The sequence below is a fragment of the Phaseolus vulgaris genome, chromosome 8 (assembly GCF_000499845.2).
Source record: "Phaseolus vulgaris cultivar G19833 chromosome 8, P. vulgaris v2.0, whole genome shotgun sequence".
Classification (NCBI taxonomy): Eukaryota; Viridiplantae; Streptophyta; class Magnoliopsida; order Fabales; family Fabaceae; genus Phaseolus; species Phaseolus vulgaris.
Genome location: NC_023752.2, coordinates 11,854,938 through 11,915,365, shown reverse-complemented (window position 1 = coordinate 11,915,365; position 60,428 = coordinate 11,854,938). Strand labels below are relative to the sequence as shown.

General features: G+C 32.1%; 3 protein-coding genes across 4 annotated transcripts; 2 read left to right on the top strand and 1 right to left on the bottom strand.

Moving 5' to 3' along the window:
• The first annotated feature begins 4,017 nt into the window (after positions 1 to 4,017).
• On the top strand, positions 4,018 to 9,255 carry LOC137826874 (laccase-4-like). The gene is made up of 6 exons (XM_068633025.1): positions 4,018 to 4,147; positions 5,102 to 5,253; positions 6,964 to 7,208; positions 7,323 to 7,457; positions 7,574 to 8,506; positions 8,821 to 9,255. Exons 1-6 carry the CDS (start codon positions 4,061 to 4,063, stop codon positions 8,949 to 8,951), a joined length of 1,683 nt encoding a protein of 560 aa, XP_068489126.1. The 5' UTR covers positions 4,018 to 4,060; the 3' UTR covers positions 8,952 to 9,255.
• A 19,533-nt stretch (positions 9,256 to 28,788) lies between these two features.
• On the top strand, positions 28,789 to 31,419 carry LOC137825491 (transcription factor DIVARICATA). 2 transcript variants are annotated; one of them, XM_068631161.1, is made up of 3 exons: positions 28,866 to 29,453; positions 29,543 to 29,974; positions 30,483 to 31,419. In XM_068631161.1, the coding sequence occupies exons 2-3, from the start codon at positions 29,550 to 29,552 to the stop codon at positions 30,916 to 30,918; spliced, it is 861 nt and encodes a 286-aa protein (XP_068487262.1). In that variant the 5' UTR covers positions 28,866 to 29,453; positions 29,543 to 29,549; the 3' UTR covers positions 30,919 to 31,419. The 2 variants fall into 2 exon arrangements, with proteins under 2 accessions (XP_068487261.1, XP_068487262.1); XM_068631160.1 differs by having other exon boundaries at positions 28,789 to 29,974.
• Positions 31,420 to 40,209: 8,790 nt separating this feature from the next.
• Positions 40,210 to 46,014, bottom strand: LOC137824239 (sulfoquinovosyl transferase SQD2-like). Its single transcript, XM_068629779.1, has 11 exons — positions 45,333 to 46,014; positions 44,280 to 44,346; positions 44,032 to 44,102; positions 43,265 to 43,382; positions 43,076 to 43,149; positions 41,866 to 41,921; positions 41,704 to 41,787; positions 41,481 to 41,568; positions 41,314 to 41,391; positions 41,094 to 41,150; positions 40,210 to 40,935 (listed from the first exon to the last, which is right to left on the bottom strand). Exons 1-11 carry the CDS (start codon positions 45,662 to 45,664, stop codon positions 40,446 to 40,448), a joined length of 1,515 nt encoding a protein of 504 aa, XP_068485880.1. The 5' UTR covers positions 45,665 to 46,014; the 3' UTR covers positions 40,210 to 40,445.
• Between the last annotated feature and the right edge of the window lie 14,414 nt (positions 46,015 to 60,428).

The window sequence follows — 60,428 nt, the reverse complement described above, 5'->3', positions numbered from 1 at the left end:
TTTTTAGTTTATTATATATATAATATATATATATAATATATATATATATAATATATATAATATATATATATATATATAAATAAGTGCAGAGAAGTCGTCTTCCACGGTTTTTTTTCTTTCTTTTCTCTCTTTTTTCATATTCTCTTATGTTTCTTCTCTCTTAATTTTTTCTCTAAATCTTCATCTATTTTAGAATCTGATCGGACCATGTTGTAGCTAGCGAGTTAAGGAACATTTCTACCCAATCAGATTTTCAAACAGAGTAAGTTCATTTTTTCTCTAAAGATCTTTTGTTCTCTATTTTTCCTAAGGATTTAGTCATCAATCTTGGTGAGATCAGTTGAGAAGTTTGATCCTCTCAACTTATTCTACTATATACTGAATTTTTGTTCTGTTTGGATAACTTGCATTAGACCTGTAAATCTTGAAGTTTATCCAGACTGTGGCGAATAAAATTCTAGAAGTTGTTTGGAAAACAAAAATTAAGGTAAGGGAAGTTAAATTTAACTTTTAATAGCACCTAGGATAGAAGATCTGAATGCGAAAGGGACGTGGTCCCAATATTCAATTTTTCTTGCAGGGATGTTGTGTGTTTATATATAGTGTTATTTGTTTATATATTATTTAAACTTGTAAAAATATTAGGTTTTGATGGTTTAGTATTTAAGTGTTGTTTTTTTATGTTAAATAGACTTTTGAATGTTGTGAGTCGTGTTTTGAATGATACTGTATGAAATTGAATGAAATCAATGTCACACATTTGTGATAATGTATGAGTTGTTGTTTGATGGTACATTAAGTATGAAAAACCTATGTTTACGGAGATCCTCTGGCTTCACTAATGATCTAAGTCATGTAGACTAAGATATCAGGTGGTGAGAAGCTGAGAGGGAGTTCATACACACCGGGTCCCGCTGTAGACACTCGGTATTGGATGTTTGAACTTACTCTGATTCTTTCTATTGGATTCGCTGGTAATCTTTGGATCAGGTATTAGTCTTCGGTACGGGCATACTTAATGAGTTTTGCAGAAGACAAGTTGGGATTGAAATGAAATCTAATGATTGCGATTGAAAATAGATCCATGTGTGGTTTATATGAATGTATGAAATTGACATTGAAATTTTATATGACACCATTTAAAGAAATGTTTATGAAGTAATTGTTTGATTGGTTCTTTTGCAAGAATTAGATATGTTATGGAATTTCTTTTCATTAGTTTACCCTTGTTTTTCTTGTTGCATTTGAACTATGATGACTTTGTACTACGTACACGAGCAGATGATCATACAGTGTCGGAGGGTTTTGAAAGTTTTAGGGTGTTGATTTGAAACTTATTGTAAATATTTGTATTTCTATAAGTTCTAATAATGTATTTTGAATGTTTTGAAAATTTATAAGCTAGTATAAAATTATGTAGAACTGGTATTATGATAGTTATATATATATATATATATATATATATATATATATTTTTTTTTTTTTTTGGGTGTTATATATATATATATATATATATATATATATATAAAATATGTTAAATATGGAATGTTCGTGGTAAACTTAATTTTAAATTTCTGTGCAGCATCTCTCTTTTTGTTTCTTGATTTCTATTTAACCACCAATTTAAGTAGCTTCATCAATTCCATAAGGCAATTAGCTAATCTTATTAAAAGAATTGATAAAAAATTTCACATTATTATAGTTTACCAATTCCACATTTGTGATTGATCACATGTAGATTTGTAATAATAAAAAGTTAAATTGATAACGTTGTTTTATGAATAATAAAATGAAGTATAATAAAACTCGTTTAGGTTAAGATATAATACAATAAGATATGATACATATTCTACTATATTCTACATATATAATTGTTTCGTAAAGTGATAAAATATCACTTTTATTTTATTGCTTGAAAAAATTATGTTAAAAATACATTATTAAATAAAATTTGATCATTAAAAATTAAACACCTACCGACATATACACAAAAATTATATTTTAAAATAGAAATTAAAATTAAATGTATCAATATATTAGTTATTTCTTAATTTATATTCTTGTTTTTTATTTTAAATAAATTATTCTGATATATTTTTGTTTCATTAAATATAGCAGTATTTTTAAGTAAACAAATTAGAAACATTTTGATTTAATTATTATTTTTCCTAAATATGTTTTAAATTACTTAATTTTTTTATTTTCTTAAATCTTGAACTATTATTTATAAAAGAAATTAAGTGCAACCCTTAGTGTGAATAAAAACAAAACAAAATTAAGATAACAAAGAAAAAATGAAACACAAAGATACATAAAAATTTATATGTATTTCTCGAATTTACATCTAGTTAATCCAGGTAATCTTAACTAAATTTTTCACTAATAATTTTTTGAATTATCTAATTACAAGTGTTTCTATTTAATTATATTAACAAATTCAAAAATACTTCTTGAAATATCTTTAAGATCTATACAAGATAAGAAGATCACTTAATACACCAAACACTATGCAATTTCTTTAGATTGTTAAGAAGCTCTCTATTTCAAAAATATATCAAAAGTTGTATGTTTGAAGGAGAGTTTACTTACAAAATTTGATATAATTAATCAAAATAATGAATTATTATTAAAGATAATCGATTATTATATTTATTTACTAATCTAGAAAACATTTTAATAGATTATTATTTAAAAATAATCAATTATTTTTGAAAGATTGAGTTTTTTTTATATTTTTGAAAGATTGTGAAATTTATATTTACTCAGAATAATCAATTAATACTCAATATAATGGATAAAAATGTAAAACTTAAAAAAAATTGAATTGAAATAAGCAATTATATTTTAATATAATTGTGAAAATAACTTTGGCTTATCTACACCTATAAACTTATTCTAATTGATTATATGTTAATGAGAAATAAAAAATAGTTTTAAATCAAGTTTGTGTTTAAAAAACATCATAATTACTATTGAAATCAATAATTACTTTCTAACATATATAATTAGAGAAGATTAACAAAATATTGAAACTTAAAGAGGGTGGACAAAAAAACTGATGGTATTAATGAGTAATTACTTGATGTATTAACTTATGTCACATTAAAAAATTACAATTACGCTGTTAGAATTGAATAATATCAAAATACAATAAAAAAATTAATTAATATAATTAATCTTAACTAAAAATATACGCACTATATAAAAATTATTATTCTCAATAAATTACAAATTATTCCAAAATTGTATTACAATTCTAATTTTACTAAATCTTAGTTTTTTTTTTCTTTATTAAAGCTTTCATAGTTCTGCAGCGTCAGAATTGGGCCAACATCCCTGTACCAAGCTTCATATATGCCGCTTGATTACTTCAGAGATCTTCACTCCAATTGGCACACATCTTCTATCATATTAAAATCTAAAATCATCCACATGAAAATAAAAATATTATTAAAAAAAATACAAAAAAATATAAAAAATCTAATCAAAATTCATATATTAAAAAGAAGATACATATTATATTTATTAATACAAAAATTAAAAAAATAAAAACCTATTACATCAATGAAATTAAAACTTTACTAAATCTTAGTTATAACCAAATAAAGAATAAGAAAACATTGCATTATTTCAGTTTTCATATTGCTTTGACAATTTCAAAACCATTATCTTACGATCTGATTTGCTTGATCTCTTTATAAGATTCACATTTCATCAAAAAATTATTTCTTCTTCGTTATCAACTTTCTAATATTTAGATTAATACCAATAAACTAAATAGCTCGTATTTATAAGAAAAACTTCGAGAAGAACATGCATGGATTTCCATTGCAAACTTTATGTGACATGTAAGAAATAATGAGTTGACATGGTTTTCTCCTTTCTCTTTCCCCCTTGCTAGCCAAGGCTTAATTTCCAAGTATATGCCTCCATCATTCACCTAACAACCAAAAAAGAAGAACCAGGAGGAAGCATTATGCCTATATAAGGGTGCCTTGGAAAGTCATGCATGATTGCACTTAAGCACATAGTAAGTTATTTAGCACAAAGACTCAATAAAATGGACTCTTGGGTTAGAGTGTTGCTTTTCATTGCTTGCATTGTTCCTGCTTTGGTTGAGTGCAAAGTTAGGCACTACAAATTCAATGTAAGTGTATGTCATTACTATTCTTTCCTGGCGTCGTTGGGCGTATGCATGATTTCATGACTTTTTACAGTGCAGGAGCTTAAACAACAGTATAATATATATTCTAACATGCATGCAATTTATACTTTATCCAGTTATTCCAATCAAAATATATAGCTTTACTTAAATGTACAAATAAAGTTTATATCAAGTTCTATTTAGCCAGGAATAATGTTATGTGAGAGCTTTTAGACCAGGGTATTGACTTTAATGAGTTGAAACCCACACACACGCTCAACAAGAGACACATGATCTAGAAATAGTGTCTGAAATCAGCTCGAAACTTTCACTACTGAAAATTATTATTTTTTTCAAAAAATTCATTAAAAAAATTAATTTTACAGACAAAATTAATTAGTTGTTATATTTACTAAATTAAATATTATTTTAAAGACTAAAAAATTTACTAGTATCTAATTATTTTTTATTATTGATAAATAATTTCTAAATTATATCTAATTAACTACCAAAATTTTAAGTATTAATTATTTAAATTCTAAAATTGGTAATTAATTAGATATCAATTTTATAATTTGAATAATTGATACTTAAATTTTTGGTAGAAACTATTTATCAATTATAAAAAGTAATTTAAAAATTAATAATTTTAAAAAAATTTAAAATAATATTTAACTTATTTAATATAATAATTAATTATTTTTATCTTTAAAATTGATTTTTATTTAATAATTTTCTGTAATGTTACCATATATATATATAAAACTCTTTTATTTCTAGATGTGTGCATAATTTTGTAAATTTTAGTTATTTGTCTTGAAGCTAAAATTTTCACCTAAATTTCGGTTAGGCATGGATACTGGTGCATAATTGGAAGATATAGACCTGAATTAGTCAGTTTATAAAATTTTACTCGAGGAAAATGGTCCAAAGGGCTTATTTTGTTAATGAGTTCAGGTGGTGCTGAAGAATACCACTAGATTATGTTCAAGCAAACCCATTGTCACCGTTAATGGGAAGTTCCCAGGACCCACTCTTTATGCCAGGGAAGATGATACAGTGCTGGTCAAAGTCAGAAACCTTGTCAACCACAATGTCACTATCCATTGGTGAGACTTCATTTTTTTTATTTGCTTCAATTTAGATGCAAGAAGTTTCATATAAAAAAAATAATAGAAATCAAACCTTTTGGTAAATGTTGGGTTTGAGACCACAACAACAAAAACACAAAAAAATAATATTGAAAAAAAAACTATATTAGATTTTTCATACGTATATATTTTTTTATATATAGAACTTAGAAAACTGACTATCATACATAAAAAAAAATTAAATTTAAATACTATTTAATATATATTGTTCTTTTATGGGTTGAAAAGGTCTTGTTCTTTTTGCCATTCGCACTTTAGTTTTTTTGTTATCGGTATCTGTTAGGTCTCGGTCCTCGGTAGAGGACTACCTATGGAAAGATTTTTCAATGTTCAAGACAGTTTTTCAGTACTTTGAGATAATAAATGTGATAATAAATACGTACATTGCTTTGGTTATAATCAACCTATATATAGAGACATTCTTTTCACTGGGTCTGGATTAGCACGAATATCATTGATAATATGTTGTTAGTCTGACATTGGTATGATTTAATTATCGTAAGATGATCTTAATAAATGTGTTGTTTTATGTGTCTGGCATGTACTCGGTTATGATGTTGAGGTCAGTTTTAACTATCTTATGGCCTAAACCCTCTTGATCATATACTAGTGCACTTGTCTCTCAAGTTCGAGAAAGTAATTTCGATTAGTCTTATTATCTTTACTGAAGTCAATATAGTTCTCATATAATAGTGAATTTTACTTTGTGAACACTTGTATTGGGCTTGCTTTTGATTGGGTCAGGGGTGGTGTTGTCGTTCGGGTGATTTTTAGCCTATTGCTCGTTTTAGCCCACTAGGCTTGGGTAGGGGAAATCTATAAGTCTAAAATATTCCATTTTTGTGGGAATTTAGTTGTACGCTTAGTGATCCGTGCTTCTTTTATTGTGATGGTTGGATGTGAAACAATCTTAAAGGCCTTTGGGTTGTGACGTTTGAGTTGACTGATCTTAAAGGCCTATAAAAAGGGATGAGGTTCCCCTTCTGGGACCACCATTTTTTCTTATGAATATCGAGTTGTGGTGAGGTGTTGAGAGTATTTTTTTTCTCGGACTCCTAGTGAACGTCAATTGTTCTAGTATGAGTCGAGAAGGCGTCGTTCCTTTCGTCACTCACACTTCAACTTTCCTATTGTCGGTACCAAGTAAGTCTCGGTTCTCGATCCTCGGTGGAGAAGTACTTGCAAACAGGTTTTCAACTTGAAGGTAATAAATGCGGTAATAAATGCGGTAATAAATACATACTTTCTTTTGGTTATAGTCAACATATTTACATAGTCACATTTGACGTTCTTTCCACTGGGTCTGGATTAACACAAATATAATTAATAATCTATTGTTTATCTGACATCGGTACGGTTTAATTATTGTAATTAAGACGATCTTAATCAACATGTTGTTTTACATATCTGACATGTACTCGATTATGATGTCGATTATGATGTTGAGATCGGTCTGGACTAACTTATTGCATAAAACCTCTTATTCATTGGGCATATGGTAGTACACATATGATAAAATGTCTATTTAAATTTAACATTACTAGAAGTCTTCTGTGTATGTATGATTTGAGAGATCCAGTCATAAGAGGAAATATACAGATTAATTTTATCCAATTTTAAGCAAAATAATCTTGAATGCTAAATGAAAGACTATAACCATCTTGGCAGGCATGGTGTGAGACAAATACGAACTGGTTGGGCTGATGGGCCTGCATACATCACACAATGCCCAATTCTTCCTGGACAATCATATTTGTACAACTTCACCCTTACAGGACAAAGAGGAACACTTCTTTGGCACGCTCATGTTAATTGGCTAAGGTCAACTCTCCATGGTGCCATAGTTATCTTGCCAAAGCATGGTGTACCATACCCTTTCCCGAAACCTGTTAAAGAGTTAGTGGTAATATTAGGTGAATAAAATATTTTAGCTAGTGCCCTCCACTCATTTATATTTTCCTTCATTGATGTTGATTAGTCCTCAACATAACCATTTAAAATTATAACTCCTTATTGATAAACTGTAGGAGAATGGTGGAAATCTGATACTGAAGATGTTATCAATGAAGCTCTCAAGTCAGGATTGGCACCAAATGTCTCAGATGCTCACACCATTAATGGACTTCCAGGGATTGTGTTTGTGGCCAATTGTTCCACACAAGGTAAGTTGTGCTACTTTTCACTTCTATGATTTCTTACATGTATATATGGTTTTCAATTTTTCCTCAAGTCTAACTACATGTATGCTTGATTTCCCTTCTTGGTTGAATATAAGTAGATGTGTACAAGCTTCCCGTGGAAAGTGGCAAGACCTACCTATTGAGAATCATCAACGCTGCACTCAATGAGGAGACTTTTTTCAAAATTGCTGGCCATTTATTCACTGTGGTTGAAGTTGATGCCTCATATGTAAAACCCTTCAAGACTGATACTCTTTTGATAGCCCCTGGCCAAACCACCAATGCCCTTTTAACTACTGACCAAAATTCTGGTAAATACACAATTGTAGCCTCTACTTTCATGGATTCTCCAGTCGTAGCTGTGGATAATTTGACTGCTACAGCCACATTGCACTATACTGGAACTCTTGCCACCACTCCTACAGTTCTCATCACACCTCCTCCAAGAAATGCTACACAAGTTGCTAACAATTTCACCAAGTCTCTTAAAAGCCTTAATTCCAAGAAATACCCTGCAAATGTTCCATTAACAGTTGATCATTCACTTCTCTTTACTGTTGGATTGGGGATTAACCCTTGTCCATCATGCACAGCTGGTAATGGGAGTAGAGTAGTGGCAGCTGTCAATAATGTGACATTTGTGATGCCAACCACTGCATTGCTTCAAGCACATTACTTCAACACTCAAGGGGTGTTCACCACTGATTTCCCTGGCAACCCTCCTCAAGTTTACAACTACACAGCGACTCCGCGGGCTGCGAGTTCCCAGACCACAAATGGCACTAAGGTTTACAGGCTAGCATTCAACTCCACAGTTCAGGTTGTTTTGCAGGATACTGGAGTCATTGCTCTTGAGAGCCACCCAATTCATCTTCATGGGTTCAATTTCTTTGTTGTTGGCTCGGGTGTAGGAAACTATGATCCCAAAACAGATGGAAGTAACTTTAACCTTGTAGATCCTGTTGAGAGGAACACAATTGGAGTGCCAACTGGAGGATGGATTGCTCTCAGATTCAGAGCAGATAATCCAGGTAAAAGTCTTGAATCTCATTCATGATCAAAATTATAACTGAGTCTAAGGACGGATTCAAAAAATGTTGAGTCTCAGATAGAATTGAATAAGAAGTTTAACAAAGTAGTTAAGTCCCTCAGACATAATGTACCATGTGCACCAGCTTAAATGCAAGTCACAACTCTCAATGTATAAGATTGTAAAATGTTTTTATATAGAAAAAACTAAGTTTATATGTATAGTTTCTTCATGAATATTTGAGAATAATGATGTCAAAATCATGCATTGCTAATCTCTTCATATTAACTTTAACTAGTTTCATATATTTGACAGGAGTGTGGTTCTTGCACTGCCATTTCGAGGTACATACAACATGGGGGTTAAAGATGGCATTCTTGGTGGACAATGGTAAAGGTCCTAATGAATCATTGATAGCCCCACCAAATGATCTTCCAAAATGTTGAGAATTTCGACCATCAATAAAATAACACAAAAAAAAGGGAAGGCCTTCTTCCTATGCAAAAAGAACCTTTGGAAAGATACAACGAAGCTAGGCAGAAGAAGAGAATGAAAAGTGAGGGTGATTATCTAATAAGATGTTGTCCCAATAGCTTTCTGAGTTAATGGGAGCATTTCTTCACACACATTCTGGTTTTCTTTGCACATACACTTCTTTTCTTTATTTTTTGTTAAAGCTATACAGATCATATGTATTGAGATCAATGAGTGCATACTTTGCTTACTAAATGAAATAGAAGTTTTACTTCATTCATTGTATGGTTCACTTTAACATCTCAAAATTGTTTGCATTAAGAAGATATGATCATATAAAAACTCAAATAAATGAATTATGGTAGAGAATATTCAAATGGTTATGTGCTAACTACATAATTTTATTAGTTTAGTAAGTAAAAAATTAAGACATAGCTTAGTCAACAATCATATGTGAATTACTGTAGTAATTGAGGTTTTAAAACATGAACAAAAGTTGATTTCTTGAAGCGTGAGTGACTACTGTCCGTAAGGACTTATCCACGCAGAATACAACAAAAACTTCTTAGAAATTCTCAGGATCAGAACTAGCAAGCTACTCTCTTAAAAGAGTAACACCAGCACAAAAATTATAAAAGAGCGCTCCTTATTTAATGCGTCTCAGCGCTTAAACGCATTCGTAAAAAACGCGGTGGCATTTTTTAAATTAATTTGATTTACAAATGCGGCTATTTGAATAACCGCATTTGTAAATCAAGAGCTTCCATTTACAAATGCGGCTAAAAGTAATAGCCGCATTTGTAAATCAAAGCGTTTGATTTACAAATGCAGTTATTCAAATAGCCGCATTTGTAAATCAAAAAGCTTGATTTACAAATGCGGTTTTTACGTTTAGTCGCATTTTTAAATTCTTTTTACCCTAAAAATTTTATGCGCCTCAACAGTTTCGTAGTTTCTTTCTCGTTTGCGCTCATCTCTTCTTCGTTTTCTCTCGTTTGCGAACTCATTGCTGCACTGATCGAAGGTATTTTGTTTCCATTGCTCCTCAACTGCATTGAACTTCATTGCTTTTGATGGCTTTCGCTTTCCATATTGCTTTCGTTTTTAATGGGTTTCGCTTTCCATTGCTGCATTTGAAGGTACTGTTCCATTGGCTCGCCGCTCCGCTACTACTTCCGTCGCCGCTGTCGCCGCCGCTGCCGTTGTTCCTCTCTCTCCCCTTCCACTCTTCACCAACAACGTTCACCCACAAGGTTGGTTTTTTAATTTTTTTATTTTTTTTTGCATTTTTTGGATTTTGTTTTATTTATTATAATTTATTGTATATTTTAAATTTTATATTATTTAGTATTTATTATATTTCGAATTTGTATGTTTTTTATTATTATAATTTGTATTTTTCAAAATTTATATTATTATAATTTATAATTTGAATTTGTATGTTTTTTTATGTATTATGTAATTTATATTATTTAGTAGTTAGTTGTTACTTTATATGTTATATTTAGCAATAATACATTCTGGTATTGAGTCTGAGGGTGTTCGACCCTCAGCAAACGCGTGAAATAGAACACTGATATAAAAATTCTAATTATTCCAGAATATATAATATGGATAGAAATTGGATGAATTTTGTTCGTATAAGTGAGGAGTACGAAAGAGGAGTAGAAGAATTTATACAATTTGCACAACGTAACGCGATTAATAGTGGTCATGATGGAGCAAAGATCAGGTGTCCGTGCGTTAATTGTTTGAATGGAATGATACTGGATGTTAATATAATGAGGGAGCACCTGCTATGTGATGGGTTTCTTCGATCTTATACAACTTGGACATGGCATGGTGAATTATTAAATTTACCACGTGTTTTCGTAACTGAAGAATACGTGGGGTCCACCATGGATGAAGTAGTACACGATGATGTAGATGATGATTGATTGGAAGACATGATTCGTGATGTAGGAGCTGAGTCTTTTGCAAAAGCGCATGGATATGAAAGTATGTCAAGCGATGCAGAGACTCCATTGTATCCTGGATCAACTAACTTCACACGGTTGTCGGCGGTGTTAAGATTGATGAATTTGAAGGCAATAAATGGATGGACTGATAAAAGCTTCACGGAATTGCTTCAGTTGTTGAAGGATATGCTTCCAGAGGGAAATACTCTACCTAATCGTAATTATGAGGCCAAAAAGATTCTTTGTCCAATGGGTATGGAGTATAAAAAGATACATGCATGTCCTAATGATTGTATATTATACCGGAAAATTTTTGAATTGTTGAAAAGTTGTCCGAGGTGTGGGTTATCACGTTATAAGTTGAAACAAAAAGATGATGATACTATTGAAGATATAGAAAAGCATGGACCCCCAATGAAGGTTATGTGGTATCTTCCCATCATTCCAAGGATGAAGCGTTTGTTTGCAAACCCAAACGATGCTAAGAATCTTAGATGGCATGTAGATGAGAGGAAATGTGATGGCATGTACCGACATCCAACTGATTCTATTCAGTGGAAGAAATTTGATGATGAGTTTCCAGAGTTTGGTAAAGAATCAAGAAATATCTGACTTGGTTTAGCTACAGACGGAATGAATCTGTTTGGTAATATGAGTACAAATCACAATTCATGGCCTGTTTTACTAGTTATTTACAACTTACCTCTTGGATTGTGCATGAAGCGAAAATACATGATGTTATCTATGATGATATCCGGTCCGAAACAGCCAGGGAATGATATTGATGTATATCTAAGTCCTCTAATTGAAGATTTGAAGTTAATGTGGGACCACGGTGTTGAAGTATTTGACGGATTTGCTAATGAAACTTTCAAACTTCATGCCATGTTATTTTGCACCATCAATGACTTTCCGACATATCGTAACTTATCAGGTTATAGTGTTAAGGGTCATAAAGCATGTCCAATATGCGAAGAAGACACTCCTTCTCAACAATTGAAACATGGAAGGAAAACAGTATATCTTTGGCATCAGAGGTTTCTTAAAAGTCATCATCCTTACCGGAGGTTGAAAAAAGCCTTTAATGGGCACCAAGAGGGTAGTGGTCCACCAACTCCATTAACCGGTGTTGAGGTTTACGAAAAGGTAAATAACATAGACCACACCTTCGGTAAGTAAAAAAAAAAAGTCATCTGTGACAAATATTTGGAAGAAGAAATCAATCTTCTTTGATCTTCCGTACTGGTCGAGGTTAGAAGTTAGACATTGTATAGATGTAATGCATGTTGAGAAGAATGTGTGTGATAGCTTAATTGGTACACTTCTTAACATTAACGGGAAGACGAAGGATGGTCTAAATGCTCGTTTAGATTTGATTGAGATGAACATACGCGGCGAGTTGGCATCCATAGAAATGGGTAAGCGTACATATTTTGCCCCCAGCCTGTTACACAATGTCAAAAGATGAAAAAATTAGTTTTTGTCAATTTCTAAAGGGTGTGAAAGTGCCACAAGGACATTCCTCAAATGTGAAGAGCCTAGTTTCAATGCAAGATTTGAAGTTAATTGGGTTGAAGTCTCATGATTGTCACATCTTAATGCAACAGTTGTTGCCGGTAGCTATCCGTGGGATCTTACCAAAAAATGTTAGACATACCATAACCCGTTTGTGCTCATTCTTCTCTTCCATCTGTTGTAAAGTCATTGATCCCTCAAAACTAGATGAACTTCAAAATAAAATTGTTGTTATCTTGTGTGAATTGGAGATGTTTTCTCCTCCATCTTTTTTTGACATCATGGTTCATGTAGTGGTGCATCTGGTAAGAGAGGTTAGATTGTGTGGACCAGTGTACTTAAGATGGATGTATCCTGTTGAGCCGTATATGAAAATTTTGAAAGGTTATGTGAAAAATCATTATCGTCCAGAGGCTTCAATGATTGAAAGGTACATAGTTGAAGAAAGTATTGAATTTTGTTCAGAGTACATGACAAAAGCAAATCCAATAGGTGTTCCAGCTAATTCATGGCACCACAGGCGTTCTACAAGTAAATGTTTACGTGGTGTGAATATTGTAAGCAAATCTCAATTAGAAGTCTTGCAAGCACATTTGTACATATCGAATAACACAGATGAAGTTATACCTTACATAGAAGCTCATAAAGCCATTGTGAAGGCAAATAACCCAAGACAAGCAGAGAAATGGGTCTTGATGGAACATAATAGAACTTTCATGCCTTGGTTTAAAGACGAGGTGTTCAAGGATTCAACGGCATCAGAGACCTTGACCTGGTTGGCTACTGGATTGAAGTTTGATGTCATCTCATGTACAACGTACGAAGTGAATAATTGTATATTTTACACGAAGTCCATGGATGAAAAGAATACAGTTCAAAATTCTGGTGTTACTCTTGAATCCGAGTCAATGCAGTTTTCGACTTCGAAAGATACAAATCCAGTACTTGGATCAATGGCAAACTATGGGTTTATAGAAGAGATATGGGAGGTTGACTACACTAAGTTTTCCGTTCCAGTTTTCAAGTGTAAATGAGTTGACAATAAAAGTGGGGTTAAAATTGATGATTCAGGATTCACACTAGTGGACTTTCGAAAGATAGGGTATCGAGATGAGCCATTTATATTGGTTCAACAAGCATCTCAAGTTTTCTACGTGAAAGATCCTACGTCAGAACATTGGTATGTCATTTTACACGGCAAAAAACAAGGGGAGACCATAGATGATATTGAAAATGGTGACCCCCGTTCATTCACACCAATGATAATTAATAAAGATGACGATGTAGTTGTTGATGTACATGCAACCCGTAAAGACCACAGCGAAGGAATTTACATATGAACTTTCAACCCCCATGCAACTTGTAAATAAGCATTTTAGATTTAGATTTTTATGTATTATTTTTATAAGATTTTAATTCGATGCAGATTAACTAATGTTCGTTACCTACTTTTTTTAACAGAGACATGGATGACGATCAGACCCCACTCAGACCTCGATCCGGACGAGGCAGCAGAGGACCTACTAGATTGAAGCGTCTCGCATTGAGACGTGCTGCTTGTGAGAAGACACGTGTTGACATTGACGTCAACACTGGAGTGGCTTTTGGTCCTAAAGCAGATGAATTTATGAGCTATTTTGGAGTTGTTTCTCGTGAGAGGCTCTCCATTCTGATTAATTCATGGGATGAGGTGTCAGAGGTCGACCGGAACATGATCTGGGAGGATGTTCTGGTAAGCTTTACATTTTGATATAATTTTTTTAATATTCATTGATTAATTTTAATTTGCTGATGTTATTTTGCAGGCAAACTTTGAAATTCCTTATGTGGAACCGCTTCGATAATAGATTATATCCAATATCAGACTCAAATTTCGTACCTTTAAGTCAAGACTGACTTCGAGATACGTTTTTGGCGACCTTAAAGACGAAAATCCATGTTTAAAGTACAAACATATTGATGAAGAGACATGGCGTCTTTTTAAAGAAAGCCGTCAAAATAGGCTTGGATGGTAAGTGAAGTAACTTAACTTTTTTTGTTTATATAACATTAATAAGTTTATCTTATTTACTTCAGTTTGTTTATTTCAATTATGACAAGATCGTCGGAAGAAAGCTCAAGAGATAGCTTTGAAGAATGTTACCCCGCACGTTATGTCTCGTTCGGGGTATCAAAAACTTGAGCAAGCACTGATGGTGAAAAATGAGAAATTTAAACAGGGGACGTTGTCTGAGAATGTGGAAACATGGGTCACTTCTCCTCCATCACCACCTTTTCGCCATGTAAAATGGAAGAGGGCCCGAATTAAAAAGTCGGGTGCACCAAGTTCTGAGCAATCCGAGGTTATCATCGAAAAAATTGTAAGTTATTTTTGTTATTTTCATTTATTTTAAAGCATTAATTATATTAATTCTTGAAAATATGATTTTTGTGTACTCTTGCAGGATTCCTTGAAATCCAACGGTAAATTTGTTGTTGAAGGTCGTCACGATATCCTGGTTGAAGCAATTGGACGACCTGAGCACTGTGGTCGTGTTCGTGCAGCTGGACAAGGGGTCGGAATTAAACTATATTTTGGAGTTTCAGAACGACAGTCATCCTCCTCCTTCAAAGACAACGAAACTCAAATGAAGACTAAGATACGTGAAGAATTAATGGAGGAGATGAGAAAGGAGACTGATTTGATGTGGCTAGAGATGAAAAAGGAGAATGATCGAATGCGACAAGAGTTTCTATCGCAACAACTTTGTGCTGAGCCGATTGAACCCCTTATTAGTCCCACTCCCAAGAGCACAAAGGGGAGTTGTGCGGCTCCTCCAACATCAGGGGATGATATCAATGGGCAGACGAAAGATTGTGAGCTACTAGTAGTGGGCGGCAAACTTCCTCGGGTGGTGGCCCTTGGAAAAGTCTATCAAGACGCCACCACCTTACATAACGTTCCTCTCTCCTCTGATGTGGCGAAGGTAACAATTGGAAAAGTACGATTTCCTGATGCTCGTGTTCCACTACCTTCAGATGAGGTAACCACTGTGGTCGATGCATTTCAGACATTCGTTGCCTGGCCTAAAGAGCTCATTCGATTTATGCCCGAACCTTATGTAATAATTTCATTTCATTATATTATTTTTTATTTATATTTATATATTACATATAATTTAATACAAATGTTCTTTATCTTGTAGAAACCTTTTCGGCCACCAAGTCCGGAGAAGAAACGTGAGGTTCCAGTTGGTGATCCTATAGCTTCATTAGGTCTCATTGCTAGTCAGATTGGCAATGAACCTTTTCCAGTTCCGTGGGATGATACATTTTTTCAAATAAACATTGAACTGCCACTGATGATGTACAACACAGATTTATCAGAATTTATATCTGGGAAACAAGAGCTCAATATAAGTATAATTCAATTTTTTATGATGTAAGTATCTTTACCTATTATTCAATTTACTTTATGTTAAATTATTATTGATTATGCTTTAACTAAAAACTTGTAGGTTTTTGCATAGAGTCTGTATCACTGAGGGGAAGGAAAATATGTATGGATTCTTAGATCCTGCATATACTAATCCCGTTGGACCAAACTCATCTGAGACTCAAGCATACATCACTAACACCCTGGAAAAAGAGGGAAAACAAATTTATTTATGCCCTTATATTAATGAGTAAGTTTAATTATATGTCATCAATTATTATTATTTCATGTTTTAAATATTTACTAACTCTTTTCATGGATGATATAGGCATCATTGGCAGTTACTTGTCTTATCAATGGTTGATAAGACTGCTGTGTGGTTCTGTTCCCTACACAAGAAGATTCCCACAAAATTGAAGGATATCATTGATACGTAAGTATTATAAACTTAACTTTGTATATGTTACTAATTAACCATCTACTAACGAGGTTTTTGTATTAACCAGTTCATGGCGTGGATATAACATCCTAAAAGGTCGATCCAGATCAAATAATTTGAACTGGATAAGAATAAAAGTTTGTAATTTTTTTTCTTTCTCTATTATCATTGTTTATCAATATACTAACATATTACTTTTTATTGAATTATAGTGTAATAAACAACCAGGAAGCTATGAGTGTGGCTATTACATTATGCAATGGATGATTACCATTATAAGACTAGGTGTAAAAACTGGTTGGAAAGAGGTAATAACATGATATGTTAAATCATTTTTATAATTCTTGAACATATATATATATATATATATATATATATATCTAAAAACTAATTTATGTCAACTATATTTTGCAATGCAGTTATTCACGGACGAAGCACCAATGAATTCGGAAGGCATTTCATATGTCAGAGATTCTTGGTCTACATATTTCATAAATTTTTATAACTCTACCATAGTTAATCAATAGTGTAGGTTTTATTATGTTTGATTACTATTGTAAATGTACATTTTGATTCTCTCAATTTATCTCTATATTTCTGTATTTGTCTGGCTGGGTTTGATCATTATATGGTTTAGGGACAATACGAATTGAACATTAAAAAAAACACTATTTACAAATGCGGTTATTTACCAAAGCCGCATTTGTAAATCTTGTTTTTTGATTTACAAATGCGACTTTGGTAAATAACCGCATTTATAAATAGTTATTTACGAATGCGGCTATTTACCAAAGCCGCATTTGTAAATCTAAAACCCCTAAAACCCCAGCTCATTCAGAAGAATATACAAATGCGGCTATTTCAAATAACCACATTTGTAAATCGTATTTACAAATGCGGCTCTATAGCCGCATTTGTATTTCTCTGATTTACGACTGCGTGCTGATCAAATGCGGCTCTATAGACGCATTTGTAAATGTAAAATAGCCGCATTTGATTAGCATTTCTGCACTAGTGTAAGAAACCAACAAACCCAGAAAAATAATTATAAAGTAAAAGAAAATAAAATGAGTGAAGAGAGAGAAAGAGATGAAGATGAAAAGACGTGAATGAGATGAGGAAGATGAAGAAGAGAAGAAATGTGAGTGAGAGATGCATTTTCGAAGCAAAGGTAAACAGTATTTATAGATGGAGGAAACCAAAATTGTTGCATCTTCAAACCCGAGTTGAGTGGCACAATTCCATGGTCATGGTCGACAGAAACGGAGCAACTGCCGGAGATGGAGGAAGACTTGCGTGAACAGAGGAGCCAACCATCCAAGACTCTTGCAACGTTTTGCAACGTTCTCTGAACCGCCCGAGAAAGAAGGAAACTTGTGCGTAACTCTCTTCCATTTCTCCTTCATCTTCGCGGATGTGGATTTTAGGGTTCGCAACCCTCTTTTGCAATACTTTAAATCGTCGTTTCAGGTTCAATTTACACAAATCCCCCACATATTGCAAAAGATAAAACATAGAGATAAAGAAAGAAAGAAGAAAATTTTGGGTTCATACAAGATGTAATGCATTAGAGCTAGTATAGCAAGCTATATGAACCAGTCTTAGATTAATGAACGTAACTCATAGTGTAGTTGGTATAACAAGCTATATGAACCAAGACACTTAGTATGTGTTAGATGTTTATCAATCACATTACACCCATACATTACTTATTGTTATCGTTGTGTTGCACCTACTAGGCCATGCACGTGCCTAGTATTCATGAGTATTATAGAGATCTTGCCAAGATCTCATGCAAGCGGCCCCACTTGACACTCATATAGGTGATTTCATCAAGTGTATGTTGCAAATCATACATCACCCATAAGGGATATGAAAATCATTAAAACTTTGTAAATCATTAAAATTCTTTTACCTCAGAATTTCAACCACAAAGTTTATCCTCTCGATAATGCAGTGTCTAGCACTTTTCACGCATACCATAGGAATGAACAAAATTGATTTTAAATCAATATTAGTGCTAAAAGAACTAACAAGTGACTTGTTTTTACCCATATGAACCTTATTCATGGGATCTCCAATCACAAAGGTTGGGTTTCCATCACTTGTTTGTTTGCAAGTGGCTTAAGTCTCATTCCCCTCGATGTTTCAAAAATCAGTATTCTCCCTAGGGGTTTTGTTAGAGGATCTGCCAAATTTTGTCTTGACTTAACATAGTCAATAGAAATCGTTCCACTCAATTGTTAGACGATTTGTTTTACTAAATTATGTCTTATGTCTCAATTGTATATGTTTGTTCTTTCCATTGTAAGTTATATTTTTTAGTTATAGCTATTGTCGATTGGGGTTGGTGTCATTCCTAACGAAATGTTTGCTAAGAAGTTTTTCAATCTCTCAGCTTCACTACCAGCCATCTTGAGGTCAAAAACTCAGATTCCATTGTTGATCTTGCAATAATAGTTTGTTTGGATGATCTCCATGTAACTGCACCACCCCCAAGTGTAAATACATAACCACTAGTGGATTTTGTCTCATCTGAATCAGAGATCCAATTAGCATCATTGTACCCTTCTAGCACAACGGGAAATCCACTATATTCAAGCTCATTAAATGCAATTAGCTCTAAATTATCTGGGCATACTAGGTTTGAGAAATAGATTCTACTTTGTTCTTTAATTTAGAGTTAGCACCATAAGGCGTGCTCACTGACTTAAAGTCATAGTAACCAAACTTCTTAAGAAGTTTCTCAGTGTATTTTTCTTGGGATAGTAATATACTATCTCACTTCCTTATAATTTTAACTTCTAGAATCACACTTGCTTCACACATGTCTTTCATCTCAAACTTAGATCCAAAAAATAGTTTTGTTTTAAAACAATATCATTGCATGTACCAAAGATTAGCATGTCATCCACATATAAACATATTATGACAAATTCACCATTTTCAGATCTAGAATACACACATTTATCAACATCATTGGTAGAAAAACCTTCACAAAGTAAAACATTATCAAGTTTTTGATGCCATTGTTTTGGTGCTTATTTTAAACCATACAGAGATTTTAAAAGTTTCCATTATTTTTCCTTTTGACATCCTTCAGGTTGAATCATATAAATTTCCTCTTCTAGTTTACCATTCAAAAAGGTTATTCTAACATCCATTTGGTGAATTACTAACTTATGGACAGATGTTAAGGGTAGCAACACACAAATAGAGGAAATCCTAGTAACAGGGACAAAAGTATCAAAGTAATCTATGTTATTTTTTTTAGTAAAACCTTTAGCAACTAGCATTGCCTTATATTTCTCCATCAGGATGGTACTTCTTCTTAAAGATCCACTTACAACCAATGGGTTTTACTCCTTTAAGCAGACCTACTAAGGTCCACGTATTATTTTTCTTCATTGAATCAAGCTCAGTTTTAATGGCCTTATCCCAATGTTTAGCATCAGGAGAACTGGTAGCTTCTAAAAATCTTATTGGATCATTTTCAAATAGATACGTGTAAAAATCATCTCCAAATGAGGTTTCCTTTCTCTCTCTTTTACTTCTCCTAACATCCTCACTAATGGCATCACTAACACTATCTATAGGTTGTTCAGATGTACAACTACTCTTTAAAGAAAAGATATGTTCAAAAAACTCAACATTTTTACTATAGTGTTACGTTCAATTATATCACTATTAAGAACTAAAAATCTATAGGCAACATTATGTTCCGCATATCCTAAGAACATGCAATCAGATGTTTTAGAGCCTATTTTCCTTATGTTGTATCCTGCTTTGCAAAAATCACGCAGTAAGCAGAGATTCACCCCACAAATTATCATAAGCATTATAACTAAGAAACATGACATTCATCGTTTCTTTAAGAGTCCTATTTTTCCTTTCAGTTACTCCATTAGATTTAGGTGAATATGGTGAGGTTACTTCATGAATAATGCCTTCTTTAACTCAATAATCATTAAATAAAACATATTCACAACCTCTATATGATATAATTCTTTTAATTTTCTTATTCAATTGATTTTCTACTTCCTCATTTTAAGTTAAGAACATGTCAAAAGCTTCATCCTTATGTTTAATTAAATACACTTTGGTGTATCTAGAAAAATCATCTATAAATGTTACAAAATAATTTTTACCATTATTGTGAATATATGACATGCTAGATTAGGACATGCTAGATCAGTATGAATTAAACCAAGAAGTTCAGTTTGACGTTCAACAGAATGACATGTTTTCTTCGTTATTTTAGATTCTTCACGTATATCTGATGACTTTTTACGGCAAGTGCACCGCTTTGTCAGAAGTAATAATTGTCCCTAAGGACGGATATCGATCCCACAAGGAACAGTGAATTATCAAGTACAATAATCGCTAAATATAAAACAAAACAATTAAAAGTGTATTTGTGTTGGCGATGATCAATAAGAAAACATACAAAGAATTAGTTGTTTCAATTTGAAAAATAGGGATTAGGTTTCATCTCTCTCACTCTCATGTATTTTGATTAGCATGTCAATATTAAATTCTTTGATTGAAATTGATGCCCGTATAAAAATCATTTCCTCGCGTATAAAATCCTTAAGAATGTCCCCTGACTATCGATCCCTCGCATAATTATAAGAACAACTTATAACGAAGCTCAAACGTTTAATAGCAATTAAAATTTCAAGTTTATTCCTAGCACTCAAATATGTTAAGTATTGTTGTTTAGGTTCAAACCCTAAAAATACCTCCCGGTCAGATTTAAGATTCTCAATTTGTCACGGAAAATTAAAAGTAAAACAACAATACCAATAATCAATCAAGAACTGAATATTAATATATAAGATATCACCTCAATACATAAGAGTTTGAGCAGATTACTCCCAATCCCAAAGGGTAGAATTAGCCACGCATACTTCTAGCACCTTCCATTCTCCCAATTGGGTTACAATTCACTCTATGATGTTTTCCTCTCAATCTAACACACTAGAGTTGAGCCTCTAGCCCTATATTTATCCTAGTTTTCTAGGGTTAGGTTGCTTCCTGTGTCGCGCTAATCGGCTAAATGATAAAACATAAAAAAGGCTCAATCTTTCTTTGCATATTTTTCCATTCTGAGACCTTCCATCTTTATTTTTTTAGTTCAAATCATTCATCTTTAATTCAAATCTCCAATCTTTCTTAGAAATCTGCAATTAACACCAAATTTGGAAATAAAATACTCTTATTCAAATAAAGATCATAAAAAATATAAACAGGTATAAATTCATAAATTAGGAATTATTTTATATGTAAATTAGCAATAAATCCTCATAAGTGCCTATATTTTAATATGAAATATTACTGAAATTAGGCACTTATCAATATCACATTTACTATTTTGTTTGTCATGCATGTTGATTAAACCTAGTCGTTGCAATTTCATAACATACAAATAATTCACATGTCCTAATCTAGCATTTTCATATATCATATGAATCAACAATATAAGCAGAAGACTCAGATTCATTAATAATTTTAGAGATGTTCAATACAAAAAGGCCTTGATTACAATATCCCTTCCCCACAAAAACATTATTTTTTGTCATAACAATCTTGTGAGATTCAAATGACACTTTAACCCCAACTTTGGTTAACAATGTTATAGAGATCAAATTAACTCTAATCGATGGCACCTGTAGCACATCACTCAAAACTAGAGTTTTACCAAATGTGAGCTTTAGAAGAACCTTTCCTTTTCCTAGGATAGGAGTTGTCCTGGAATCACCGAGATAAACTTGTTTTTCTTCATCCCTCACACTTGTATAGGAGGTCAACACATTTTTGTTTGCGCAGATGTGTCTGGTAGCCCCAGAGTCTACCACTCATTTGCTTTCACAAGATTTACTTGTGAAACAACTGTCACAATGGTATCTTATCCTTCGACTAGATTTGCCTTAGGAGGATAATCATTTTTGGCCCTATGTCTGCACTGAGGTACATGAGGACTTGGCTTTCCATAGAAAAAGCAATTACCTTTTTTTCTTGAAAGAAGGGTTAGTTTCATTGGGACGAGAGATTTTATTATTATATTTCTTTTTGTGATCAGATTTTTTCTCGTACATTTTTGGAGCTAGTTTGTCTTCTACCATGTTTGCTTTGACAGACAAAGTTTTGGCCTTTAAATTAGCACACTTCTTCCTGTTTGTGTCTTCAATGATGATGTGGGTGATCAGATCTGATTGTGACATTTGTTTGTGCCTGTGTTTCAGTTATTGTTTGTAATCAGTCCAAGATTGTGGAAGTTTTTCGATCAAGAGTTCGAACACGAATTCATTAGGCAAGGTTATGCTTTCAGCTTTGATATCTTCAAGCAGCTTGTGTATTTATGTCTTTGTCTTCAATCATCTCCAACCGGTAGTAGTTTCTGATCACGAACCTTTGTCTGACGACGTCTTCGACAGTGTATTTAGGATAGGGGAATCCCAAATATCTTTTACTACGTTGTAAGAGCAATAGACATCGAACATATCGTTAGATAACGCACTGAGTAAGGTGTGACGACATACTTTGTTTGCATGGGTCCAAGCATTAATTTGTTTCGTAGTCGTGCTGAGTCGGGTTTAGAAGTCGTAAGTGCAAAAGGGACTCCGTACATGTCCAATAGGGTGGACATGCGTTCTTGCCAGCGTCAGAAATTTTGACTAGTGAAGACTTCAATTTTCGAGACGTCCGGAAATGGTTTCACAATAATGGTTTGCGTTGCAGAAATAGTGTTTGACGTTTCTGGAGCAGAGTTGTTGTTGTCCGTATTGTTAGCCATAAGTCCTTACGATTGTAGTAATTGAGGCTTTAAAACTCAAACAAAAGTTTATTTCCCGAGGCGTGAGTGATCACTATCCATAAGGACTTATCCACAGTGTATTGCGCAAGTTCCATAGGATACAACAGGAATTTCTGAGAAATTTTCGAGAATCAGAACTAGCAAGTTACTCTTAAAAGAGTAAGAAGCCAACAAACCTAGAAAAATAATTATAAAGTAAAAGAAAATAAAATGAGTGAAGAGAGAGAAAGAAAGGAAGATGAAAACGTGAATGAGACAAGGAAGATGAAGAAGAGAAGAAGCATGAGTGAAATATGCATTTTCGAAGCAAAGGTAGGCAGTATTTATAGATGGAGAAAACCAAAATTGTCACAGCTTCGAACCCTAGTTGAGTGGCATCATTCCATGGTCATGGCCGCTAGAAACGGAACAACTGTCAAAGATGGAGGAAGACCTACGTAAATAGAAGAGTCAATCCTCCAAGACTCTTGCAATTGAACCACCCAAAAAAAAAAAGGAAAGTTGTGCGTAACTCCCTTCTGTTTCTTCTTCATCTTTAAAGAAATAATGGCTTTTAGGGTTCGCAACCCTCTTGCAATACCTTCGATCACCGTTTCAAGTTCGATTTACAAGAACTAATTTTATCACTATTTTTATAATAAAATATTAGATTATAATGAAATAATAATTTTACAGATATAAATGAATGGAAATGGTTTCAACTTATCACGTATTTATGCAAACTCCATACTTTTACCTCCAAATTTTACACTTTAAAGAGTAAATTACATTCAATTAACAAGTCAATAAATTAATATTTTAATTATATTTATTTTATTTTTTAATTTAAAATATTATTATGTAATTTTATTTCTTCAGTTTCTTTTGTAGTCCCAAACTTTAGGTTCTTGGTCGTTCACATGCTTAACTGTTCTTAGTCAATCTCTCTGCATTTGGCTGTCTCACCACAATTCTTTGTTGACACACTACCTTTTTTATGTCCTTCGATGACACTATTCACAGAGTGGCACCATTCAGGCTAACACATTTCTTGAAAAATTCAGCCTCCAAATGATCCATTTTTGAATTGGTTGTAATTCCACTTGGGCTTTAATGAAGAAAGATACTCTACTGATGTAACTCTTTATTATAATTTTTCATATAAAAATATAAAAAAGTATACTATTATGAGATAGTACTCTCCAATATGAAATAGCTGGTTGTAGAAATATCTAAAAATTGATATACCTATTTTCTTTTAACTCTTTTTTTTTTCTTTTCTTTTTTTCTTTAAGCAGACAACATACACTTTAAATATTTTTTCACAATACATTTCCTTTGAAAGAAATAAAGAAAATGAATAATAAGCATGTGGGGTTTAGTTAGAGAAACTAAAAGGTATTAATCACATAAAAAAAAAAAACTTTACAGACCCACAGTTTGGACATCTAAAGATTTATTAATCACATAAAGATTATATAAGAAAGGAGTTTGTGATCCTTGTACTTGTTCATAAGAACATTGGGAAAGTGGGAGCATAGAGAAGTGTGATAGTGGTGTACAAGTGTAAACCATCAACAACGAGATTGCCATGTTATGGTTAGGATGATCCATGGAAATTATGCAACCATGATCCTTTTTTACTATTTTCTTTTGTACTTTGATATTTTGTAATTTTTTTATTTTCCGAAATCAAATTGAACAATTCCGTGAAAAAAAACAACAATATTTCCTACACTCACATCCAAAACATCACTGAACACTTTTATAGTTCTTTTAACATTCAAAGCAAATTAACGTGCTACTATTCGAAAATTAAATATATTTCACAATTAAAAATTACAATATAAGGATTATAAATTCAACAATTCAAATACTAAGTCAATCAAAAAGAGCCCAATAACATCACAAAATTCATTTCAACCAATATATGGAAAAGTTGAACTCAAACACACAATTCAATATATACAAAATAAATCACACCACATAGTTAAGTTGTTGGAGCTCATCCTCTCTTCATATTATTAATTTGAAAAGTATCCTAGGGTTGCAACATTTATATACAATGTTAAAAACAAAGTTGAAACAAAACGCAAATATTTTCACATAAAACACAAGAAAATGAATAAAAATGTTCAAAATATCATAACTTTTTTTCTAGAATGTACATTATGTAATTCTAAATCCTAAATTTTCATATCTAAAGAATTCATTCTTAAAATCAAAATTTAAGTTACAGGTAATAAGGAAAGGTAGGTCTTCGAATGGATCACTATTCTCCTTGAATAATTGCAAGGTGAGAAAGGAAAAACTTCTCAAGTGTGGATATGCAGTAATGGTGTGTGAAGATGCAATCCAATTATAGCTTGATTGAGTAGTGCTCGATGCACCACCAATCTCTTCTTTTGATGCTTTATGACCATGCATAGAAAGGTGTAGTTCAATGTAGTTCATTCTTTATGTAACAGGTTATGCAAAATGTTGTTCTATTATTTCAGCAGCAATTTTAGTTTGTGTGAGTTGTAGGTGTCTTGGGTTGTCTAGTGCCTTACACTCAGCTATAGTGGATGCTTCTTAGGATTGTTTTGGGTTGGATTATGCTTTTTAAGGCACTTATCATCCATAAGTGCATAAAAGTTTTAAGTGCAAGGGTTTTTTGTAAGTCATATACTAAAATTCCAATAGTGGATGTTAATCCAACGTTTCTATGCCTATGTTTCTTAGCAACATTGAGGAGGTTTTTTCTAGCAGAGGTGCATAAAGCATTTGAAATGCTTATTGTGGAGTAGTTATGTCATGGCTTATGTAGTATTTTATGTTCAAGGAGCATGATTGAGTGTTTGTTCACCTATAATTCTATTAAGTAGAGATGTAGCTTATGTTATTTGCACAAGTTCTCTGGATCTGCTAAGGGTGGTGTACCTGATACAATGTAGCAGCATACGAAGTCGCAGCTCTATTGTATCAAATTTAGAGTTTAGATGCAGGATTCCTCAGGAATGTAGATAAGTAGAAGAGACCATGGAAAACAAATAAGTGGAAGTTGTAGGTGCAGGGGAGGTTCTGTTCTTTTCAAAAGCTGCAGGTTTTATCTGTGAAGTTTACTGCATAATTTTGTAGTTCTGTTGTGTAGGAAATTGCAACACACTTAGGCAGAATTTGAAGCATGATTATGTAGGAATTTTAGGTGCGTAAGATGCCTTCCATAAGGTTCAACAAGCACAAGGCACATGGGGGGGAGCATTTCTTGGCTGCAGAATTGTTTCACAAGGAGCAAAGTTTTTTCCTTAGGTGCTTATAGTACTTATATGTTTAAAAGTTCTAAAGAGAGATTGAGGCATTTGTATAAGGGTTGAGATATCTCTGAAGTGTTCCCTTTTAATTTAATTATTCTTTGTCGATAAAAAAAATGTACAAGATAGTTACAATTTTTTATAATAATTCAAAATAACAAAGGTTTAGGGTTTATAATCAATACTCTTTACATCAATGAAGTTTTATATCAAAGTGAGATTTGAAAATAAAAAAATTGTAACTCAAATTTTCACCTAATAAAAAGAGTTTAGGAGATTATGAAAGATAAAATTGAAATATGTGATAGAAGTAGAGAACTTGAAGGATAAATGTAGTAGGAAACTTAAATTTAAGGTTAATTAACTTAAGTGAGTGATGGAAGAAAAAAAATTCAAGAGATTGAAAGTAGAGAAGATAAAAAAGAGCTGGAGTGCAGAACGAATATTTGCAGAGCTACATGCAGCAACTTTTATGGCACATGGGTGAAGGATAATAAGGTGAAATATAAAACTTTCTCTCCAAATCTTCACTATTAAGCCAAGATTCTTTTTTCACTTTCTCTACCTTTCTCCTCCCTCTATTCCCCGCAAATCAGTAGATACAAACACAAGATTTGCTCGCTTTTCAATCCGGGTGAACAGTATTCACCCGGATCCAAACAATACCTAAGTGAGCGTGAGATATAAATGAAAAGGAAAGTAGAATTATTTTAAACTTATTCAAGTGATAAATAGGTACTCATTAAAAGTGAGAAAGAAAAAAAATCAACTTATTAAACATTTCTTTCAAAAGGTGGTAAAATGAGTTAATTCAATTCGTTTTAGACTTGATCCATCATTATGTGGCTCTAGAATGGATTAGTTCATCATGACTAAACAGATATGAAATCATGGTATGTCTTATTAAAGAAGAGTTTTTCTGTTTTTTTTAAAGTTTATTTTTATTTTATTATATATATATATTAAAAAGTATACTTAATCACATAAATATTTTCTTAATTTTTATTAATTAATGTATTTAATTAGATAAATTAAAATGATTATTAATTTTATATGTTAAATTACTTTATTTTAATTAATAATTGAAACTTAATTTTGTAAGTATTAATGAATAATATAATATAAAAAATTAATATTAAACCATTTTTATTTAATTTTTTAATTTTATAAAAATAGGTTAATTCCACCTCATCTCACCTTTAAGCGTTGATTTAAGATGGACAACTGATAAATTAAAAAAAAAAAACTAACTTAATCCACCAAATTATAACAAATTGAAGAATCTTAGAAACACTATTCACTCTTTCGTGCCTATCTATACATTAAATCTCATAAGAGATTATGAGATATGAGATGAACATATTTATCCATTTCCATGAGATAAAAATTAAGTTCAAATTACTTAATAGTAATTTTGAATGACAATATGACTCATCCTTGTCTTTTCTTTTGCTTTGGTGGTGGCTTAAATTATAAATGACCTTCATCCAATTATTTTTCCTGATTAATGGACTAAGGTTTACAAAAGATAAAAATAATACTAGTTAAGATTTAAGTTGTAATTGAAATTAATTATATTTATTAAAATTATTTGTAATGAAAAATATTTTAAAATTAAATTCTAAAATTTGATTAGGATTTTTTTATATTAATTTTATATATTAGAATATTTAAATCACTATTCAAAAAAATTAAAAAATAGCAGGCAAAACTAATTAATTTAAAAGTGTAAATAAATAAATTAAATTCATAGCTAAAATTAAATCATAAATTATATTAATTAAAGACCTAATAATTATAGATCAAATAATGAATTTACATTGAAACGATAAAGTGTTACAAGAAACTCCATTATTATTAAAAAAAATGTTAAAAGATATAGAATTGTCAGAAAAAAAAAATTACTTTGAAAACAATTTTAAAGCTGGTATAAATCATACCACTTGATCAATAATTTGATATGTATATCAGTTTCATCCTTAAATAAATGTTACTTTCTCTCCTAAAAAGTTTCTAAAGTAAAAAAAAATGCTTTTTATTTTTTTTAATTTAGTTCAATCCTGATTTTAGTCTCAACTTTTTGAATAAATCTAATTAATATGATTTTGACATTTTAAAATCCTAAAAGTTTTATTAAAATTTATTAGCACTCAATTATTATTGGCAATTTTTAACTATTACAAATGACATATTTTAAATCTAAAAATTAATTATTTTAATTCGTACGCAAATGCTTGTTTAACTCCTTTAAATTCATAAAAATATAATTTTAATTTATTAGTTATAATTTTACAGTGTAAAAAAAATTAAAAATGTATACCAATATACTAAATGAAATAGTTTTTAAATAGGGGGAAAAATCCTATAAAGTGTTTTAAACTTAGAGAAAAAATAGCAGAAGCAAAAGATGAACAGTGTGGGGCATGGACTCCTAACGATGCTCTCATTTCTCCTTTGTGAATGTGTTGATGAGTTGACAAGGACACCTTCATCATCTCACCCCAAACCAAAGATTGTTAGTGAGTCACTGTCACCTTATTAGTCTCACTCTCAGCCCCCACAAACATCCTCTGCACCAATCACAACTCAACCCCTTTGACTATCTCTCTCCTCTTCTCTGTTCCAGAGATCGCTGTCCTTCAATCACTTCACACATCTGACACATTTCTCTTCACTCATTGTACCACTCTCACACCCACTTCTATTCCTCTTCAAATCTCTCTAGCTTTTTGCTTTTTCCCAGTTGCCCCCTCTTTACTGTTTTTGGTTCTATCAAAGATTCTACCACTGACAGTCCAATACTACTTAGATACGTGTATCTTCTATACTCTTCATAGCCCTACCAATTATTGACTGTCACTCTATAATTTTGATATGGGTTTAGCCTTTTCTTTTCTCCTTTCGTTGTTATGGTGACTGTCTCATCTTCTCCTAGATCTGAAGAGTTTCTTACGGGTTTATGCTTTGCCCCTCATTGATTCTCTTCAGTTTTGGAAACAAAGTCTCTTTGGATTCCTTTGTCCAATATAGGCTCCTATCCTGTGCATTCCTATCTCGGGTATCTCTCTCTCTTTGAACTTTTCTAAGAGAGAGAGAGTTGATTTCAAAATTTATTGTTTTGACCTGCTTGCTATGTTCAATTGTTAGTGAGATCATGCATAGGGCAATTGAAGCACTGTCTCCAGCCTCCTATCTCCAAAATTCAAACTGGTTGTTCCAGGAAAGCAAGGGAGGAGGATGGACTGCAGAAGAGAACAAGCTGTTTGAGAATGCTTTGGCTTACTATGATAAGGATACCCCAGATAGATGGATGAGGGTGGCAGCCATGATTCCAGGGAAAACTGTTGGTGATGTGATCCAACAGTACAGAGAGCTTGAGGAAGATGTGAGTGTCATTGAAGCAGGTTTGATTCCAGTTCCTGGCTATACTACCAGTTCTTTCACATTGGAGTGGGTTAACAGTCAAAGCTATGACGAATTCAAGCAGTTTTGTAGTGTTGGAGGGAAAAGGGGTGCGTCCACTAGGCCATCTGAGCAGGAAAGGAAGAAAGGAGTGCCATGGACTGAAGAAGAGCACAGGTAATTAACTCCATCTCATCACCTTCTTTTGGTGTGTGTTATGCCTTCAGCAGAGATCCCAATTTAGATCAATGTTCTAATTTATGGTTGATTCGAATAATCAAGAATCATTGGTTAGCTAGGATGCTAAAAAGCATTCTGTTTAAGTCATTTTTTATTATGCTACTGCGATTTTGTTGTCAATATCAAGATTTTTTTAGGTTTTTTGGACTACAATTATGGTCACATCAGATGCATTCATCTGTTCTTTCCTATCAACTGCATTTATCTGTAAATACTATTAAGAATTGTAACAAAACTGTAACTACAAAGCCTTGTTGGTTAGTTTAGGATGTTTGATTTATGTATTTGGTTGGTTGAGTGTTTATAAATATGTGCCTGATTTTTATGTTATTTTTACTTTGGAAAATGTTTTTCTTGTTGGTTCCTTGCATTTGCATATCTGCTTAAGTTCAGAGTTTTTGCTATTTGCCTGTTCTGAAGTCTTTGGTTATAAAAAAAACCACAGGCAATTTCTGCTGGGTCTGAAGAAGTATGGTAAAGGGGATTGGAGAAACATCTCTAGGAACTTTGTGACCACAAGGACACCTACCCAGGTTGCAAGTCATGCTCAGAAATACTTCCTCAGGCAGCTTACAGGAGGGAAGGACAAGAGGAGATCCAGTATCCATGACATCACAATGGTCAATCTCCAAGAAACAAAATCTCCTTCATCAGACACTACCAGGCCTTCTTCACCACTACAGAATCAGAAACTGTGTAGCATGGTTAAGCAGGAATATGATTGGAAATTGCCATGTAATGACATGCCTTTTGTTTTCAATTCAACAAATGGAAATATGTTCATGGCAGCACCACTGCATGGGATTTCTTCATATGAATCTAGACCACAGGAGCTTAATATACTTAGACAATCTCCATGGATGCCAGTTTTCACCTTGTGATACTGGTGTGCAAATGCAATTGATGCAACGTCAATGATCTGTGCATCTCATTCAGGGTTTAGAGTTTTGAAGGTACAAAAAGTTTGAACCCTTTTCAGCGATGTTGGACTGTTTCATAGATGGTTTGTGTGAATATGTTGAGGAGGGACTCGAGTTAGTCCTTAGTAACTAGAATGTATGTAGAGATTAGTTCGAATCTTGGTCTGATATTAAGGTTGTCTGGAACTAGTCCGTCTGAGGAGTTAAGTTTGGTGATGTGTAATATGATGTTCAGATTACATATTTGGTAATTTGATTGTAGTTAGATGGAAAGTTTGAGTGAGCTTTCATCTGATGTTCATCTTCCCATATAGGCAAGAGTTCTCTGCAGATTGCCCTGAGGAAGAGTAGTTATCTCTTACCTTTTTGAAAGATGCTTCAAATAAATATTCAGTTCCAAGTTTACATAAAGAAATAAATAAAAGCATCAATCATGTTGATGCACTAGTGGTGTAATATAAAGCAATTTGGACTGTTAATTTTTATTAGCTTAACAGGGTTGTATTTAAAGCCATAAAGTATGATTATACCATAACTTTTTCAAATGTGGTGAGGAATTGGACAGAAGTTTGGTCCTCGTGTACAAAAAAAAATGTGATCAATCATAAAGCATTTGATATGAAACATAATGTCTTGGAACCATTAGTTCCACAACTTGGTGGACATTAAGATCTAAGGTGAAAGTCCACAATTGTGCAATAGTTTATTGTTGAATGTGCTTCCCTTAATTAAAGTCCACGAGTTACTTTTGATTATATATATGTTCATATTGTTGACAATTGGTGTATTGATCTTACGTGGAGAATGAATATTGATTGTGAAGGTTGAAGAAGAATTGTAGTGGGCAGAGTTAATTATCATAGGGAGGAATTGTTCACTCACATGCTTTCTTTTTAGGCAAGTGGAAGCAGTTCATTTGAGCACTAGGCCATGTCATCATATGCTTGCTCCAGAATTGCTGACTCACGCTGCATTTCTTCAAAGTGATACATAATGTATTCATTTGCTTTTCATGATTCCATGGAAGAAAAGTTCGTTCAAGCTACTTTTCTCTCAGATATATAAATCTGCACTTGCTTTCAAATTTTAAGTTAATATCAATACATTAACCTCTTCAAAAGTGTTTCTCAAAATAAAACTTTTTGTTAGCTAATAATCTACATTAAAATAAAATAAAGATATTTCATTATATATAACTGAGTGCCTAAGATTAAAAATAGCTTTGATATCATATTACAAAGTGAACTTTAAGCCTAACTCAACTTCATAAAACAGCTCATAAAATAAGATTTACACTCATTTATATATAATGAAATATTCGAATCTCTACTCGAGAAAAATGACACAGAAGATTTGTTTGTACAACTGGTAAAATAATAGCAGAAATAAGTTGACTATTGATGTCATATGAGATGTCATATGAGTGTATGAGAGTCCAGGCCAAACGGACTTTGTGACTGAATCTTGACCATTGATGAAAGCAAAGGCCACAAGTTTGAGCATCAAATGCTTCTTTCTCCTCACTTTTCACCTGGTTGTGTTTCTGAGCATCTAATTTTTCTTTTTATTCTTGCTTCTTGTCTCTTTGGGCATCGTGATCTTATTTTACTTAATATAATCTTCAATGCATGATTATGTTTTGGTATTTGCCACTTAGCTTTGACTTGTTTCTTCCCCATTAATCAATACTTAATTCATTACAAAACAAACTATGGGATCATGTTCTTACTCAAATTCCAAATCCCAATCTCTTTATCTTGGAACCTTATGCCTTTCTATGGAGGATTCTGTTATTGTGGGTTAGGAACAGCTTTATATTTGTACTTTAGGACCAAATTTATATGCTAAGATTTTATAAAAAAATAAATAAATTGATCCATGCAAATTGTAGTTAAGCTTGTAGGATATGTTGGAAAAAAGAACTTTTTTATAAGCATTGTTTAAAAGAAAAGTAATAAGAAAAATTAAAGTCCCTTTTTTCAGTTAAAATTAACTTATAATATGAGATAACTTTAATTTATTTGGAGAATTACATTTTTATTTTCTTTTTCTCTTAAAAAAAGTTTCTTCAAATATATCCATAATTCTTTGAATTCTTTTTATGTTACGCTTGATATTGTTTTGTTTAATAATTGAAAAGTATTGTACAAGGTGGATTCAGGCAACTAAAGGTAATAATTAGAGTATGAAATTGAAACTACATTATTTATGGAATATTCAGATTTTATAGTGTGTTTCAACGATACTTTTAAGAGGATTTGAAATCTTTTATAGTAAAATATGTTGTTTGGATAAAACTTTTTAAAAAGTTAAAATTTTATAATTTTATTAGAATGATTGGATTACTTAAAATTAGATAGAAAAATTTAAATTTTATAAAAAAAATAAGAATTTATATTGTCTAATTTATATTTTGTAATGATTTTCTTTATAACTTGATTTTGATTAGGATATCATCAACCTAAATAAGATTCAGAGATTATCGAGATAATTACTTTTTAGTTATTGTTCACTAGAATTTTCATGTTAATAAGAGTTCTATCGTGATTTACAGGAGTTTTTTATTTTTATTATTGTACATGTTATTTTTATATAATATTAGATAGAGTTTTTTTTTGCCAAAAAGAAACTATTTTTATGTGAAGTGATTTTTTTTTCAAGTGAGATATGCGATGATGGTTTTTTTATTGATGTGTGATTATTTTTTTCTCGGCCTTTGTAGTAATAATTTTTTTCATCATTGATACAAATTGTATTTTTTTTTATAGTTTGTTAGTATTTTATTTATACTAAGTGAGAAGATTTTCCGTCAACATTAATTAAGATTTTTTTACCAATGTCAACTAGTTCAGCCAATATTAATAAAAAAAACAACTAAAACCTTTCGTCATCAACATTATAATAGTAATTTTTATCTATGTTAGCTTAAATAAATGTTATTGACATCAAATATAACGTCAATTAAGAAAAGTTTTGCAAATCGGTTGAAGTATTTTTAATAAATTTTGATAAAAAAATAATACCAACTAAAATCATTGAAAATTTTTCAAGCATTTCTTATATAATTCATCACTTAGATAGCTAATGAGTGTAGTGACATAATCTGGGTTTGTTTTAACATCGTTTGAGTTTATCTTCATAGTGAGTGTTTGGTTCATTAACTTTTATCAGTGTCCAAACATGGTCTTAGCTGGAGATCTTGTGACCCAACATTAGGGTTTGACATGACCTAATGCATAATATGTATGCTGTGGAATGTGTGTCATTCTCTCCTTCTAAAGTTATTTAGTATATAATAATTCGAGATATGTGATAATGAATTTTTTTATTATGTTGACTATAATTAATATTGGTTTGCTTTATAGAGTGATAACTATATTCTTTATTGAAAGAAATATTATTTTATTTAAAAGTATATATTCATTCTAATTTATATATCATATTCTTGTATAAAAATAATTTTTTTAACAAAACATCTCTTTTTTAATTTTTTAAAACATATAAAAATGATTTATTAATAGAGGTTCAACCTTGTCAACACAAATTTATTAAGTGGTTAGTTCAATCAAAGTGGGTTGGATGGACTATTTTAACATCTCTAATAATAATATTTATTATGTTTGTGCTTACTTTAAATTTTCATTTTTTAAATTAAAATAAGTAGATTTCTTTTTTGTTTACCCTTACTCATTTTAAAGATATTTTATTTTTTACTTTTTTTTTAAATCTTAAATTTAGTAGATAATATGTTAAAAAAAACATCTCTAAATGTGTAGTCTCTTTTATCATTGAGTATTAAGTGAATAATATTAAAGTGACAAATGATGTGTCATTTCACGTATTTGATAACAAAGTTTCCGAATGATAGTTGGATAAATAACTTAATGGACCAAATTCAATTTTAAAAATATTTTTTTAATTTCATATATATATTACTTAACATTCTACATTTTCCAAGAACTAAACCAAGGGTTTAAAGACATAAAAGTGGTGCAAAAACTCGTGCTAAATATATAACAAGTGAGTATAATTAAAAATTGATATTATATTTTTTATTTTTCAATCATTAACTATTGATCATGATTTACCAAAAGCTAAACGATATTGAAAATTTCATATTGAGACCACATAAACTTTTTCATTCGCAGTGTTAAATTAGAATTGATGTTAACAATCATTTTCAACTAAAAAAGTTGATCTTATAGCCATGATGCGTGGCAAAAAGTATATATTTTTTGACTGCCATTAAAAAATGATTAAGCCAATATTTTATCCATCTACATTGAGTAAATAACAAAGAGTGAGTAACATGCTTAAAGAAAAGTTCTCAGATATATATAACATTGTGGCTTTTCATCTTTGGTTATATTTCCCAAAATCATAGAATTTGGACGGTTCAAAAAATAGATAAAAAATTAATAAAAAGAAATAGAAAGAATTATTTATTTGTTGGTGCTTTTGTTATTGGTGTTAGTAATTGTAGGCACTAAAACTGTTGTTGCTTTTGCAACCTTTGTTAAAGGCACAGTACTCGTCACTCTGCTTCCACCTACAATTTTGGTCCCACCCACTCAAACCAAAAACTTATGAAGCAATAATAATGCAACCCAAAAAGTTTCTCCATTATAAATTATCACAAAATTCCTTCTTTAAGAGTTATTCACGACTTATAAGACATGATTTTATTTCTTCATCTCATACACTGATATGAGATAAAAAAAAAATAAGATTAAAATCTTGATACATAATAATAATAATAATAAAATTTAAAATATATATTTTATCAATAATTAAATAACATTTAAATGAAATAAATCTCTTAAAAATAATATGAGACAGGAAAAATCACAAAATTAAATTAAGATATCTAATAATATCTCAGAATAAATATGTTGTAAATAATGAAGTTAACTAACACTCTTGAGTTGATTAAATTTTAATTTTTTTAATTTTTTATTTTTTTTATAAAATTGGTTTATGTTTCATATCTCCAACCTAATCTCGTTTAGAACTTGAAATAAAGAACAATTTATATACATATTTCTCTTTTAATTTATCAAAACATTTTTGTAAAAATAAAACTGTGACGGAACTTTATATTTCAAAACGAATAATATCTTGGATATGGTAATTGACTCTAGTGATTTTATATCAACAAATTTGAAGTCGAAACATTGACTAATATTAAAAAAGTGTGGTTGATGGGATTGTCTAACATGAAAGCCACTCTAATAAGGAAGAAAACAGTCTTATTGAGGAGACATTTCTTGTAAACTATGATGCATAAAAGAAAAAAGAACTATAATAATGCACTAGGGTTTTTTTTATTGACAAAGTGATCTTTGGTTGGGGAACACCATGACATGCTAAAAGCTGGTGGTATGAGTTGTTCTCTGTTTTATTTGCGTAGGCAATATGATTATATGCTTGGAATTCCTTTTATGTCTTCCTTTTCATGGTGCAATACCTTCATTCAAATTACACTATGTCACTATTATTAAAGGACTTAACTATTCTATGACCAACTTTCCTAGGGTTTATTAACAAGAAGAAAACACTTGAAGGACCATTCTGAATTATTATAACACCAGTCAAAGTTATTCACACGGTTGCTAAAATTTTGGTCACTAATCTCCAACTACAATAATTTTAGTTTACTACCATTAAAGATTTCTCCTTAATTTTTGTGTGTAAACATCTTGAGTTTCTCCTTCCAACAATTTTAAAAGAAGTTTTAGTAAAGCTCACTCATCTACTTCTGATGGAGAAGAACCATGATACATGCAAGTGTTACTGATAAATCATTATTCTCAGCAGAACATTTTTAATTGGAAGCTTAGATTTATGACCTTGATTTGAAATGTTTTCATTAGACTGGTTTGAAAGAGCTTAGTATGAAGGGCAACAAAATTGAGATTAGAAAAATAAAATAAAATAAAGAAACTAATGCTGTTTCATGTCAAAACTCTCTAACAATTGAAACCAAACTTTAAGTCCATATGAAGTGTTAAAATAATAACGTATAATTAGGCATATCTTCCTTAATAAATAACTATCTTATGAATTTGAGAAGGTTAACAATACAATTAATATTTTAAATGTACTACTTTATGAAATTTTGATAAATTTCTCCATAATTTTAAAAAATAAAAATAACTTATTTACATGTTAAAAAATAAAATATAAAAAAATTATATCGGTGAAATTCTATAAATTAGATTATATTTAAGTTAATTATTTTTTTTAACTTATGAAGAAACTCATTTGAGATAATTTTAATTTTCAGATAAATTCATTTTATTTTATTCTTCTCTAAAAGTCTTTATGAAGAAATTTTTTTAAAGATGTCATGTGTCTCTCTTCGTTTTCATTACATAAACATATTTAGTCGCTTTCCATTTATGCTTTTTTTTCATTTTTGTATTTTTTTAAAAATTAGAAATTTAATCGAGTTACTAAATTTTATCTAAAAAATGATTTTGTAATAAACATTTTTTTTATAAACGTTATTGTACAAAAGGATGAAGGGAAACGGATAAACAATTTATTTTTTTTGTCTTGGTTGGTTCAAAGTCTTCCTTGCACTTCTTGGACTAGTTTAACTTATTTCCTTAGTTTTTACTCATCCACTCCACTCAAGCTCTACTTTCTTCGTAGGCTTTCGGTTGGGATGACACCTGCAAAAAAATGTTCCGACGCTCAACTATATTCTTGACAAATAATGACATATTTTTTTTCTCAAAACTTGTAACTATTTATATACTTATTACGAATCTGTTATTATTGGACTGAATTAACATTTGAATAACGATTAATAACGTATTATCTAATTATTTTTTGTACAGTTCAGGCTTGTTAATTTTCTTCTCGTCTTGATGCATTTTAAATATGTCGATCAATCAGACTTATAAAATTCGTCCGATTCTGACCGACACAATAAATATTTAGAAATTAAACTCATAATTTCATATTTAAAATACTAGATTATTTATCACTTATATCGCATCTATTAACCACATTTACTATAATAATATGATATTCTATTAAATTGATTCAGAATGTGCTGTTCTGTTAATCAATAAAAATATTTACGATTGCTACTTGTAGAAAGATTCCTTACTATACAAACTGGTGCTATTTCTATATGAATAGTTGGAGAAAGAGAGATATTCCATGTCTATTCACATTTAAAAAAAGTAAAGATAAACTAAAGAAGTAGATAGAATATAGAAGTTAACCAAATAATGAGAGTGTAAAAGGGAAGTTAAATAAAGAAATGTAAAAAAATATTATGATTACTTTATAGTAATCAAGTGTGTACACAAAAGGTGAAATGAAAGTAAAACTTAAGTCCTGAATGAGTAATATCACCATATTCTTTGCACGTGAATTGCTTGACGCCAGAAAAGTGTAACTAATAATTTACATTTTGACTCAATATATGAGTGATTGTAATAATTATATGGAATGTGATTATAGTTGATGAGGATCATTTACTTATCAAAAGAGTGATCCCATTATGACAGTGAAAAGATGCTAACTTTCTTCATGCATTTTTGAATTTTTGCACTTTTAAAGGAAAGCAAGGGAGACAGAATAAATGGCTGTTCTCTTTTCTCTCTCCCTATTTTACCATGAAAAGGGAAAGTATTGAAAATATCAAAAAGCATAAAAACTCTATAATTTTATTTAAGAGAAGAAGGTGAGTAAAAAAAAAGGCAAAGAAGTAACATAGCAAGTTTTGATGGCTTTCTTGTGTTTTTGTTCCATTGTTCTCTGTTTGTTAGGTCTGTGCCATTCTTTAGCCAGTGAGTCTCTTCATTCTTTTTCGGTTCTTACCTTCATAAAATTTTGGACACTTTTCATTTTATTTTGAATGAGTATTTTGAAATATATTTTTATATTTTAGGAGGTGTCTATGTGATTGGACTGGATTTGTTATGATGCTACAAGGGATTTTGCTTCCTGCACCACCACCATGACTTACTGTATCCTACTATTAACTGAAAAAGACTAAATTATCCTTTTTCACTACACGATACCAGTGCTGCTGCCACCACTTCCATTGTTGCTGCTGCTACTCATCACAGTTGCAAAAGAAAAGGGGTAGAAGAGAGAGAGAACGAGTTGCCAAAAAAAGTTTGTTCTAAAAAATTCATTTCAGAAAATTTATTAATAAGATATATATTTTCTAGAAAGTTTGTTCCAAAAAAACTTATTATGTTCTTCATACCTATTAGCAATTCTGTTTACTGTTATGGAAATCCTATTTTAGAAATTCCACAAATCATATTCCAAAAATTCCAAAAAGCGTGTTTTAGAAAATTTTCAGAATGGGTAATCCAAAAATCACTTTAAGAAGGATAAAATGGTCATTTCGAAAATTGTGGGAGTGCAGAAAGAAGAAGCCTGTTAGGAGATTGGTGTTTTAAGAGCATTTGAAGTCCAAAAGGTCGTCTAGGGTGTTTCTTCCTCCACTCCTACATTTTTCTTCCTGCACCTCTACATTCTTCAATATACCCAAATTATCCTTGATTGTTTTGGGTGATTCTAGAATAGGGGATGTTTCAAAAAGAAAAGGTGTTTCTAGAATAAGAAATCTGGAAGACCAAAAGACTATTCTGGAATATTTATTCTGAAACAGTTTTTTGACTTCCAGAATGATAAATCCAGAATTCATAAAGTCATTTTTAAAAGAAGTAAAACAGTCTATTCCGAAAATGATGGGGTGCAGGGAGAAATTTGTTGGGGGTGTAGGATGAAACACCCAAAGCTCCCGTGCCATTTTCTTTCTAACAGTTCAAACTGGTATTTTTTTTTTCTCCATTCTTAATCGTATTATGTCCTAGACAATTTGGGTACAGGAAACTTCTTTGCCTAGGCAAAGGAAATACCACTTGTTTTTATTAGTCTTATTATTGAACAGATTTTGTTGGACAAAAGTGACTACTGCACTTTTATTGAACAGAGATTTGTCCTGTCAATTTCGTGTTGGTCTCTTGGGTAAGTTTTACATTTAAAGGATTACCAAGATTAATCTAATTTTGATTAAAATAATAGCACTAAAAGCACCAATGATCATGCATCAGAGTTCTTTCCCTTGGCCATCCATTATTTTGTGTTTTGTCACCCATACATATTTGTGTTTCACAACGTGAATAAATACTAGTTATATGTTCTTGATTGCACATGTACCTTGTGAAATCAAATATATGATTTTGCCTCTTATGATGATCCTATAATCTAATATGATTTTGCATTCAAATATTTCATTTGATAGAATAGGGCATGAAGGATCAAATCTGTGGCCTTGATCTTGATCCCCTTTATAATGGCAAATAGGGTGCAAGCCACTATAATGTATGTTTCCTTACATTCAAAAAGAGATGAATGCATTAAACTATCAACTACACATTTATCTCAAACAAGTCTTCCGTGAATCCAATGCAAGGAACCAGCCTAAGCTTGGAAGGTGAGGTTGCATTACCTTAGTTGACTTGTGGTGATGGGGAAAACCGTTTTGACAGCCATTGGAAGGGTCTCAACAGTTGAGCCCTTTTCTTGCGCCAGAACCAAATGGCAGCATTGTATTGCTCGTTGCGAATCTTTTGTGTGGCAGCCTTCCAATCATACTTCTCCATCTCTTCACGCGCAGCTTTTGCCATGGTTTCTCTTAACACTTTGTTCTGCAAAAGTGGCCTTAGTTTGCTCAAGCAATCTTCAAGATCTCCAGGATTATACAGATAGCTAGTTTTTCCGTCTTGATCTGCAGGGATAATATCGGGAATACCTCCAGCACGTGCTGCCACCACAGGTATCCCTGAAGACATGGCTTCCAAAACCACAAGACCAAGTGTCTCTGACTCTGAAGGCATGACAAACACATCTCCACTAGCATATGCTTGGGACAGTTCTTCCCCTCCTAACATCCCAGTGAACACTGCAGGCATACCTTCAAACATTTTCTCTAGCTCCTCCCTGGTAGTTAACTCATATTACTAGAAGTTGTCAAAGTCTTTATGTTAACATTGCTTTATCTATAGAGTTAGGGGAGTAAAATATATATCATAAAAGCATGAGATGTGGACAAAAGCACCAAACAGGGTTTTTTTAGAAGGGGTGTCAGAACTAGTCACCTGTATGGTCCATCGCCAACGAAAGCAATTCGGGCATCAGGAAGCCTATCCATAAGCCTGCCAAAAGCAATTAGTCCTCTTTTAGCATTGATACATCAGTAACCAACAATAAGCAGTTTTTGCTGCTCTTAGTTCATATGCTGGATTTTTAAGATTGACTGGAAATTTTGAATGCAAATACTTCTCAAAGTTATGCAAATTTCATAATGATGTTCACTACCTTTTGAGAAAATCTAAACTCTTCTCTACTCCAAGCCGTCCAACATGAACTATCAAGGGTTTCTCCGGTTCACCATCGCTGCATGACAAATGCTTAAGAATAGGATGAAATGCCATCATTAACAAAACTCGAACACAAGTGAAAAAGGAAAAAAGGAAGGTCCAAACCTTAGTCTTAATCGCATTTCATAGGAGCGGTATTGGGGATGGAATTTTTCAGAATCAACACCCTTGTTCCAAAGACGAATCTTGTTAGCTGGATTCCAACACGGGAAAGACTCCGTCAAATTTTTGCAGCATAACAGTAGGCACACCGAGAAATGCATATTTTCAGATGCTATTACCAATTAAGAATAGCTAAAAAGACTAGATAAGGGGGTTTTATGTTCACCTGCTGTGACTCTAGCTGCTAGGAGATCCCCCGCTATGGCAGCAGATGGAACCAGAGTCAGATCAGCTGCTCTGTGAAGAAATTCTACATAAAAAAAATTAATGTTCTGTTTATCAATATTTGAGTCCAAATTAGAAAGAATAAGAAAGAAAGTATACATACTTATGATCAACCACATGGGTTTCACCAACCAGCTAAAGGTATATCTTGGGATGTACCTGGAAACTAAACAAGATCAGCCATAAGTAATATATGATTTAACATAGATCACTTCTGACATCATAGCATCATGTCATATCAGAATAATTATAAGCAAAAGTGACATGTGATAAGTGTAATAATAAATTATTTTATCATATGCATTTGACCTCTGTATTTGTATTCATGCTATAAACTTCATTTTGCTGTTAAAAGTCATTTAAACATTTTTTGGTTATAGAAGTGGTTACTATTTATCAATTTTTTAGAGAAATGGAAGCTTGAAGCCATGGAAGGTTGAAGTCAACTCTAGCCTTTCACCCAACGATCAAAAGCCTCGCCCAGCGAGAGTGTTAACAAGTTCGCTAGGCTACCAATGGCCTCTGCGCCAAGGACAGTTCAGGATCATGGTTTAATATCTTGCATAAGTTGTCCCTTCTTTCTCTGCAGGTACATGATGATTACATGATAATAGGTGCTCAGTTTGATGCTAGAGTTCCATGGCTTGGAGACAGGCCTAGCCACCAGGGTGTAATGCAATGTTGTATGGCTTAATCAACTATGCTTTGGGTTGATTTTAAATATTGGAAAATGATTTAGAACTTGGTCCTTGTTGATAAAAAGTATTTAGAACTTGGTCCTCAAGACTATGCAGCTTAGGGGTATAATATTAGACATACATACTATATTATCTCTGAGGCATTTTATAACACTTGATCCTCATGCAAACTTTGTGTAAAAAGAATTAAAGAATTGGTATTTTTGCATTAAAATTTAGAACTCGCCTTTTAGGAATTAGGGCTAATGAACTTGTTGTGTGAATGTTGGGTCATGTTGGAGATGTATTGGTTAGAGAAAGTGTATTGAGATGACTTCATGAGATCCAACCCCGTGAATATTTATCCTAGGCAGGTTATATAATTTAAAGTTCGGTTGTTTTGAATGCTTTTAATTTATAATTACCTCACCATCTAATTCTAATGAATATCTCTAGTTAAGTCTTTTGTAAAAGAACTAGTAAAATTGCACAATTGGTTAAACACACGCAAATCTATTGGGAAACTATACTTGGACTTTCTAGTAATACTACTTGATAAACTTGTCAAATAGTTAACAACATGAAAACTAAAATGGTAAATATATTCAGAAAATCTGTAAATTGAATAGAACTCACACAGGTACATGGGTGTGGTAGGACATGACAATAGGAACACACAGTAGTTTTGCAATGATAAGAGCTCCAAAAACCTGAAATTAAGCCAGCATTAGATACGTAATGTGGCAAATAAGTCTTTACACTACACAATCCATAATAACCCCAAAAAATTTAACAAATGAAAATATAGAGGAATTGCAGACCAACCATTATGCCTGGCGACGATGCATGAATTATGTCAGGCTTAAACCGGGCTACCTCTGAAATTATTCTTGGACTAAGTGCCAAGGAGAGAGGTACCTTCTGATACAAAGGGCAGGGAAAGCTGCATTTCTCATTGTGTTTTGGTATAAATGCAAACTGTTAGTATAAAAAACATGGTCGTGCTAGTAATTGGAAAAAGTGTTGATTGTGTAAAAAGACCAATAAAATCTTGCAAACATAGAAATTACAACGGTTATAAACATAAATTTCATATGCTTCTTTTTCTCTTCTTCTACATAGAAAATCTCGTAATTACATTAGGATATTTATGATTCTTGTGATTATATATTAACTCTATAATAGAGCCTCCACTGTGTAATTCAAGCACAGATATTTCCTCATGCGTATCCACAATGGTAATCATATCCTTAGAGAGCATCTCAATCAATAAAACTAGGAAGGAATGATAGTAGAAAATGTCAAAATGTCTTCACATTCTAAATCGGATATCAAAATATTAAAAATCCTAAAGCAATGATACTAGAGAAATTTAAGAGTGAGTGCACAAATATATAACAGCAGAATATGAGGCAGGGGAATGACAGTTGACAAAAATATGCAACGAATAAAATTAAGAAAAAATAGATAACCTCACGACAGAAAGATAAAAAAATTGTGATTTAAAACAAAAAAAATTAGTATTACAAGTAGAAAAAAGGGTTGAGAAAGTGAAAAATGAGCTAAGAAACTAAGAGATCAGTGTTAGCAACCTCCAAGATCCAATTAATTTGGCTCCATGAAATTCCTGGGGCACTCCCTCATGTGTTGTCACAACCATCACCTATAACAGACAAATAAACATAACTAGTTAGCATGTGATGTAAAAGAAAAAAAAATACAGGAAAAATGTGTAAGCACTATGACTGTAATGCGCAGAAGCTATCTAATCTAAATTTTGAGTTTTCTGGATAATGTAAATAAACATGTGCAACATAGAAACATAAGTATAAAAAGTTACCTCATCCCCCATTTCACGAAGGCATCTGATGAAGTTTTGAAACCGGTTTTTGTATCCTGAGACATATCTGCAAAATAGACATAATTTTAAAAACATATTTTTCCTGAATTCGTATGCTGCTGATACCACACATCTTCTGAAGAATGAATAATGCATAGTATAGTTCAAACCCATTTGGAGTGCAATGAAGAGAGAAGCTAGAACCTTCGTAGAGCAATTGCTCATCTAAGTTCCCACAGTTAATGTCTAGGTACATACATGTTTGCATATACTAAACACTATTTTACACCAAGTATTCGGAAATCTAAGATGCAGCACGATAAAATTGCTAACATCAAACTTTTCTGATTGTTAAACTACGCTAATCGAATAGACATTGGAAAAAGACAAACACAGAATCACCTCAATTAATTTGACGCAATCTTAATTCCAACAGAACATCATTTAAATCCAACTTCATAACAGAATATGCAACACAATGGCTGAGTACAGTAGCAATAGCATGTTAAAAGACAAAAAAACTGAAAAACTGTTTCTGTATTCTTTGAACAACTAGTTATAGTATGTATTATCAACACATTACCCCACATATAAACTCAGATTAACCAAATGTGGAACTTTGACATCATAAAAAGCTATGACTAGTGTTTTAAATTGTGATACAATCCCAGTTACATTGTGATTAGCGATATTGCAAAAAATTGTGGAGAAATACAACTGATGCAATTGCAGAGACCTCAAAAAAACACTTCAACATTACGGCAAAAAATGCAGTTGCAAGCTCCGACTTAAAAACCTTGCCCATGTCACTTGACATAAAACTACACACTAACTCAGTCAATTCATCAAATGCCACAAAGTCAACTCTAAAGCCATACCAACAAGTTGATTCCTTGAGCGCAGCATGACACTTGCCCTGTTATTACGGTTCTTAAGTTGCAAAACAACCAAGGCAAAAGGCAACAAGGTCTATCAAACACCCCACATTCAATGAAGCATTGGACACTAAGCACAACCAAGAGCAAATCAAAAGCAGCAACAAAGGGGACTCACGCAAAGGGAGAAGGTTCAACAAAGAGAGCGATTCTCCGAGGTCTTGAATTGCCCTCATTCTCGGAGCCAAGCAAAGCACCCTCGTTCTCCCCTTCTCCAAGAGAATCAACCTCTGCCGTGATGATGTTTCCAGCCTCAAGCACAAAACTTTTTCTACCCCCAGTAGCTTTCAACCCCTGAAAAGAGCACAACCGTGCGCCTATACAAGAAAGAGTGATGGGTTTTAATTCTGCGGACTTAAAACGTTGAAATCTAGTAGGGTGTGGAGAAGACGATGAGGAACAAAAGGGTGGAGAAAACGAGGGATTTATAGTGATTGCAGTGGCTCTCATGGTTGTAAAGATGCTATCTGATGAATGAGTTGGGATAGAATAGTATCCAACTAAAGTGGTTGTGTGGGAAGAGAGAATAATCCAAGGAAGTTGGAAAGGAATCTAAGGATCACTTTTTTGTCTATAGGACAAATTATTTTTCTCCACCTTCTGAGAAACAGTTCACTGCCCAGTGAAAAAGTTATGAACAGGGTTCTGTTTCTCCCTCCTAATGGGGTGGTGGCGCTTACAGAGGACCTTATTTTGTGTGCAGAATTGTTAGAACCAGTTGATATAGTGTCCATTTAGCATTGTATTCTTGGATTAACTGGGTTAGGATAAGGTTTCTCCGATTTGAAAAACCGTTTCATGATGTTAAAATGAAGGATCTTACATTTATAACTCACTTTTTTTTTTTAATAGTTACTTTACAATTTCTAATACTATTATTTTTTTATATTTCTTTTAAAACTATCACATCAAAAATTATATCAAATAGTATTTTCCTTTTAAAATACGGAATACTATTGATTTAATGTTTTTTTGGTAAATTAATGTTTTATAATATATTTATTGTATTTTTCTTGATCTTAGACAACTGTAACTTCTTTTTTACCAATTTTTTATAATTTTCAAAATTCGCATTTACACTATTTTTTTATGTTTTCCCTTTTTAGTGGGTAGATTAACCTATAAAGTTACATACCACTCTTATGTTACATTATCCTTTGAACAACTCCAAAGTGTTTTTTAATAAAAATAAATTCACTAGAGATTCTTTCTCTAACATACTTCTAAGGCACATTTACTCTTTCATGAAATGTTTACCCAAATCAAGAGTAAGTAAATTAGACATGAGCCACATAAATGAGGACTATGTACTTTAATGAATCAATATATTTTAATCCATTTAAGTACGTGTCATTAAATAATAGAGTGAAAACATTAAAGTGAGTTATATATCCATGATCATATACATGTTGTTTTAATGAAATATATATAATATTATAACATGAGAATTTTTTTTTAATAATGGAAGGAATAAAGTAAGATCAGAAATTTTCAAAAGTAAGATAAAGGGTTAAATGGCATTAAATTTTAATTATTTTTACATTATTATATAACTTAAATTTATTCATTTTATTCATAAAAATGTTTATTCCAATATAAACATTTTAATAGTAAGACTTTATATTGATATTTCATTAGAAATAATCATATTTAGAGTGTATTTAATAAAATTAATAAATTAGTTTTTAACTTATTTAAGAATATTTGACTTCAGATTAAGTAAAAAAAAATTAAGCCACCGAAGTTTGGTGCTTAATAGATGTCATAATATCATCTATTCTACATCTAATGATAAAATGGATCATTTATTAATAGTGAGCAGTTTCAAAACACACACGGAACACTTGATGAAAACCCATCCAACCTCAAAACATTTTGCTAAGAAGATTGGAAGTAGAAAAAAATATCTTAGAAGACTCTCACTTCAGGGAGAGTTAATGTTCTTCCATTTTTATCTAGTTTTATAAATATTATACAGGGTAGTGTATACTTTATTTTGGGCTTGTATTTAGACTATTTTCTTGGACCATGTTTTATGCCAATTTTCATGGGCCATGTATTGGGCCAATTAGAGTAGGGTGTAAATAGAAAAGGAAAGAGTCTAACTAGAGTTACAATTGGGCCTCCTTGGACTCAATGCAACTCTAGACCATCTGAAGAGTTTTTAGGGTTAAAACTTGCACATTAACTACCCATAGCACTATAAATACAAGTGTTAGCTCCCTTGTAAATCAGATTTGAATTGATAATGAAATGTTGCCCAAGTTGCTAGCTCATTTGTCTTCAAATTCCCACTCTCAAGTTTGCACTTCTATTAGTGTTTTGCTTGAATCTTCTTAGAAGTTGGTCACGCCTCTTCTAAGCCTCTACCTCTCCTCTTCATTTCATCTTCTCTACACTTCAATTCAACCATTGATGTCACTTTCAAGTCCATTCTTCCGCAACATACAAAACTACAACAAAAAAGAAGCCAAAAAATCTAATTTTACATCAACACCTCTAAAAGAATGGTGAACCAATGCAAACCATGATTTTAGTCATGCAATAGAAGAGTTGAGCATGATTTATGTGTGGAAGTAAACCTTCAAATCCAATTGAGCAAATATCTTAAGATTGTTCGATAACAACATCAGTTGAGTTTCAACAACATCATACTGAACTTCAAGCCCAACACGACAAGTTGAGTGTTTTGGTTTGAGAATGAAAACATCACAATGTTGAAGACAATAATAAAATCGTGGCCCGTGACACAAACCAAGTGGTTGAATCATGGATTAGGCCATCTATTTCGAGTGATATCAACACCTACAAGCAATTGGCTGAGCACATGAAGCAACTCACAAATATGCTTAATGGTAGAGATATATAATCCAGATAACCAGGGGTAGTTTTTGCTTCTTATTACTAAAGTTTGACGTTCTATACAAAGTACCTTCACACATAAATGTACCAACAACAACCACCCTTTTACTACCAAGGTCGGGTCGTCCACTTTCGCCCTATGTGGAAGACATCTGAGCACTAAAAGATACAATGGATCGTCTAACCCAGAAGAGCATGTAAAGACCTACAAGATAAAAGTCAACCTCTTTTTCAATGACAATGTTTTTCATTTTGAATATTCCTAACAACACCTAAAGGAGTAGACCTATTGTTGGTGGGACTCTTTAAGTTCCACTTTTGTTTACTCGGTAAGTGGTCCAAGTCAACTGTAGTAAAACTAAGGGTTGTCGTATCCACGAGAAATTAATATTTATCACAGTAAATATATATTTCCAAATAAAGTGATGAGTAAATAGAGGTTGATTTCATATATTTTGTAAATAAATAATTATAATAATAGTACTATGATATTTAGATCGATGAGTGAAATTTCGACAAAAAAATTAAGTAAAGGAATAACATAATGTTGGGATCAAAAGAGTTTTGTGAATCTCCCTTATTACTGTTACTTATGAATGTTATGTTTATTCAAACTCCTTATGGCCAAACTAAATCGATTTCTCGTGCAAGGTTATCTAGAACAATACGTCAATGTTATAGCTTATTTATGAATTAAGATGAAACAATTCATCATAGTCTCAGCTCCGCGTTCTGCGACCATTGAGTCTTATGGCTGGTTGAAGAAGGTTCAGATACATGAAATCGCCTTTCGACCTCATTCATGTTCTACGGGCAATCAATGATCGTTCCTCGCTATTGAGCATTAAGCACACTACCAAATCCAAGGAATTTGAATTTCAAAGAAAAACAAAAATATTCATAAACAACAATAACTTAGGGAATATCACATTGCTTATTCAATCCCAACATGGTAGATTTAGCAACTCATAATGAAATATTACAATGAATGCTCAAGTATTAGAAGCTAAAGAATAATAAACATGAATCATTTGAATATATTTGGCCAGGTCAGGCTTTTGATCCTTTCCTCCAGAATCTTGTTCATATTTCAACCTTGAGGTTTTCTTATGATTTCTCTCTTATGCCTCTCGATGCCTCTCTTCCTTGATGGTTTGGAATGTTATCCCAAGGTCCCTATTTATAACATTTTAGAATGAGATTCAACATTCGCTTAGTGTAGGCCACGCTCAACAAATTGACTTTCTTCATCCTTAAGTAATCTTTCGGCTTCTTGGGTTCTTCAAATTCAAAGATTTTCCAGGGATTCGCTCCAAGCTAAGCCCAACAGTGACCTTTGTTAACCATGAAGTAAATTTAGCTTGACTTTGGCTTCAAGCGAAATCCCTTTTCTTTTAACTTTGGTGCATAATGGTTTCAAGCTCTTTCTAAGCGAATTTGGGCTTTCTTCATGGGTAAGGGTGCTCTGCACTCATCCCTTCAACATTCTCTCAATCATTTCTTCTCTTGATTACAATTTCTCTGGCCTCAATCCACTCAGCGTATGTAGAAGCGCTCAACATTTTGAGTTTCTTTTATGAAGTTTGTTCTCTAGACTCAATCCGCTGAGTCATTCGTTCTGTGTTGGGCAGATTACTCCTTTTACTCCATTCTTGTTTGCTTGTTTTTCTACCCTTTCCTGCAAGATTTATGCAGATTTCTTCTTTTCTTCCTTCTCTCTATGTGCAGTTGGAGTTGGAGAGCAATTTAACATGCTTTTCACTTGTTTTTTCAATTTTCTATACAAAATATATGTTTATTGATATATGATTTTTGTTACAAGTTAACACTTATAAACTACCTTCAACTCAATCAATTCATTATAAACATTCTCAAAAAAATTAAACACGTGATTCGTTGTTAGCCAACCATCTGGGTCAGGACTTTTTGAACTTTCACATTGCCATACGACTTCCTTAACTTCTTCCTCAGAAAAGACTTCTATCAAACACAAACTTTCTTCTGTAAGAGGGTTTTAAACTCAACCGCATCAAGTCTAACCCCAAAATCTTTTGTTGCTTTAAATCTGGTTTCAAAAGGCTTCTTTGCTTCAAAACAGACAGTGCTAGGCTCCTCACACCAAAAGCCCCTAACCTCAACACCCTTCACTTCATTCCTTAGTATCCTCCACCTTAATGACGAATGGAAAAATCTAGAACAAGAGTCACCATATTTGAACCAGTTGGTTCTAGCCTTTTGACGGAGAAGAGATTCTAACTTTGAGTCAGTCTCCCAAAGCTTCCTTACCAGATCGGTTCTAATCTGCCTCTCACTTTCCACAGGTTGACCATTACAATCTTGGTAGTCATATTTCTCAATATCCTGCATAATAGACATCTTAATAGAATTCAGATTCCCAAAGACGTCCATATTCCATGTGTTTAAATCAGCCTTCAGGAGTTTGAACTTTTCCTTGAGCCCTTTTATGGCGTTTCCTTGGCTTAAGTAGGACTTCCACCTTTCCTCCACCATCCCATCAAAGCCCCTTTTTGAATGCCAAGCGTCAATAGATCTAAAAGGTTTGAGACTTCAGTCTTTATCCAAACACTTAATCATCAAAGCACAATGATCAAACACTTCCCTCCGTTGGACATATTTCTTACACATAGGCCAACACTGCAACCATTCTTCAGTTACGATAACTCTATCGATCATACTCTTTGCCATTCTGTTTGATTTGAACCATGTATATTTTTTCCCCACAATAGGCAGGTCCAATAACATGTTTGATTTAATGAAACCATTGAAGCCTTTTATCTCACTGGTAAAGTCACCCTTATCTGCTCCTTGCCTTTCGGCTCAACTACTTATTTCATTAAAGTCCCAACAAAAGCACCACGCAGCAATTTGAGAAGCTTCTTTACAACTAGACAATTCCTCCCCAGAGAAGTTTCTTTTCTTTCAAGGTGCACATCGCGTACACATTAACCACACAATACTTGTGGGCAGATTTTTTATGTTGGCCACAATAGCTATATAACCCTTCCCCATTGAGTGGCTTTCATAGCTGAAAGCTTCTTTGTGCCACCTAGAAAGAAGACCTCAATTTCCATTATCCCCTCCATTGTGAATCCATTCGATATTGTTTTCCCCCATAAGGAGTAGCACCTAACATCCGTAACTTCTACTGTTTTTGATCTTGGAGACACACAAATTCTGCTTCCTCTGTAGATATGCACCACCTCATATACCTTACTTTTGTTCTTTCCCCCAAACCTCTTATATTTAAATTAAAAATCAGCATAATACCATTCAAATTACCCACCTCTAAATTCTTCAAAAACTTCAAATATCTCACTTCCATACATTGGAATTCTTGGACCACATCCTCTTCCTCCCCACGGCAAGCGAGCCCAATCTGTTTTCCTAGATCCCATAATTTAGCTGGCTCCTCCTTAATTTCAGGTTTGCGAACTCGAGCATTACAATTGTTAATGTCCCCAGCAGAAATGGATGTTGTTAACAAGCCTTCTCTGGGCAGCAACTTCTTCCTCACCTGAGACGATCTCTCGCTCAACCTGACGGACCGCCTTGGGTGGGTGCTTGGCTCCCCCAACTCGCTAAGCCCTTTCATCTTGCACCGTCATGGAGGCATTTTGCATGTATTTCCCACTTCTACTTCCTCTGCTTCAAGCGAACTTTGCAATTTCAAACCTACTTGATTCCTTATCTCCACGAGAGGCCCTATTGCTTGGTTAGGATTGGGATAGTTCGACCAATTGCCTGATCCACATCCTTCTTCCATGCAATTAGGTGACTCCGAGCCTCCTGCATGACTTCCATCACCGTCTTCCTCTGAACCATTCTTCCTTCCAATAGAGAACGTATCTATCTTTTTCATATTGCACTCTCCAGAGACTCCCCTAGGACTCAGAGGCCTCTTGCTTCCGCTCTTGGTCCAAAGAGGCATTGGGCTCTCTCTGAGAACCCCTACATTCTACATCCACCACCAACTTAGCCAACTCAACATGCACAGAATGGTAATTTTGTGAAAAGGAATATGCTTCTTTAGCCTGATTAATAAAAGCAGCCTCCACAGACTCCTTATGGCCCTTAGTTTCCTCTTTGGTGAATAACAAAGATTCTTTTATCTGTAAATCAGCTCTTTTCATAGCAACTCCCTTAGAAAAGGAAACTTTTATCCTATTCGCACTTAGAGCCTCTCCTCCATCCATCTCCTCCTCTGAACAACGGACCTCCCCTCCACACGTGACCTTCACCTCACCGCTAGACACCGATAGAGTAGTTTCCTCTACATAGGTCTTTGAGAAAGAGACATTATTAGAAGTACCGTAGAAATTCCGGTGACACATACACTGACCTCCGAATCTTGTAGGGTGTTCTTCTTCAATGTAAATACTCATCGTTTGATCATTAATCCTCGTACTCTTAGCCATTTTAGCATTACAGTTTTTAAGCAAGCGAACTTGGAGTTTCGCATACTCCAAGTTTTCCCACATCGTCGTCGATTCGTCTATGGATACTAGGGACACTACCTCACCTACCAGTTTTGAAAAGCAATCCTTATTCCAAAACGTTAGTGGTAGCCTATAGCATCTCACCCACACAACTTTGTGGCTCGCAACCTGCTCCGCCGACCATGGCTCGATGTTTTGGAAGACACTCTCAAACCACTCCTTATTAAGATTAATCAGCTCCTCCATGTTGACCCCTTCTCGCAGAGTAAGAAGGACAAGATTATCCCCCATATACCTCACTCTAACCATGCTCATACCTCCTTTCACAAATTCGTCACCCAGCTATTCAAAGTCCAACTCTTCTTTAAACTGCCAATCACACTGTACTCCACCCAAGGTAAAACCTGTTGTTTTGTTTTGATGATTGGCCATTTCCAGTCCTTTGTGATTCATCTTTGACTACGTCTACGAAAGATTTTCTCCATGTCTTCACCTTCCAGACCTCCTTTGTTCTCTTCTGTTCATGAAAGACATTCATGAAAGACATGAGCCTCCTCTTGCAACTTTCTGGGGTTCCTTACCTTCTTCGTATGTTTCACCCTAGTTTCACTCTCCACCCTTTTGGATTCCACCTCACTCCTCCTATATCTCGGAATATTTACGTGCAACTTCTTGTTACCAATGTATATCTGGTCTAGATCCCTCTCCAGCCTCCCCACATTTTTCACTTCGAAGAATCTAACAAACCCAAATCTTCTCCCCCAGTTGTTAAGTCTTCTTGAGATAAACACTTCTTTAACCCTAGCCCATCTTCTGAAAATCTTGATCATGTCCAGTTTCCCATACCCATTTTGGAAGTTTGCGAAGAAGAACGTTGTAAAGTCATTCCCATATTTCTCATTTCGAAGAATCTAACAAATTCAAATCTTTTCCCCCATTTGTTAAGTCTTCTTGAGATAAACATTTTTTTAATCCTAACCCATCTTCTGAAAATCTTGATCATGTCCAGTTTTCCATACCCATTTTGAAAGTTTGCGAAGAAGAACGTTATAAAGTCATTTGAGCTACTATGAACTTTTCGGTTGGTACAGATCCTCCCTGACCTCCTTGCATATCTGGGAAGAGCGAGCCATATTTTCTGAAATTTTAGGAACTAATGTGACAAATGTTGTAGAGGAGCCACCTCATGAACCAAATGTTGAATAAGATGAAGATGGAAATTTCTTTGTTAATCATGCATTTTATGTGAGCATGATACTTGGATATATTCAGGCTTGTGTGGAACTTTTACCTCCATTCTGGTCAATCGTCCTTGGCAACAAGTATATTTTAGGTTTCTTTTATACATTCATGATGTAACGTTCTAAACGAGTGGGGGAAAATGTATGAAAAATGCCAACACATGTGCAAAAGAACAGACTAATAATTTCTACCTTTTATGATATTAAGGAATTCTGGAATAAACTATTTAATGAAAATAATAAAAAAATGGTGGAAAAGAAGAAACAAAAGATTTAGGAATAAAATAAGTGGATATTTCACATAAAAAAAGTATATTATGTGAATAATTTTTGGTAGCGTTTGATGATATTTAACTCCTAAGGATTTATTTACACAATTTAAAATTATTAGAACATTACTAAAATCTTTTAAACTGCCAAAAATTAATTAATTATTTTTTATAAAACCAGAAAGACTGCTTAATATAACTTACTCTTTTTTTTAGATATTTTTAACTTTAAATTTCTTTTATTCTTTTAGAAAACCTTACCCACTTAATTCAAGATGGGCTTGTATATCCTTTCTCTTTCAATCATTTCTTTTTGCAGTCCTATAACTTTTGTGTACACCCAGGGTGGTTAAAACACTAAAGTGTCTCCTTGCTATCGCTGCCCCTTTGTCGTTGTGGCTACTTTTATTTATGTGTGTTGGATGAAGTCAAAGAAAAAAATATTATAAATTATGTAATTAAAAAATACTTTAGATTAGGTAATTTATAAGTTAATTTTTGTATAATTTTTTTTAATTGTGTATAAAATTTAAATATGTGACTTTAGAATTGTGCAGAAAGATTTCATATTATATAATTCAAAAGTTTTTTCATTAAAAAAATGATTTTTATCGTACAATTTAGAAGTAAAAAAAGTTTTTTTTTCCATAATCGAGAATTAAAAAAGTTTACAAATTGTAAAATTTAAAAATATTTTTAAATTGTATAATTAAGAAGAATTTTTTTTTCATATACAAAATGACTTTTTTACATTGCACATCCTAAAAATAAAAAAATTTGACTTTTACATTGTGTAATTTTATTTTTTTTAAAAAGACTTTTAATTACGTAATCCAAAAATATTTTTTCATAAATCAAGAAGACAAAGTGAGAACGTCTTATATTTCTAAGAATATGAAAAAAATTATGGGAGTGAAATAATATACCCTTATCTATATCGTATGTTAGCGTTCTGTAAAACCCATTATTTCCAACTTGATGTAAATTTATCACAATGAAATGTAAAGGAAGAGTTTATTGAAAGAAAATGCGAGTTTGATTTATTTTAATAAGATTAATTATAAATAGTTGATGATAAAATAATTGATTTAAAAATTCAATATTAATTAACCACGTCTACAAATATTTTAAAAGTTAGTTTTAGAAATTAAATTAAGTTTTTAAATTATAATTACCTTTTATTAAAAATTTAATTGAAAAGCCAATTTCACTTTTTGAGATATTCGTTTACTACAAATACTAAACTTATTAGAGTAAAAAGAAAAGAAAACATTAAAAATATTTTACTTTTTTATATTAATTTAAAAATTCAATATCAAAGGGGAGTGATGGTTCCCACAATGACCAATCCAACGTCAAACTTTGGATATCAAAATCTTATTTATATATATTAAAAAATTATTAAATAAAATTAATTAATTATTATATTAATTAAATTAGAGATTAAAAAATTATTGATATTTAAAGTGATTTTTAAATATATAAATTAATTTTTAAATTAATATCTAATTTAATTAATATAATATTTTTTTATTTTATTTTTAAAATTAGTTTTTATTTGATGATTTATTTATAATATATATATATATATATATATATATATATAATTTTTTAATATAAAATTATGGTCCACGAGTAAAGATTTTCACCATGATAACCTTAAAGCTTAGTTTATATCTTTATATCACTTCAAACGCACGCTTGATGAAAGCAAATCACTAAACCCAACCTTTTGTAAGATAAACCCGTGTTTACTCGTAAGATTATTATAAATTATGTTTGAATAATTAAAAAAAAAAAAACTCTTTCTGTAATGTTAACATTTGAAGGAGTTAGGGCATACAAGAAGTCTTTTCTTTATTTTTTTTCTTTTGCATTTTTATTTAAGGAGGGAGTAAAATTTTTAAATATTTTTTCTTCTTTCTTTACTTTTTAAATATCATATAAAGAAAAGAGTGTGATCCCTACAAAAGAAAAAAAACGTGAATAACATTTTTGTAGTAAAAAGTCCTAGTAAAGGGATACAAATAAGTAAGGATTGGTATTGCCCTCATGCTGGGAAGAGAATCCAATGAAGAATATTGATAAAAACAGTAATAATACTTAAATATAATTTTAATCTCTATAAAATACTACTTTATTTTAGTTTTTCAATATTAGTTTTAATAGATTAAATAATATTCAATTTTATGGTGTGTACCTTGATTTTTGTTTTGAAGTGGTAGTGGTACCTTCATTGATTGATAAAGGGAAATTCTAATATACGTCTTTAAATTTTTAAGCGTTTTGCAACAATTAATTTTTTCATTAACAATTCTTAATTCTTCAAACTAACTAAAATGTTTTCATTTAAGTTTAAAATTATAATGATTTCAATTTAAAGAAAAATATAATATTTATTTTAAAATCATTTTAAAACAAAATTTATACTCAAAATATGAAAAGTTATGGAGTATGTTTCAATATAGACATAATAATATACAGCTAAAAATGTTTAAAATATTTTTAAAACAATACAAAATTTCTCAAAATAAAATCATTTTAATTTCTAAAATTTTAATTTTTTTTTTCTAAAGACCTTTTACTAGGAAACAAGACATAACTAGTGACCAAATAATTATTGTAAAAATTAATTGTTCAACAAGAGTTACAATATTCTTCTAATAATAATGCTATTAAAATAAAGTGTATAAAATAATGTCATGATATTACATATTGAGAGGACCTTCTTTTAAGAACTTTGATCCTCTCCAGTGGGCTTCTCTCTCTAACCCTTTTTTTTTCTATTTCCATGTCAGATTTCTTCATTCTCTCTTTCTCCTTTTGAGTTTTTGTTTTTATCCATAAAGACAACAAACATAAGAGAGAGTCCATTTAGTTTAGTTGTAAATGTTTTCTTAGGAATCAAATACAAATAAAGAAACAACTCATCCACATTCTTATTACTAGTAAGAAATAATAACAGAAGATTTTTGTTAAAATATTTAAAATAAAAAATAATTATAGTTTTAGCCTCTCTAAAATTAGTGAATTTTGGTTTTGACATCTATAATTTTTTATTTTATTTTTCATTCTTATAAAATTTGAAATCAGTATTTAATCTTATAAAATATATATGAATTTTGATTTTAGTCTCTTTCAAATATTTCTTGACTAGCTTGATCTCTTTAACATTTTAAGACAAATAACACCATTTATTTTATGAATCTTAAGATTTTTTTAGGCTAATTTGAAAAAATTAACTTTTTGTTCAATATTAAAGTATTTAATTAATATCATATAATACAATAATCAAAAGTGACGAATTTTAATTCTACAGGAACTAAATACAACTTTTTTTAATTAATAACCAAAATCAAAAATTAAAAAAAACTTAGCCACCTTGTTACTTTTATTTATTTTGTTTCATCATTTATCTTCCAACAAGCCTTGTGACATGTAATAATCAACATGGCTCTGCCAAAGCTGACTCCAAATGAGTGCATTTAGAGACATGACCAGGTTAGAAGTTCTTGTATTTCACAACTCCAATTAGAAGTTGAAGCGTTTGATATAATGTATTATTATATTGCATGTGTAAAAAAAAAAACCTATTGTTAGAGATTCACTTCATGAATTGGATTTATGAGATTAATTAGATTTAAAGTACATTTTGTAATTCATTTAAAATCTATCATAACAAATATTTATTGAGTTTACCGGTGTTACTCACTATCAGACCGTTATCGGATTACCTATAATATAATATAAAAATATTGCGTGTGTGAATTTTGTTGCAGAAGAAAGATGCTTAGGAAAAGTTGGCACTTATGAGAAGAAGTTGTGAAGAACTTAGTTCCCTAATATTCACGTCAACAACATATTCAAACAGATTCCCTCTCCATCTTCTCTTTATTCTCTTTTGTTGCAGAAGGTATATGTGCAATGATATGATATCTCGATTTTGGATTTCAGAAGCAGAAGCAAAGGGGTAGCAAAAAGCAGAACCTGGCCCTGCAATACCACCTAAAAAGCAACGTTGATTGGAAGACTAATAAGCAGTTCCCTATCCTCACTGTCTCTGTTACCTCCTTTTTCAGCACACAACTGTTTCACTCTTTGTCTCCCTCTCAACACCTCACTGCTCCACCACCACTTTGTCTTTTGACCAAACCCTTTATTGTTTTTTCCCTCCTTCTTGGTCCCTGAGAAATTCTGTCACAATCTTCCTTCTGTTCCTTCTTTGTCTCAACCATTACCTTAACAATATCATAAGCCTCCCCCATTAATGTATACTGTTAATTCAACATTAGCTCCATGTGTGCATGTCTCATGCACGTATATATAAATTCACCAAAGCCTCAGGTAACAAAACTGATTAACAGTTTCCATAATGTTTGAGATTTTCTAGTGTATATAAGTACACAAATGTCTGATATGTGTATAATTAGGTTTAGATCTACACAATCTTATAACCAGTTTTGTGATTGAGTCGAGTTCTAATGAGTTAAGTAAACTAGATATGATATAACCTGAAGATTACAATACAAAAACATATAATTTAAGTAACATTAATTTTTTTAAATCGTAAGAAAATTGAATATGTGCTACAAAAAACCATAGAGAAAATAATGAAGCAGAACCACTTAATAATTTATTCCTGGGTACAGAGGGACTTAGACTTGATTAATCTTGGGTGATTTTGAAATCATTTCAAATATAAAACATTTTTTTACCTTTCAATTTGCTTCAAACTAACATATACAAGTTTAGAACCTAGCATCCCATAATTAACACCTTTTGACCTTTAACTTTAACCCTTAGGAGTAAAATGTTCTCTTTCTCCTTGCCACCCAATAAATTACTCAACAAACGAAATGTTTTACTGCAGAATTCTCAGGTAAACAGAGTGTAACACAATTCTTGTACCAAACGCAAACTGTGTGATGTTATAGAACATGGGATTAATTTTAATTATAGTTTGTCAACTTTTCACTTTTACTAGGTAGCTTGTTTTTAGCTTTGCTTTTCCTTGAATTGATTGATCTATATATACTCGAATCCAAACGTGTCTACTCTCACAAACATTCCACTCAGCTTCTCCTCTGCTCTTTCTTTATTCCATTTTCTCTCTTTCCCTCCACTTCACTAAGCACACACTAGGAAGTTTAACCCAACAATCTTTTGTGCAACTAGTTTTCTCCTGAAGCTGTTCAAATGTCCAGAAAGAGCAAAAGGGTGTGCTTTAGTCCTGATGTCAACGACAAACCAACCATCTTTCTCAAACACGGGCACTGTGGCGAAGACAACAACGACGGTGGAAGAGTTTCAAGAAACAGGATGAGGATCACAAGAACATGTACATTCAGATTGCATATGGACACAAACTCTTCTCCTGTGAGGTTGCTACTGAGGCTAGGAGAAAAGGTAGCAAGTGCTATAAGAAATGTTTCTGTGAGAAGGAGATCCTCCAGGAAGGTTTCTTCATCCACTTTGGTGAGGTCACGTTCATTATCAGACCTCACTGATTCACACCGAGCTGAAACTGTAGAAGACTGCATTGAGTTCTTGCATTCCTCTTCATCTAGGGAGAGACCAAGTTGAGTTGAGTCTCAAATCTCAACCAAAATTCTCTAAGTTCTATGAGGCTGCTACTTGCATCAGAATTCAGATTTGTGTATTAACTGCAAAAGGGTATGCTTTAAAGTTTATGTGTAAGGAAAGAGAGGTTAATACTTCTCTGAGCCATGTTTTGTATGAGTAGAGTGTAGAGGTTCTGATATTAACATTAGCCCAAATCATAGTTTGAATTGCAGATTGTAGCGTTGCATTCATAATACATTGTTGGATCTTCTACTTCCCCATGTTTCTTCTTGGCATAATAGATTCATCATTAAACTTTTACTATTCGTTTATGCTCGCTAAAAAAATGATAAAAGAAACAAATCCATCACATTTCTGCGTAATATATTGAATGAACTTTCGTTTTTGCTCGGCTAAACTTTCATCACAACCCTCGCAGATTATGTCACAGTCAACTCATTCGCTTAACAAAGTGTGGTTCAGCACAATTAGCTGTGTTTTTTTATTTGTCTTCATAAGAAAAAGGGACAAATATGAAAACAAAGTTCAATGAATCAAATACTTTTTTTAACCTTATTATATATATATATATACATATAAATTGATTACTACTCTAAAGTAAATTATACTCATTAGAAGTATCCTGAAATCATATAAACACATTTTTTTATTTATTTTAACATTTACATAGATATATTACATGTATGTAATCTAAATACACCATGAGAAGACACAAGATGCGTGAGGATACTGCTCCACCAAGAAGGCTAGACATATGCATTTAATAGATAGTTGATTTCTAGCATTATGCAGAAAGACTTTG

Excerpts from the sequence above, each read along its gene's own strand:
- LOC137826874 (XM_068633025.1), top strand. The coding sequence starts at position 4,061 with ATGGACTCTTGGGTTAGAGTGTTGCTTTTCATTGCTTGCATTGTTCCT. Across the intron at positions 4,148-5,101 it reads TTAGGCACTACAAATTCAAT|GTGGTGCTGAAGAATACCAC; the intron begins GTAAGTGTATGT and ends TAATGAGTTCAG. Across the intron at positions 7,209-7,322 it reads AGAGTTAGTGGTAATATTAG|GAGAATGGTGGAAATCTGAT; the intron begins GTGAATAAAATA and ends GATAAACTGTAG.
- LOC137824239 (XM_068629779.1), bottom strand. The coding sequence starts at position 45,664 with ATGAGAGCCACTGCAATCACTATAAATCCCTCGTTTTCTCCACCCTTT. Across the intron at positions 41,922-43,075 it reads TACCACACCCATGTACCTGT|GTACATCCCAAGATATACCT; the intron begins GTGAGTTCTATT and ends TTTAGTTTCCAG. Across the intron at positions 40,936-41,093 it reads GTTGGCGATGGACCATACAG|GGAGGAGCTAGAGAAAATGT; the intron begins GTGACTAGTTCT and ends GTTAACTACCAG.
- LOC137825491 (XM_068631160.1), top strand. The coding sequence starts at position 29,550 with ATGCATAGGGCAATTGAAGCACTGTCTCCAGCCTCCTATCTCCAAAAT. Across the intron at positions 29,975-30,482 it reads TGGACTGAAGAAGAGCACAG|GCAATTTCTGCTGGGTCTGA; the intron begins GTAATTAACTCC and ends AAAAAACCACAG.